The sequence below is a fragment of the Akebia trifoliata genome, chromosome 9 (assembly GCF_017979445.1).
Source record: "Akebia trifoliata isolate Shusen 1 chromosome 9, ASM1797944v1, whole genome shotgun sequence".
In the NCBI taxonomy this organism is placed as follows: Eukaryota; Viridiplantae; Streptophyta; class Magnoliopsida; order Ranunculales; family Lardizabalaceae; genus Akebia; species Akebia trifoliata.
Window position 1 is genome coordinate 10,164,497 of NC_141383.1, and position 72,089 is coordinate 10,236,585.

Here is a 72,089-nt window from a genome sequence, read left to right on the forward strand (position 1 = left end):
TATATACTACGATATCATCAAGATATACCACAACAAACTTGTCGAGGTATGGTCTGAAGAGGTCGTTCATCAAGGTGCAGAATGTCGCAGGTGCGTTCGTAAGGCCGAAGGGCATGACTAAGAACTCATAAGCACCATACCTGGTAGAACAAGTAGTTTTCGGCTCATCTCCATCTGCAACCCGTACTTGATAGTACCCTGATCTCAAATCCAACTTGGAAAAGTACTTGGCTGCCCCAAGTTGATCAAATAAATCGGTAGAATCGGATACTTATTCTTGACGGTAACCTTGTTCAGCGCTCGGTAGTCTACACAAAGTCGCAATGACCCATCATGCTTCTTCTGGAATAAAATAGGTGCCCCATAAGGTGCCTTCAAAGGTCTGATAAATCCAGACTCTAGAAGTCCATCAAGTTGCTTGCGTAGCTCAGCTAGTTCCGGAGGACTCATCCTATATGGCCCCTTTGCAGGAGGCTTGGCACCAGGTATTAGTTCGATTTGATGATCAATCGGTCTACGTGACGGTAGGGTCTTCGGAAGCTCTTCCGGCATAAAATCATCAAATTCAGTCAAAACCTGTTTTACCAATGGGGGAGTTGAACTATGGTCCTGATCATCAGGTTCAACTCGCAAGGTAGCAAGAAATGTTTGCTCACCTTTCTTCAACCCTTTCTTCTGCTGAAGGGCTGAGATCATCTTTCCCTCTTCTTTACCTGTAAAGAGAGGAATGAAGCTTGGATTTTCACCTAGCAAGCCCAAAGTGTTGGCAAATGGCATCAAAACGGCCCTGTTCTGTCGCAGGAAATCCATCCCAATGATAACTCGGAACTCATCGAGTGGAACTGCGAGAAGATCTAACTTACCCTTCCATGGACCTATCTTGATGGCCACGGACTTGGCCGAACCTTGTATAGGAGTGGCCTTGGAGTTAACAACTTTCATCCGGCTTGAATCCTTTTCGAGCCGGATATTGAGGCGCTTCGCCTCTACATGGGCAATGAAGCTATGTGTAGCTCCCATATCAACCATTGCCTGGGTGGTCTTACCACCAATCTCCACATCAACATACATGAGACCCTTATGCTGACGGATCGTCTTAGTCTCACAGGTCTGTTTCATTGCATTCAACAGATGCATAGTTTCCATGTGAGAAGATTCATCCTCATCTTTCTCACTTGAACTCTCGTGACTAGGGTTACTCTGGGAAGCTAACAATGCATTCAACTTGCTTCTCTACGGGTAATTGAACGTCTTATGAGGACCACCACACAAGTAATACTGAATCTTGTTGCGGTGATTGTTGGACTGGGTACCGGTGTTCTTCGAAAGGGAGGAATCCCGGTGGGATCTCCTGCTTCGACTGTGTCTAGATCCTCCATTTTTACCTTTGGAAGACCCATTGGTGCGATCACTCTGCTGAGAGTACCTTTCGACTGATTGGATACCTTCTTTCTATTCCCATCCAAGGGGAGAATAATCCGTCAACCGCTCAGTTGCGACGATAGTAGTCGTGAGATCTTGTATACGTTGCTTCTGTAGTTCTGTCTGAACCCAAGGCTTAAGCCCTTCTGTAAACGAGAACAGCTTGTCTTTCTCTGACATATCACGGATATCAAGCATCAATGTGGAAAATTGCTTGACGTAGTCGTGCACGATACCAGTATGTTGGAGTTGCCTCAACTTCCTTCGGGCAATGAACTCCACATTCTCGGGTAGGAACTGATTCTTCAGCTCCTTTTTTAGGTCCTCCCATGTATCGATGGAGCATTGGCCACTCTCCATCTCGGTGTACTTTGTTCGCCACCATAGCTTAGCATCACCTGCAAGATACATAGAAGCAGTTGTTACTTTTACCTCTTCTGAATCTGAACGAGCTACACGGAAGTACTAAAGGCGTGTGGCTCGGGGACTCGCAAGCGCGAGGGAGAAGCATCACAACCGGTAGGCCGCTCGTTACCAACGGCTTTTACCAGGAGGCCAACCTTAGTAGTGAGCTCCGTAATCTGTTCCTGTAACATGGCTATGGATCCTCGAGTGTCTTCCTCGAGGTCAGTCATTCTGGTTCTGTACGTCTCGGTTCTCTCCTCCAGCGTGTTCTGGCGATCATCTATTCGCGTAATACCATCAACTATACCGGGGAGCATGGCTATCTTCTCCTCCAATACCTCAATGCGTTCCTTGTTTGTACGTGGTGCTGGTGTGTTTGGAGCGGGTTGGTCCGCGGTACTAGTAGTTCCTCTTACCATCATTCGTGTGAACTAATGGAATCTCGAGGGAAGAGCTAGGGGGAAACCAACTGTGCTCAAACAACTATAGCTCTGATACCAGCTGTCACGGCCCTATTCTTTCGAAGCGAGGTCGTGCGGCGCAAGGGGGTCAAATCCACTTGCAAGCCTCTAAAATGATCGTACACCACACACACGTAGCTAGCAAACAAGTAAACGAGGCAACACGAGGCAAAGCCTGGAGGCAACTTTGTTAATATAATATTGAATTATACGGTGCAACGCGTTACAAAAGCAATAGATGCATTACAAGCAAATAATGATCCTATGACACGCGGGACTTCCACGGAGCTGGGCTTCAAGGGCTTTAACAACGTGGGTGTAGGCCGGGGATTGGGATAGCACTGACACCCTTCCTACAAAGTGTATGCTAAGTCTGTACTAGATTTCCAGAAGGGAACATCAAAAGTAGAAGCCGGTCATACTCCCTTATTACTAAAATGCCACTAAGCTAACAAGGATGCCCTGGCACGGGGCTGACATGTACCCTAAGCTAACAGATATGCCCTGGTACGGGGGCTGACATGGCTTCATAACGAGCCTTACATAGTATTACATGGGTACTCCTGGGTGACTCCGGGGCGAGACACACCTAAACTCTAGGTGTCAAAGTACATGGCCGTTACACAGCGGAGCAATTTTTTGAAAAATAGCTCAGTAGAGACCAAATGGAGAGCAAAAGCTCAGTAACTAATAACCAACCAAGGAAGGTGGGTGTAATGGATTTTATCCTCCCCTGCTTGAAGATCAGACAATATGCTATGTCACGAACAACATAAGAGGGGCACTTGGGTTGAGCTAAACCTAGCACCTTACAGGATGAACTTCCACTATTGAGCCTAAATCTTTTCTGTAAAAAAGGGGTTGGCAAAATAATCAGAAAGGTAGATCCCACTCCCTTTTTGATATGGATGGAAACTTCCCTGTCAATGTAACCACATAAACAAATACCATAGACTAAGCTCCTTCTCTAAGGGGCTCTCCCCTATTACTTCAAATTTGTTGGAAGGGACGAAACCCCACTTCAACTCACCAAGGAGAAGGTAAGTATTGTTACATCGGTTCTTCTAAAGTAATATAGATAAATGCCTAGACTGGGGGGAGTCGGCCCATGGGAAAACTATGATGCGACCATGAATCGAATCATTTTGAAACATTCAATTGTCGACAGACAAACTTTTCTAAAATGTCAACTGCAAACGAAGGATAGCCAGGCCTTGGTTCCTAGGGTGAGGGTATTCCCTATTATGAGCCCACTCAGATCAAAACTAAACTAGTTGATTATCTTTCGCCTATTGGCCAATCAACTTTAAGCAACCTACGCATTTTCTATTGTGATCCCAAGTAATGGAGATCTCGTTGTTGACCAAATAATTCAAGTTGATGTTCCCAAGTCTTCACTAAAACCATTGCAAGGAATTGATGAACTGATGACTAAGGCAAGGACAAAGATGATGGAAGAGACATTACACGACTTGATTGTGGAAGTACAATACAAGGAGGCCATTCTAGAAGATTCTAAGACCAATTTTGGAGATGTCAGAGCTTCACCAAGGATGGTCAACTATCTTTTTGTGCAAGGGAGTGATTTGTAAGAAAAAATTGGATGCAAGGGTTAATTGGGAGTTTGATATTCTAATTATCCTTAATTTTGGTCTTTTATTTCCAAAGGACTACTTAGACCCAATATTGATCTAAATTGTCTATAAAAAATCACCTTATGTATTTTGGATATAATTTTTTTGACAATCTACATTTTATGAGTTATTTCTTTGAAGTTTCTTTAAGAAGTTTTCTTTTGGTTTCATGTGTTCTAGTTTTTGAGTTCTTTATGAGTTCTTGAAGGAGGGCATGAATCTTCGACTTATCAAAGGAGTGATCATCCTTTGTGACGTCTCAAGATTGGGATTTTAAGGACATAGCTTCCTTAAGGTTCTGATCCGATCAACATCATCTTTTGTTTCCACACAACTTTTGTTTCCTTCGAATTAAAAGATTTCTAGAAAATATCATCAAGAGGAGTTTCCAAGAGGAATCATATAATTTGGTATCAGAGCATCAAGATTGCTGAAAAATATATCATTATTGAAGGAATTCTTCGAAGATTTGGTTCGGGCGACATTCGAATTGGAGAATAACGGGGGTAGATCTTGTTTCCCAACAAACATTCATTCCAATTCAAAACCAAGGATGGCTGCATAAACTAGGTTTTTAGATTTCAAAACCCATTCTTGATGCATTCTTGATTGAAGAGAAACATTCTTTGTTGCTGTTATATAGACGTGTCACTATTTTGTATGGCTGGATCTTTTTTTGTCACTGTTATACAATGAGTTCTTTAATGCAGCTTTTGTTAGATATAAAATAATGAATAAGTTTTTTCTCATATACAACTATTGTTATATAACTATACAACAACGAGTTCAACAGAACTCTAGAATTATTGAGATAATGCATTATAATGGGTTTTTTAATATACAACAGTAGGTTGTATAGTTAAATAACATCGATTATAAAATTGCTCACCAAATTTATCTTATTTGGACTATTTATGAGGTGTAGCCTTGGAGCAATTTTTTTTAATTCTAAAATTTTTTGAACATCAACCTTCAGGGAATTGTATGAGATGCACTTTAAATAACTAAAATTGCTGCTAATAATGTAGCACATACCATGCTAATATATATATGTGTTTAATTGCTTTATTAAAGTTGTTTAAATAACTTGATATCAACAATTACTTTTATGATTAAATTTAAATATTTATTTAATTATTACAATTAAGAGTGGTAACCTTTGGGGTTTCTCTTTAAAATTTGCACGTCAAGGATTAAACAATTAAGATCAAAAGAGATGATTACTAACTTTGACAATCGTCAATGTTTAATTTTTCGATCTAATGTCATAACATTGATCTTAATTGACTGGTCTGAGGGATTGAGCAAAAAAAATTTGTATGTGGCATAATTAATAGATATAACAAAAATTATATTTTTTTAATTTAATTTGTGAACATTTTTTTAATTTTTTTATACAATATTTTGCAATGGCATCTAAAAACGTAGTAGCAAATTTAAATAAGGAAGAGAAACTAGATGGTAATAATAATGACATTTGGTACCGTAAGATCAGTATCTCTTAGATGAGCAAGGGATCCTAAATACTTTGACCGTAGTTATAGACAGATCAGAAAAAGGGACTTCTGCACAACACCGTCATAGCATGGGCACATACCTGAATTGGCAGAAACAAGATCGGTGCGCTCCCTTTACTACGCTGAGTAGCATGCACAATAATCTTATTGGCGAATTCGAGGGTTATCAGACTGCCAAAGATATGTGGAATGCTTTGAAATTGTCATTTGCGAGTATTTTAATAACCAGATTGCGCGCATTGACGCTGAAATTTGACTCATATAAGAAGGCTCCTAATGACACAATGGTCGAGCATCTTAGGAAAATGTCTCAAATGATACGCGATCTGAAAGCTATTGGAAATGTTCTGACAGATGAAGAACAAATCCTTGTTGTCTTGAAATATTTACTAGATTCTTATGATCAAATGAAACTTAATATGATGCACAATGAGAGTATTAACAACTTATCTCAGTTGTCGCGACATCTTGAATTAGAACCTGAACGTCAGTTTGCAAGGACTAACAGTGTCGCTTTCACTGCTAAATCCAGTAAGAGCAGAAACTTCAAACCTAAGCACAAGTCAATGAAAAGAACTCAGACTAATGATATTACACCTAAGAAGAACCTAAATTTCAAACGTCGCGAGGTAAACGTGGTAGAAAGAAAAACAAATCTAAAATGGCATGTCACAACTATAAGAAACTGGGACACTTCGCTCATGAGTACACTGAGCTGAAGATGGTAATAACCAACTCTAAAATCCCATTTCATTATTTTATTTGTACAGAAGTGTTTGTTGCTGATTCTTGTAATCCTGATTGAATTGTGGATTATGACGCAATCAAACATATAACAAGGGACAGAGTAGGGTTCGTAGAGTTTCGTCGAGTCCCGCCTGGTAGCATGAAGATTTTCATGGAAAATAGTTCTAATGAAGATGTAGTAGGAGTGAGAACATACCAATTATGGATGCGCACAGGATGCACATTGTTACTCAACGATGTTCTTTATGCACCAGGAGTTCGACGTAGTTTGCTTTCAATTACATCGCTATTGGATTTAGGTTTTGATTTCCATTTTTCGTTAAAAACAGTTAGTATTTCTTTAGATTCAGTTGTTTATGGATACGCTTTTATTTCAAATGATTTGTTTAAATTAGATATTGATTTCAGTAATTTAAACATTGATGCTTATTCGATTTCCAATGATGTTATTTCTGATTCTGTGAAATGGCATGCTAGATTAAGTCATATTGGGCAAAATAAGATGAAAAGACTAACGAAGGATGGATTATTAGGTTCACTTTCAAAAGTCGATCTTCCGATCTGTGAACATTGTCTGTCGGAAAGTCGAGTAGGAAACCATTTGGAAAGGCACTACGTGCGCCAATGCCCTTAGAGTTAGTCCATTCTAACATTTGCGGACCACTGGATGTGAGGGCATGTCATGGAATGACCTATTTTATCACATTTATTGATGATTATTCACAATTTGGATATGTCTATTTGATTTCACATAAATCTGAAGCATCAGATTGCTTTAAGAAATTTATGTTGGAAGTTGAAAATTAGTTAAAGAAGAAAATTATTACTCTCAGAACGAACCGAGGATGCGAATATTTATCAGAGACTATGAAGAAGCTTTGTGAAGAAAAAGGTATCCATAGGCAATTAACAATTCCTTTTACTCCGCAACAAAATAACGTAGCAGAAAAAAGGAATAGAACCCTTTTAGACATGGTAAGATTGATGATGGAGCGAGCAAACTTTCCTATTTCTTTCTAGGGAGATGCGCTTTTGACTGCAACCTACATCCTCAATAGGGTACCCTCCAAATTTGTTAAATCCACCCCTTATGAGTTATGAACAGGTAGAAAATCCAATTTGGATCATCTATGTCCATAGGGATCATATGGTTTTGTTCATATTCATTTTCATCAGGTTGGAAAGTTAGACATGAGAGCTAAGAAATGCATGTTTATAAGATATTCTGAGTATTCTAAGGGCTTTGCATTTATATATGAACGAGACAATGGTGAAATAGTAAAGATTGAGTCGCGAGATGTGAATTTCATTGAGAATAATTTCCCAAGTAGAAAGAAAACTCAGACATTACATGAGTTCATGAGTTGATAGAACTAATTCCGAAATCAGAAGAGGAACATCCACCTATTCTCGACGAGGGTGGGGTAACTAAACCTTTTGAGGATCTGATGATCGTTGAGGATAGTGGGAGTGTACCACTAGATGTTACTGATGATGATCTTGAGCTACATAGGAGTAAACAAGGAACAATAACCCGTCGTCGATTTGAGATTGAAGGAGAATCATTCATGTTTACTCTATTTGATGATAATGAACTTACGAATTATTGGGAGGCATTGTCATCATCTATTTTTAAATAATGGATAACTACTATGCAAGATGAAATTAATTCTTTGATGAAGAACCAAGTTTGGGAACTTGTTGATCTTCCGCCTAGACGCAAGACTGTTGAAAATAAATGGATTTTAAAAGTCAAGCGAAAGGCTGATGGAATTATTGATAAGTATAAAGCCTCTTTGGTTGCGAAAGGATATACCCAAATAGAAGGTATTGACTATGATGAGACTTTTTCACCAGTAGTAAGACTCACATCCGTTCGTCTCATTTTTGCCATTGTCGTACATTTAGACTTAGAACTTTTCAGATGGACGTTAAGACAGCATTTCTCAATAGAGATTTGGATGAAGAGATCTATATTTATCAACCTGTAGGCTTTAAAATAGAAGGACATGAGCGCAAAGTTTGCAAGCTTAAAAAGTCTATCTATGGTTTGAAGCAATCATCCAGGCAATGGTACTTTCATTTTCATCGAGCCATTACTACAAATAGGTTTATGATGATAGAAGAGGACCATTGTGTGTATGTTAAACGGAGTGAAAATAGTTTTTAATATTGTCTCTATATGTTGATGAAATTTTACTGGCTAAAAATGATATGGAGTGGATTGTCACCACTCAAAAATGGTTATCCTCAAATTTGAAATAAAGGATATGGGTGAAGTGAATTTTGTACTTGGAATTAAGATCACTCGTAATCACTCTAAGAGACTTTTTTGTTTGTCTCAGGAGACTTACATTAATAGAGTGCCTAAGCGTTTCCGTATGCAAAATTATCAACCCATAGAATTCCAGTCCAGAAGGAACATTTTTTACATTTTGGTCTTTGCCCTATGACGGATGCAGAGAAGGAAAATATGGCTCATGTGGCCTACACAAATGCAATTGGGAGTATGATGTATGCTATGATGTGTACTCGACCGGATATTTGCTTTGTAGTAGGATAGGTCAGTCGTTATCAAAGTAATCTAGGAACTGATCATTGGAAGGCAATAAAGAGAATTTTTCGATACTTGCGTGGGACTGTAGATTATTCACTATATTACTAGGGAGCAAATTTGTGTTTAGTGATGCTGATTGGGCTAGTGATCTAGATGAGTATAGATTTACATCAGGTTATGCATTCTTACTTGGAGGTGGTGTTGTTTCTTGGTCTAGTAAGAAACAGTCTTGTGTTGCATTATCCACGATGGAATCAGAATACATTGCATGTAGTGTTGCGGTTCAATAAGTTGTGTAGTTGAGAAGGTTCCTTATTCGACTCAGTATAATGCATAATACCTCACATCCTGTATCATTGTATTGTGATAGCATGACAACACTAACATATGCAAAGGATCCTAAATACCATGGAAAATCGAAGCACATCGACATTCGCTACCACTATATTCGAGATATGATTACACATAAGGAGGTAGACTTATCACATATTTCTTCAGGTCAAATGGTAGCAGATCCTCTGACTAAACCTATTCAACGAGACATTTATCATTCTCATGTTACGAGTTTGGGACTTCGTAGGTTTTGATTTGTGATTGTAATAGACTTCTTATTTCATTAGATATTTCTTTTTATATATAATTATTTATTTCTTCCATTTGATTAAATCATCATAATATTGCATTTTTTTTGGATTATCTTATGCCCACACATTTTTTACTATGTTTTTAAACATGGACTTGCTTTTCGTCATCAGGCAAAGGTCATTCACTCACACAATGAGTTTCCTGGCGCATAGACTGCCAGCAGGAAGGTATTATTTAGACAATTAAACCTTAAGGGTTGAACCAATTTTACAAAGCGCAATGATCGCAAGCTTGATAATGGTCTTAGTGTCACCTCATATATTATCGAGATGAGATTCATAAGAATCGATTATGATTCATAGACTTGTAGAATCATAAAGCCTGAGAAAGCCGGATGTGAACTTTAATCAGGTGCTTTGGTAAGCAATTGGATTGAGAAGTTCAGGTTAGGCGCTCATAGTGCGACAAGACTTGGATCTGTATGGTGTTGAGGTTGACGAACTCTTGAGGAGCTCCACCATAGCATGTAAGTCATACTACATGCGTTATTTATTTTTGACATTTATTATTACCTATACGAGTAAGTAAATGATTATCTGTTTCCTTACTGTGTGAGTATTTTAAATAATTAAGTAATTATTGTGCCCTTAGTGACTTATGACTATGATGTAAAGTAAAGGTTAATGTTTACTGACTCTAGCATGTTTTACCTATGACTAGGATTGATAAGGTCAAATGGAACATGATTGAGAAAGTAACTTAACCAAAACTAAGCAACATGAAGGTTTGAAGAAGATTATTTGGCATCACATTCTAATGATAGATTGTACATAATGACTGGAGCTTGTGTCAACACTGATATTTTTACTTTCAAATTTTTTAAAATATACTATTATATATTCAACAAAATATATAATTTCACAAATTATTTTGTTTTTTAAAAGAAAGCTCATGCATTATGTACAGGGTTGATCATTATTCTGAGTTTAGGCTCATGAGAGTTTAGAAAATGCTCAATCCGATATAGTCAAATAAGTCTGGAGCATATGTGAGTTATAGGAGATGAGATGTGTTTTGTCAATTAGATAGAAACTTGGCATAATGCTCTTTCCGGAAGTCAAACTCCCGTTGGTTGTACACCTTATTCCCTTGTAAGAAGAAAATACATGCATAACATGAGATGAGGAGATGATTGTTAAGCCTTACCATGGACAAGTGGGAGATGTTAGTTGTTTTTGGGCGTCCATATGAACCCAACTCTTATTATTCATGTATTAGGACTCCTTTTTGGAGTGAGAGTCCTAATAAGGTTGACTTCTTATTTTCTCTATAAATAGATAAGATGTGAGACGTGAATAAGAAGAATAATAGATAACAGAAACTTCTTCTAAGTTGCAGGTTTCTGAGTTTCTATCAAGAGGACCCCTAGGGTTTAAGGTGTGGAAACAACGACAGGTTATACACTCCCCCTATAATATTCCTAACAGTTCCAAAAATCAAAATCTTAATTGTAACTAATCGAATTTACAATTTAAGATTCGAATACCCCAAAATACATACACAAACGATTTCGATTCAAATTTATCACGATCTCCACAACGGAGAGAGATAGAGACAAACTTGCATCAAAACTCTTCTCATCATCTCCACAACAAAGAGAGACAAAGATAGAGAAACTTGCAAGTTTCTTACAATTTCCACAACGGAAACAGACAGAGAAAGAAAGTGAGAGGGACACTTGCAAGATCTTCACGATCTCCATGACGGAGAGAGAGATGAGGGGAGGTTGCATACCTCAATCGACTCCTTTGACCTTTGCAGAACTTATTCGATTGAAAATGAAATCAGAAATAGAATTATGAAATAGGAGAGGAGGGCTGAATCGTAATTTCAGTCAAAATTAAAAAAGGGTATTTTCGAAAAGTAAAAAAAAAAAAAACTATTTTACTATTTTTACTGATTTGGTAAAAATATTAATTCTAAAAACGGTAAATTATCGTTTTCAAAATGATTTGCTACAATTTACCGTTTTGGTAAATATACGAAATTTGGTGCATGTTTTGGTAAATCTACCAAATATTTAAGCTACTGTGAAACTTAAGCGAGTTACCTTGAAAAGGCATAGCGTCATTGGGAAATTGGTTTAGTTACATATTGTTAATGCAAAAGGATGGACTAGTAGTGACTCAAAAAAATTCTACTATTTTGATTGTGTCATAAAAATAATGAGTTTCTCTTCTCACTACTTCTCTCCATCCAAACATAGCCTAAGAGAAGAGAAACTCAATTTCTGCATCATGTTTGGATTGACAGGAGAGAACTTGGGACAATTTTGAAATTTTAAAAATATCTTAAGGGTATGTTTGATTGCATGGAAAGTGACTTTCCATGGAATTTGAAATCCATGGAAAAATAGTGGTGGAAAATAGGTAAGGTTGGAAAATCAAATTTTGATTTTACTTTGATAAAATCATGGAAAAAATATGAGAAAAAAGTAGAGAAGATGAGGAGGAAGAGGGAGGGGGGAGGATGTGGCGGCTGCGACAACGACGGAGACGGTGGTGGTGGCGGTGGAGGTAAGTGAGGAAGAAGAAGAGAGAACGTGATGGTGATGGTGGCGGCGACGGAGGTAAGTGAGGAAGAAGATGATGAGGAAGATGGGAGGAAAACGTGGTGGTGGTGGTGGCGGTGGTAAAGGAGGTGAGGTAATGGAGATCGAGTTGTTGACCCAATAACTCAAGCTAATGTTTCCAAGTCTTCTCAAGAACCATTGCAAGGAATTGGCGGTCCGATGACTAGGGCAAGGACAAAGAGGATGGAAGAGGCATTGCAAAGCTTGATTGTGGAAGTAAAATACAAAGAGGCCATTCTAGAAGATTCTACGGCTAACTTCGGAGATATCAAAGTTTCATCAAGGATGGTCAACTATCTTTTTATGCAAGAGATCAATTTGGAAGATCAATTTAAATGCAAGGGTTAATTGGAAATTTTTATGTTCTAATTGTCCTTAGTTTTGAATTCCTAAGGACTAATTAGACTTTCTTTATTTTTCCAAGGACTAATTAGAATTAATCTTGATCTAATTTGTCTATAAAAGGGCACCTCATCTTGTAATTGAGACATAATTTACAATTTACATTTTTATGAGCAATTCTTTGAAGTTTATTCAAGAAGTTTCTTAAGTCTTCATGTGTTCTTTATGAGTTCTTGTATGAGTTTTTGTATGAATTCTTGCTTGAGTTCTTAAGGAAGTGCATGAATCTTTGACTTATCAAATGAGTGATCATCCTTTGTGGCGTCTCAAGGTTGGGGTTTTAAGGACATGGCTTCCTTAAGGTTCTAATCCGATCAACATCATCTCTTATTTCTAGACAACTTGTATTTCCTTTGAATTAAAAGATTCCTAAAAGAGATCATCAAGAAGAGTTTCCAAGAGGAAACATATCATGAGGAATGGAAAAAAAGGAGAAGAAGAGAGAGAAAGTGGCCAGAGATAGTGATGATAGAGACGAAGATGGCGATGATGATGACGATGACGACGATGTTAGTGTAATGATAGTAGTGATAGGAAAGAAGAAAATATGAGTGGGGAAGAATTGCGGATGGAAAATATGGGTGGATTTCACTTTCCCACCCATATGAGTGGGAAAGTGAAATCCATATTTTAGTGGACTTTTTTGTTGAGGTGGAAAATGAATTTCTATTTCCATGTGCAATCAAACACTTGAAAATGTCATTTTCTATGAAAATTGATTTTCCACCCTATCTTCCATGTGCAATCAAACATACCCTAAAAGAGATTTAGGGGCAGAGTTGGCATTGTAAAATATTTTAAAAGGATTTCTATCCTCGTCTCTCCAATTCTTTTCTCTTCTCTCCCCACTTACCAATCCAAATATGAGAAATGGTGAGAAACTCATTTATTGTCCTATAGATAGGTATGGTGTCTGTCTATGTGGGCACAATTTATGATTAGTAAGAGGTTTCTCCAATTCTTTACTAGCCAAATAACCTTAAACATAGTTAGATAGTTTTTTTTTTTTTTTTCTGAGGCACTTTATTATCTATTATGTAGTACATCCAAAACACATCGGAATTGATTATACGAGGAACTTGATAATTCTCAAATAACATTGTTGACAAGGAAGAATACAAGAACATGAGACGAGACGACAAGGCTTTTGGATTGGATGCTTGTCTCTTTTAATGATATTATTAGGGGTGCAAGAGATTTTAAAACCATCTAATCGGGTACCCATTGGTGGCCTGACTAATGCCCTACAATGTTCATGAGAACTGGAACGTAAAAGCATGCCCCTGTAATCTATGATCTCTCGCATCTTTGAATAACATGGGGGCTAATAATGGTAGGTAGTGCAAGCATTTGGGCCCAACATGTTGTACGTACTGCCCACTCACTCACGGCCCTCCTCTCTAAAGAAGCATCATGACCTAGGGCTGGCTGTCAATGGATCGGATCAGACTCAAAATTTTGATCTGTTCTTGTCTGATAACTTCAGGTCCGGATCAATGACATAAGGTTTCAATCTGACATCTTATTGGATCGGATCTGGTTGACTGTGTCCTGATCCAATAAGTATCCAAACTGATAAAAAATTTATAGAAAATTATATTATTCCTTCCTGAAACATATTAAGTTTTAGAATTTGTACGTCAAACCAGGTTTAGCCCAATTGAAACTTATCTGTTTCAAAGTCGCAAAAACTGTGAAATCCCCACGGCAAAACCTCAAGACTTTTAACTTGTCTTTTGTAACCTGATCCGATATGTTATCAGATCAATTCCAGATCCAATCCGATCCATATAGAATTGACAGCCCTGTGATGACCCTATCACCTGATTCAATAACTGAGGTGCACTGTAACCACATCAGCAGGCATCGAAAACTCATCACCCGCAAAAAAAGATAAGCATTTTTAAAATAAGTGTAAACAAAGACGACAAACAAAAGAAGATTTCACTCTCATTGGACCATTAACACTGAAAGAGACCAAGACATTTTGGATCACCCATCAACCACAATAACAGACAATTGCCATTCCTAACACCAAACATTTGTTCCAAACCCACAACCAGCATTTTGTTAAAAGTACCAACCTCTTGGTCTTTCAAAAAAGAAATCCACATGGTTTTCAGGCACGAAGAAATGCTACGGTGGCTACACGTGATCCTTCTGATCCTCCGAACATAAATGTGGGATACGACCGAACATGACTGAGGTATCGAAATGGTTCCTGGCCCTTGAAAGTCTCGGATTCCCGGGAGGCACTAAGCCTTCTTTGGTTGAAATTGTCCACCTCTTGCACCAATTCATCTTTTGTACTGTTACAAGATGTCACAATCTGCCAAAAACAAAAAAACAAACAGAACATAAGGAAAGAACTGATAGGTAGAGATGATGATAAATGTTGTTCCACTTATATCAACGTAAAAAGATGCTAACCAATAGTCCACCGGGAGCAACCAACCTCGAGACAGAATCCCAATACATGATCCTGAAAATGAGTCAAGAGACCAAATGATAATAGCATACAGTATCCTTGATTAGTTTGAAATTGCAATTGTTAAGAATCATACATGCTTCAATTTGATGTACCTTTTTATAGTACCATCAGGATGCAATCCAATGGCATCTAAAGCCCCCTTATCCATAACAAGTCGGAACTGCCTCTCCAATTTTGTCTCAAGAACATCATCAACCTATGAGAAATGCATCAAATCAGCTGCCAAATTGTCAAAATATAAAACTTGTGCAAATGAAGATCCAATCAATACAATTATCAAAAGCAAATATTACTTGGTCACATTAAAATAAAATAAAAAATCCAAGGTGTAGGGAAATAACTGCAAATGATCCAAATTAAAGTAATCATTATCATTGTTGTCTATACCTTATCCAAATTATTGGGCTCGGCAACATGAACCCTATTTCACCCTTTAACTCTATTCTTTAGTTACTACACCCACGTCATTTCCATCTTCCTCTTGCTTTCTAGAGTAACCAAAGCAACCAAAATGATTGCCAATCTTAAAGTTATCGGTCTTGTGATGGGTTTGTATAGTTAAATAGCAGCTTGCAAAGAAAGAAAAGACAGAAAAGGAAAAGAAAAGTATACATCGAAAATAGAGTCCAGCCCGGAAACCGAACGTAGGCAAGGATGTCTTCAAAAAATAACCAAGTGTGTGAACATAAAATATGTATTATTCTAGGCCACCACATGGCACCAATGTGATCCAATGTGAATTGTGAGGGTCAATCTAGCACGTATTCACCAGGGTTGGAATATGTACTTTCTATCCAATATACTACACGGCATGATTAATAAGGCAAGATTTGAACAAGAGTAAGAGAAAGGAATTTAATCATATCTCCTTGAGAGGGGACGATTACAATTTCTTGATAAATGGGAGTAATTCATTTCTTTTAAGTATAAGAAGTTTTTCTATTTAAGGAGAGCTTTTATCATAGAGGAATAAGGGAAAGAAAGGTCTAGGGGCCAATAGATGTCGAATAAGAGAAAAGAGGCTTAGGGCCAGTTTTGTACAAAGAATGATGTAATGGTCCAAGGAATATCAATAAGCTCTCTGGCCTAGGAATGCAGTTGCAAGATTGGGTCAGAGCCCGTCAACAATCCCACGTGTTATTATCTCTTCTTCTATTGAGATTCTTTGCACTATGACCATGTGCTTATGTGTTTTCCTCGAGAATAATTGTTGGGGAGATCCCGAGGAATTGAAGACGGCCCAATTTTTGTTCTCCCACCAAATGTGGTGTCCATTGAAAATGAACAAGTATCCATGCTCTACTCATGTGCTGAGTGTTGATTCCAATCCTTAATTTCAAGGTTAAAGTTTGGGACTTTCCAGAGTTGTTGGAGAGCATACCATGCACCATTGAAACAACGTAAGGGGGCTTTTTCCCATACCAATTTTTGGGCTTTATTTATAGAGTGTGTATAGAAAGAAAATAATGAGCAGGAGACTGATGTCACAGGCTTTCCATACAACCAAATATGTCCCTATTTCAACATGTCATGGAAAAATTATAGACTTCTAGCCAGGGGCGGAGCCAGGATTTTCTTTTAGTGGGGGCAAACTTATAGTTAATTGGAGGGGGAGGGACCAAAAATTGGAGGGAGATGAGGGAGTGGGGGCAACAGGGTCAAACAGGGCATATCAGTAGTTTAAAATGCAGGGTTATCTCAAATTTAAGCATAAATACAAGGGTATCTCGAATTTAAGCATAAATTCAAGGGTATCTAAAATGCCCAAAAAAGTTTAGTGGGGGCAGTTGCTCCCAATGTCTCCTTACTAGCCCCGCCCCTGCTTCTAGCAATGACCCGAGAACACTTGAAAAGTGTCGATTATTCTGAAAAAATCTAGAAGGTTCTAGTTGTGTTCCATGTTGTACATAAATAGTCTTGTTAGTTTCAAGATACTTCCTTAGGAGAGATCTGAATTTAAGGACTGTAGATATTTCAGGAGTGTTCTAGAGAATGTAGATGAATGTAGCTAATCTAAAACCCTTCAATCATTTCTAGAATACTTTTGAGGCCCTCAAACCTTATAAGTGGATTACAACGTCATCTGTCTATATAAAACTTCTTTGGAAATTTTACATTGTTGTAGTTAGTAATATGAAACATTTGATGTTATCATCTAAAGTATATATGCACTAGTCAAATAATTTTGTTTTAGTTTATTAGTCTAACAATGATATGAATATAACAATATTAGTGGATTCAATAATCTAATGAACTATGCCGTGAGGGATAGCAAAACTTTTATGTAATGAACATAGCAAATCAGTCCCCTAGTGACTTTTCCATAGGCAACTCCCTAATCATTTTATTTTTATTTTGCCTTTTGACATGTTCAATAAAATTATATCTTTTACTAATTTATCATCAATGAACGATATAGAATGGATGGACTAGATGTCAAGTTGACTTGATTATTGATATTACTGATGATCTCAACAAGCCATAAAAACTAGGTTAAGGGATTTTATAGTGTTGAGCCCGCTTTGGAGACACTCTCCACTTGAAGACATTTTTGGATTAGACACTCTCGCATTTCTGCCCCCGCACCTGCTTCACGCTCTGATCACTAAGGTCAAGACCAAGATGGCAGTCTTGGAAAGGGCTTTGGCCAACTGATCAATGGCAAGTAGGGATGTTGTTCAGGAAATAGACCTAAAAACCAAGCCATATGGCAGTACCTGGGATAGCAAGGATTTAGAAAACTTTCTATGGCTAGTGAAGAACTATTTCAAATCACTAGGCTCATAGACAAGGAAGATGAATGCATGGAGTAATCATATACCTCACAGACAATTCGATGTTGTGGGCCAATGGTTGATTTTTGTGGCCTACTAGTATTTTGTGATTTGGTTCATGAATGTTTTTTATGTGCGATTGATACATAATATATGTTTTGGCAATTTATGAATGTAGATTAATGTAGGCTTTGCTAATAATGTCTTGATTTTATGGTAGTTAACTTTTCTTCAATATGTTGTTATTTCACTCAAAAAGAAATATTGTTGTTTAGACTATTTTTAGCATCATAGCACACCTAATTACATGGAGACATGTAACCATTCATAGATATATCCAATAATGTGTTTTTTTTTTCGCAAAAATAGATTGGAAACTTAAAATAAAAAATCTAATGTATTATAAATTTTGATAGATTTTTAATTTTTTTTCTCAAAATATATTTAAAACTTAGAATAAAAATCTAATGTATTATAAATTTTGATATATGTTTAGTAATTTCTCATCATAATAAGGTTATTATGCTTATGACATTCCAAGGAAGAGGTCAGGGTGATTGCTAGTCCATAACTCGTTGCCAATGAGTTTTTGAAAGTTCGAATATGTAGATTGAAGTTCTAAAAGTGAGTTTAGTAAGACCAAGAAGCACATGTTCGACAAAAAGATTTGGTACTCTTTGAGGTAGACCATGGTTGCACCATGCTCAACCTACAAGGGTTGGGGGCATAAAATATACATAATTAATTTGAGTTGGACATGTTGTACCAATAGTAATGTAGGGTAGAACACACAAACCTAGAGTTTATGTTAAAAATCTGGTTCTAGGGTGAAATCCCAAGAACTAGGAGTAATGAAGAATCTCTAAGTCGAGCAAAACAGACTTCTTCAGTCTAGGTTTGAGATTGATGGAAATCAATCGCAAACACTAAAATTAAGAACTAGAATCAGGCTCTTATGCTATATAAAAAAATATATATCAAGAAAGGGAAGAAAAGTCTCTTCTATTTTTCTTTTATTAATCAATCTTCAAAAAAACTAACTGCTGAATTTGTTTAATGGAGCTCCGTATATAGATAACTCTTTCTTAACAACTTAGAACCTTCTAAAATACTAAAAAGTAACTTCATAATCTATCTAGCACATATTACTAACCTTCTAATCCTATTAGAACTCAATTTAGACACCTAAAAGGACTTATAATTATAACGTAAAGAATAAAAATAAATTTTATAAAAGAATGAAAACATAAAACAAATTAGAAACTTCCTAAAGTTAAAATAGAAACTACCTAAGAAAAGAGACTTTCTAAACTTGAAATAGAAACTAACTAGGACTACTTAAGTAACTTCAAAATTAGAAATTCAATAAAAGAAAGAATCCTAAGAGATATTGAACTGGTTCTTGAGGACCGGTCAAAGATTGGATCAAGTTGACTCGATCCAGCAGATTTGACTCGGCTAATGTTGTTGATTTCTTTCTTCGATGTTTCTTAACTCAATCATAGGCATTGAGATACGTGTCAGCAAGCATATCTACATCGTCCTCCCCATGTTAGAGAGAATTTGCCCTCGAATTCGTAGCAGCATCATCGGAAGGATTATTACCAAATTATCGAGATAGGTGCTTAACGTTAAAAACATCGGAAATGCATAGAGTAGCAGGTAGTTTGAGCTAGTAGGCATTAAAATTGATCTTCTTTAAAATTTCCGAAGGCCCAAACTTCTTGAAAGCAAAATTTCCTCCCAAAGGCATCTTGTCTTTAGTTAGGACAGCCCAAACAAGATCACCAACATCAAAGTCAACCAAATGCCTTGAAGTATCTACATCGGATTTGTATTTCTGAGTACTCTCCAAAAGCTTTACCCCAATGCAAGCATGAATTTCCTTGAGAGAAATCTAAAAAACTTCAATTGTAGCATGTGTGTTTATGTGCACGATAAGGAGGGTCATTATGGTGGCGCTGAAAATTGTCTTTTTGTTGCATTGTCGTACTCTTGAAAAGCATTGAACTCCTCATGGTGATTGTTACCCACATGGTTGATTTGGGTAGTGGGGGGATAATTGTTGGCTGGTTTTAATAAATAGGAAGGATCATATGGAATAGATGATGGTTTCGAAGATGATTTTGGTATTTCAGAGATGTATAATGTTGGGGAAGTCCATGAAAAATTGGTTTGAAGGTGGTAGAATGGATTTTGTTGGAGAGAGGATTGGTGGTAGGGAATTTTGATTTTGACTATGGAGAGTTTGGGGAAGATTTTTGGTAGCGGAAGCAACATGGGGATGGGAAGAGATACCTTCATCAGCAAATTGAGGAAGAGAATATAGACATGTAGAGAGTTGTAAAACATCTTCAACTTGGTGAACCATCTATAGTGGTTGTTCTAATTCGGCCTTGATCACAGATTGAATTTCACTCTGTAGTCATTTGAATTTCTCTTCAAGAGTCTATTTCTTCCTTCGAAGTTCATCCATCTCTCTATCATGCTTCGCCAACTCTTTGTCATACTTAGCTTGAATTTGCTTTAAATCCACCTCCAATCTTTCATCAATTGATTGATGAACATTATCAAGCCGAGCAGTAATTTCCTTAAGTGCACTTATCCACGTTTAATATGTTCTAATGTGTCTGCCTTCAAAAGATTGTGGCTCCTTGTACCCACCGGCATGATGAAGAACATAAAAGTATGGCTCTGATACCAACTGATGTAAGGTAAAACACACAAACTTAGAGTTTATGTTAAAAATATAGTTTTAGGGTGAAATCTTAAGTTCTAGGAGTAATGAAGAATCCATATGTCGAGCAAAACAGACTAGACACTTCAATCTAGTTTTAAGATTGATGAAAATCAATTGCAAACACTAAAATTAAAAATCAATATTGGGCTCTTATGCTTAAAAAAAATAAAGAGAGGGAAGAGAAGTCTCTTCTTTTATTAATCAATCTTCAAAAAAACTAACTGCAAAATTTGTTTATTGGAACTCCTTAGATAGATAACTCCTTCAAAACAACTTCGAAACCTTCTAAATTACTAAAAAAATAACTTCATAATCTATCTATAACATATTACTAACCTTCTAATCCTATTAGAATTCAATTTGGACAATAAAAATGAATTTTAGAAAAGAATAGAAACATAAAACAAATTAGAAACTTCCTAAAGTTAAAATAAAAACTAACTAGGAAAAGAAACTAATTAAAACATAAAACAAATTAGAAACTTCCTAAAGTTAAAATAGAAACTAACTAGGAAAAGAAACTATCTAAAATTGAAATAGAAACTAACTAGAACTACTTAAGCAACTTAAAAAATAGAAACTCAATAAAAGGAGTCCTAAGAGAAGTTGGACTAGATCTTGAGAACCGGTCAAAGATTGGAATAAGTTGACTCAGTCAAACCAAATTGACTCGGTCAAACAGATTTGACTCGATCAATGTTGCTAATTTCTTTCTTCGATGCTTCTTAACTCGATTATATGCATTGAGATAAGTCTCGACAAGCCTATCTATGTCAAATAGATTGTGCATATCTCGATTTAGGATTCTAGGACTGGTCCCATGCATATCTTGCGGTCAATCTAGCATGTATCCCATGGTTGGGATATGCACCTATCCCAAATGCCACGTACCATGATCTTGTAAGGTAAGACTGGATTAGAGTTATCGAACTAGAGGAAAGGAATCTTACAAAATCTCCTTGTTTGAGGGGACAGATACAATTGTTTGATTAATGACCTTTGTTTTTGTGTTAATGATTTTTTTCTTTCTTATGGAGATCTACAAGAGAAATATAGGAAAGAATAAAGGTCTGAGAGTCATGGATGTAAAATAAAATGAAAGAGGCCTAAAGCATGTTTGTACAATGAGTGGCGATATAATACTCACAAGAAATAGTGGATTGGATGTTTAGATCCTAGGGATGCAGTTGTGGTGAACCCCATATACAAACACCATATGGTATTGTCTCATTTTCTCCTATTGTGATTCCTTTGTGCTTGTGTATGAATTGTGATTGCATGCGTATTTTTATTCACTCGAGAATAAGGAACCAGCAACATAACCCCCCCCCCCCCCCAACACACACACACACAAAAAAAGACCAATGTTTGTGGAAATCTACATCACAAATTGATTGTGGTTATATGCTCAAATGCCTCATTCCAGCCAAAGCATAGCAAATAATGGCCAAAATCCATTCAAGATCAAGTGGGGATCATTTTGGGGAATGATTATCAGTTCACAAAGCCTTGGCCCAAGAATATTTTTAGATTTACCCCATTGATCGCAACTATTTTATGTTGTAGGAAAGGGCAGTGCCATTGTTCCATGTTGAATCAGAGCATGCAAGAGTTCATCCAGAGCACACATTTGCCTATTTGGCATGTCAAGAGTCCTAATCTTCAATAACTAAAAGCCCCTTTAAGACAAACCGATTATTGAGTTATGATCGGTTTAAGAATATTTTTAGATTTACCCCATTGATCGCAACTATTTTATGTTGTAGGAAAGGGCAGTGCCATTGTTCCATGTTGAATCAGAGCATGCAAGAGTTCATCCAGAGCACACATTTGCCTATTTGGCATGTCAAGAGTCCTAATCTTCAATAACTAAAAGCCCCTTTAAGACAAACCGATTATTGAGTTATGATCGGTTTAAAATCTCATTTTGATACACATGTTTCTATTTTTTTCAAAAAACAAAACATTCACAAAACTTTCTGAAACATTCAATTAACATTTACATAAGTTTTTCACAGAATACCATGGTGAAGGGGCATGCCATTGCTTTCAGGTGTCTAAAATAAAAATAAGGGCCTATCTCAATGACCCAGTCTTCTATAAAAGACCAAGGTCAAGGGCATGGATTGAGTTGAAAAGCTTTGGGTTTTCAGCAAAAAAAAATATATATATATATATATATATATCGAAGATGTAGAGAAGACTAACCTCAAACTTCCAGTGCAACTTCGGCGACCCCGCCACCAAGGTCTCTCTCTCTCTCTCTCTCTCTCTCTCTCCTCTCTCTCTCTCTCTCTCTCTCTTTCAGAAAACTTCCATTATTTCAATTTCCTCCTTGTTTCATCTCAGAACATCAAAAAACTGAAACATTTCAGCCACAACGAAATGATATTTTGAACACTGGTTATGATCACCCATATCCAATAGATCTTCTTAACTCCTTAATATCCTAAAGGGAATGGCATTGTCAAAGCATTGAACAAGACCCTAATAGAGAGAAGACAAGATGAAGCACCCAAAAAAAAAATTAGTAAAAGTTGTTCCCCATTGTAATGTGAGCCTATGTAACTATCACTCAGGGAGCCAATAGTGAATCCCATATTCGCACTCACACATACGAAATGGAGGCCATCCTTCCAGCCAAGGGTATGAGCTTGATGATATGCAATAATTTGTCTCTCGAAGATATAAAACATGACTAAGTTAGACCTACTAAAAGAGAGAAAAGACAATGAACTCCATCGCCTTCTCAAGCCTGGTTCCTTCTTATGAGTGCAGAGAAAGTCATCTCTAACATTTACACAGTAGTTTCTAAAAGGTTTAGATTCAAGGAGGGTGGATTAGATATAATCTTGTTTTGGAAGGATCCAAAATATGGTGATGCTTCTCTTAAAACTAAGTTTCATCTTCTCTTTTCTAGGTAAACCAAAAAAGATCATCAAATGCATGATTTTGTGATATGGAAAGCAGAGGACATCTTTTGGTTCTATGAGAAATTTGAATGATCTAAAAAATGATTTCATTGTTAGCTTGATGGAACCAAAGCGAGCCCACAATCAAGAAGGATACCAAAAAAATGTCAAGTTTGCTTCCCACCAATGAGATGATCTCCATTGACAACAAGGTCAAAGTGTTCCTGACAACCCCCTAAGCCAATTAGCAAAATGATCCTACTATGTAAAGAGCATGATTGATGAGTGATGTCCAAACTAGGCATCCAGCAATTTGAACAAAAAATTTGGCAATCTGACTTGGCTTCTTTGGGAGTGAGAGGGCATTTATGAGTTTCTACAAACTCAGCTATGGACAATATGGAATCCCATGATTTAATATAATCACCTACAATACATCGTAATAAATTTCCTAGACTCTTATTGACCACTTCAGTTGACCGTGTGTTTGTGGTGGTATGCTCAAGAAAATTGCAATCTAGTACCCATCATATGACACAACGTTTTCCAAAAGTAACTCATGAATCTGATGTCCCTATCAGATACTATCGTCTTTGGTAATCCATGCAAACAAACAACCTCTTCAAAAAATATTTTGGCAACATTAGAAGCATCAAAGGTCTTAGAAGGTAGGAAATGAGCCATTTTAGAAGAACAGTCCACTACTACAAAGATGGAATAGTGCTTCCCGATAATCTTGGGAAGCCCAAGCACGAAATCCACACTAATATCTTGCCACCGGGAGTGTGGTACTGGCAAAGGGGTATACAACCCAGTATTTTGCTTTCTCTGTTTTGCCAGTTGATAAGTACGACATTGCCCAACAATTTTGGCTACATCTCTTTTGAGACTTGGCCAATGAAATCCATCCTCAGCAAGGACAATAGTCTTATCTCACCCAAAATCTCTAGCCACTCCACCAGCGTGGAGTTCACAAACGAGAAAATCTCGCAATGAGGTACGGGGAATGCAAAGCTTAGTGCCCTTAAACAGGTAGCCATCCTATAGGACAAACCCATTGTTATTTCTCACTAGATTACTCATAATTAATGTGTACATTTCCAAAAAATATGGGCATGTGGAATATTCATCTTTTAATCACTCAAACCCGGTTACTTCAACACTCATAGAGTGTACTAATGCAATCCTACAACTCAATGCATCTGCTAGCTTATTCTCTGCTTGCGTTTTATGTTTTAACACAAAAATGTATTCTAGTAGAAATTCAACCCACTTCGCATGTCTTGGGTTTAATTTCTTTTGTGAACTAAGGTACCTAAGGGCTTCATGATCTGAGAATAACACAATTTCTTGAGGCAATAGATAATATCGCCAATATCTAAAGTATGTACTACCACATAAAATTCCTCTTCATAAGCAAAGTATTTTTTTTCTTGCCTCTCTCTAAACTAAGCAATTGGAAGACCTTGACTCAATACTCCACCAATGCCTACCCCAAATGAGCCACATGCAAGCTCGAAAACTTTGCTAAAATCTGGAAGGCGCGTGACAAGAGCTTCAGTCATCGTCGACTTAATCTCCCTAAATGTTTTGACTGTAGCATTAGTCCATCTAAACTCCCCTTTTTTTATACAATGTGATGGACCATGATGAAGCTGAATCCTCAAATAAATCGACAGTAGACTATAGCTAGACCATGGAAGCTATAAACATCGTGCATTCGGTTCTGGCCAGCTAACTATGGCACTAACCTTTTCAGGATCTATTGACATCACCTCAGAAGAAACTATGAAACCTAAGACGATAACTTGATTGGACATGAATGAACACGTCTTCGGTTTGCAAATAATTTCTCTTTTCTAAGAACATCACAAACTTGCCTTAAGTCGTCTAGATGTTGTTCTTTGGATTTACGATAAATCAAGATATCGTCAAATTAAACTACCAAGAACTTGCCCATGAAAGGCCTCCACACTTGTGTCATTACCCTCATAAAAGTACTTGGAGCATTGGTTAACACAAAGGGCATGACTAACCACTCATAAAAACCATCCTTCATTTTAAAGCAGTTTTCCATTCATCCCCATGACGAATGCAAATCTGGTGGTATCCACTTTTAAGATCAATCTTTGAGAAGATTATGCCACCTAGCATCATATCCAACATATCATATAATCTTGGATAGGAAGCCGATATTTGATCATGATTTTATAAATTGCTCTACCATCCACACATATACGCCAATATCCATCTTTTTTTATTGTAAGGAGAGCAGGCACGACACAAGGACTCATACTTTCTCTCACAAATCCCTTTCATAAGAGTTCACAGATTTTCTTCCTCAACTCTGCATATTCAATAGGATTCATCCTATAATGTGGTAAATTGTGAAGAGTTGCTCCAGGGATTAGATCAATTTAAAGAACCAAAATAAAGAAGGGAACAAATGCTGTAAATATTGGAAAGAAATATGACCCAACCAAGTATGCCACAGTATTACTCAGGATTTATTGACCACACTACCATTAATCTGAGACACATGAGCCTGTGGAGCTTGCTAAGATGCTGGGATGTCGAGAACGTACAAGCCATCTGCTTCACGACCACTGCCAATCACTCTCTTCGTCGCCAAATCTTGAAAGACACAATGAAAAGGAAAAACAATAATACTACAATTTAGATTTTTTGTAACGTTACTAATAGAAATAAGATTAGTAGTGAGATTGGGAACACGCAAAACATTAGACAAAGGAAAACTATGAGAAACAGTGATGGTTCTTTTATCAGCTATGGATGATAAGGAACCATCAGCTAAACAAACTTTGTCCTTGCTTGAATAGGAGTTGTAGGATTGAAAGAATGAAGACATACCTATTATGTTATCTGAAGCTCCTGAATCAAGAATCCACGAATTGGACTAAGATGAGGAAACATGATGAGCAGTGGCAGGAGTACTTTTGTGAGCAAAGGAAGAGGTCGCAGTGGAACATCCAATAGAGCCCTCAATCAAACAATATCCTCCTGAGAGAAAACTAGTTGTATCACTAGAGTTGGAATCTCAAAGCTTAGGGAAACATCTAGTGCATCAGAATTTGAGGCTTGATGAGCTGAGGAAGATCGACCCTTAAGCTGGAAAGAGTCAAGACGACCTATCAAATCCCAATACTTTGCTCGAATGTGTCCACAATGTTCACACTTTGGTATTTCTCTACTATTAGGTCCCTGTATGGATTTACCAAAACTTCTTCCCTCTTGGAGCTTGCCCTTCTCCCTGTCTATTAGCTACCATGGCAAATTTGTCACTCACAAGATTATCCAACTGTCCCATAGCCAATCGTCGACTCTCCTCACTTTGAACATATGAGTAAACTGTATTCAAAGAAGGAAAAGGGTCCCTATCCAGAATCTAAAACCGAACCATCTCAAACACAAGGTTCAAACCAACTAGAAACTAGAATATGCGGCGTGTCTCAACATGCTTGTTGAACTTTGCACAATCTTTCGAACACTCCCAATCAAATAGCAAAAATGATCCAGTTCTTCCCACATACTACGCAACTCAGAGAAATACCCAGACAATGCCTTCTCCTCATGTTTAAGATGAGATATATTCTGCTCTAACTGATAAATCCTAACATTGTTCTGAGCCTGCGAATAAGTCTGAGTTACAGATTCCCAAATTTGTTGTGTTGTCTTCAAAAAAAGATATCATCTACTTGAATGAAATAACCAAGACATAACCAATGAGTTTTCAGCATCCTATTGTTCATATTTGGGATCTGAAATATCAGGTTGTTTCTCCTTTCCATTCAGATAGTCAGTCTTCCTCCTACCATGAATAGCCAACTTTGCAAACTGAGTCCATTCCAAGTAATGTGTGCCATCAAGTTTGACTATGATGATCTAGAAATAGGAATTTTCATCTCTGACTTGTGGGGATCCAAACCCACTATTAGTAGATTGTCCGAAAGGAACTTTTGACATGAATTCGAGAAATAAACTACTCACAAAATATCCAGATCACACGAAATTTCACTCGAAAACACAAAATAACTATTCAAAACGTAAATCTAAGATCTATTACTCCATTTCAGATATTAAAAAAATGTTTCACAAACCGTGAGCTATTACACCTGTGAAATGGGCTGTAATAGCCAAAAGAAGGGTCCAAATCAACCCAACGAGGACCTAGAAGTCTAGATCTGACCTTCGAGGGATTTAGAAGAGTAGAAGTAGTTCACAAAAGAGTATATCTGAATAGATCTAAGTGTAATGAGCCATATTGGGCTGAAAGATGAAGGGAAAAGGTCTTATTGAGGATGACAACAGCCTCTGCTAGCTGGAACTTGAAGGACCACAGCCTCTGTTGGCTGGAATAGAAGGACGATAGCCCTTTCTTGCTGAAATCTAAAGGGCACAGTCCTTGAGGGCTTAAACTTGAAGATAGACAACCCTAGAACTGGGCAACAACCCAAGAGACAAGTGGCGCTACAGCCCTAGGGCTCCTTTTGATTAGTTTCTCTTCAATTTTTATCTCTCTTGATCGTAACCGGCTCTGATACCATGTACAAATTCAACCTAGGGATTTTGGAGAGAAAGATAAAAAGAAGAGAAAGAATAATCAAGAGAAAGTTGTCATTTTTTATTCCTTCAATCCTATTTATATGAGATACATAATAAATAAAAAAAGACAAAAAAAGGCATAAACAGAAATAAAATAAACTTTATGTAATGTCCAAATATATATATATATTGACCCAGTCAACTAAGGTTGATTGGGTCAACCATGGTTGACTCAAGTCAAGTCAACTCTAATCAAATAACTTTGACTAAGTCAAATTGACTAAAGTCCAACTTTCTAGGAAATTCTAAAAGATTAGAATTTTTATATATATATATATAACAATATCTGGATATTATTTGGTAATATCTAACTATGGTATTAGCTGATTTTTTTTTTATTTGTTCAACTTTCTACACAAAGAAGAAAGAGAAAAGTAAGAAGGAAAAAGGAAAAGAAAAGAAAGAAGGAAGATAAAGGAAACAAGGAAAGGAAAAGAAAGAGAAGCAAAGATGTAGGCCCTTGCAACTCTTTATGATAGTTTTAGTAAAAATTTAAGAAAAATATTACTGATTTTATAATTGTAAAATAGAATTTGTTTTGTTTTTAAAACATTTCTGATTTAGTAATTTTAAAACAAAAGTTATTTTGTAATTTTTTTTCAACATGCACATACTTTATATATATTTATATTATTGTTTTTATGAGTTTAAAGCATGCTAATAGTTGTTGTTTTGTTTAAAAAGAATTATTACATGCTTGTAGTTGATTTATACATGTTTTATACGTATTTATACATGCTAAAAATAAAATACAGCAACTATGAAAGTTGTTGTTTTTGTATAAAATTGACATAATATGTAATACTAGATAGAATGATCAAAATTTATTGTTTTATACGTACGTTATATGTGTTTTATACGTATTTATACATGCTAAAAATAAAATACAGCAACTATGAAAGTTGCTATTTTTATATAATATTTTCCTATGTATACTTAGATTGAATGCTCAAAACATTTGTTACTTCATTCATGTTTTACATGTACTTTATATGTATTTTGTACGTATCAAAAAAAGAAAATACAGTAACTACATAAGTTGTTGTTTTTATATACACAATTCATATATTTAATCATATTTTATAGACATGCATGATTTTGAATAAGTTAAACAGTGAACAAGTTACTTTAATCGTTTTGGTGATGGATTTACAAGAAATATTTCTAATTAAAAAGTTGAGTAAGAAAAGTAATTTATTAAAATAAAGTCTGAGAACGAGTTCTCAATTGATTGTTGTGTTTTAAAATACCCAGTTGGTGAGATGCTTCGGCGTATGCCATATAAGACACGAAAGAGAGAAAAGATGAGGTGATGCTTCAATCATAGACTGTGTAAGACACGAATGAGAGAAATGCTTCAACTATTGGTCGTGTAAGACACGAAAGAAAGAAAGAAAGAAAAAACAGATGAGACTGTACATTTAAGAGTGGTATGAGTATTTAAAACACGTGTATGTTTTACTTTCATTACGTTTTGAAAAGAAAATAAATACTTATATATAGTATTTTAGTGATTTATTAAAGAGATTGTAAAAACCTATAAAGAATAACATGTTGTGACATTTCCGGAATGATGTGTTATTTTAGGATAACAATTGCATTGTTTGAGTTCTTATGTATTATGGGATGCATAAGAACACAACATCACAACAGGAATCCGGGAATTTCTTTTCTATCTTTAATAGAGAACAAGATGTAGATAGTTGTATGATTGATAGAGAATATCGAGGATCACATGCACGCCAGATTGGCATAGATGAAGATGGCTAGTTAATGATCATTAATAGTCTAGAGTAGTCAAGAAAAAATGACCTACTTGAATTGGCCCGTTTCTTAAGGTCTTGGTCAACAGCCAACCTGAACCGGAAAATAGTTACCCAAATTGTAGCAGAGGCTGGCCATAGAATCAAGAACTAACGGTGGGATTCCACACTGGTGAAGTATTGGAATAATCGTATTTTGACTGAGATGTTCACATCAGTCGTGACCCTCAACTCTCTATTATAGTACTCTATTATTTGATGTTATATTATGAACAACTGTTTCGTCAGATTTTAAGTATTTCAATTTCCTACTAGGTTTTATGACATCGGTGTTCAATTATTTTCAATTATGTGTTGAATATCAAATATGCATGATTTATGAATTTCTAGAATGTTTAAACCGCTTATAGGATACTGTTATTTAGAATTGTAAGATTCCCCTACTGGGTAACTCCTCTGTTACTCACCCCTACGACATCATAAATTTCAGGTGCACCTGGTTTAGGTGATCCTTTCGAGGAGGTTCAGTACCATGGCCTTATAGATGATCAAGTCCAAGCTTTCAAGAGTGGAGCATGGGTACTACTAGTAATAAGTCTCAAACTAGAGTTAGGTTTAAGTCTTTAACTGTCATTTTTTGTAATGTAATTATGAACACCGTATTATGTCATTACTATTTTATGTATATATGTCAAGTATACTGATGTTTGAGGATACGTATATGTTCTGTTGAGCAATAATCAGGTATGACATATAGCTATTTATTTGTCGTTTACGCTTATATATTGATTATCATGATATGGGTCTTATATCATGCCTCAGGATTCAACTTGGGAATCATGGGGATTCAGGTTGAGTTTTTGGGGTGTGACACTTTATTTCATAACAATAACTTCCCTATTAGTTAATCTTATGGAACATCAGTTTCAGATGTGCTTACTTCGGACGACTCCTTCAAGAAGTCCAAGTTTCAAGAGTATCAAATAGATGTGGACTCCAACTATGCGTTTGGATAGAGCTTCTTGACGACTTATGTTCCTGCGGGGAGCTAACAAACGTTTGGATAGGTTTTTGCTCTTACGCAGAGAGGTTTTTGCTCTTGCGGGGACAAGTTTTTTATCCTTTGTTGAGAAGCTCAAAAAACCTACTCTTCCGCGGAGAGGTTTTTTGCTCTTACAGAGAGAGATTGAGCTTTTGCTCTTGCGCGGAGAGGTGTATCCACACAGGGCCCAAGCTTTTGGGAGATGAATTTGGATACTACTACTAAAAATTTTAGACTAGAGCTGGGTTAGAATCTGATATATATACGTGTCACTACTTTTAGTTACGTATGTGTCAAGTGTGTGTGAAGATGTTTTAAGGAAACATATTTGTTTTCAGTTTTATTTTGGAAAATTATTCTGGTATGTTAGATAGTTATATTTTATATTATTTCCATTGTATTATTTATTTATCATTGTCAAAATTTCGAATTATATTATTTCGAATTAAGGGGGTAAAAGTGAAAAAAATAAAAAAGGAATATTATGATAAAAAAAATTGAGATTAAAGGGGAAAAAGATGAAAAATAATAAAATGGATTAAAAGGGTAGAAGAGAAACTATAGTAAAATTAAAGGAGACAAAGAATAAAGGAAATAAAGTGAGTCCCATGAAACTATAGCTTGATGGAAGGTTTAACCTACAAAACTGTTATAAAAATTTGAGATTAAAGGGGTAAAAGATGAAAAATAATAAAATGGATTAAAGGAGTAAAAGAGGAAATATAGTAAAGTTAGAAGAGGTGAAGAATAAATGAAATAAAGTGAGTCCCAAAAAATTATAGCTTGATGGAAGGGATAGAAGAGAAACTATAGTAAAATTAGAGGTAAAGAATAAAGAAAATAAAACATGTCCCATAACACTATAATTTGATGGGAAGTCTGACCCACAAAACTATAGATGATGGGAGGTTTGTCCTAGTTAGATTTGTCTCCCACAACACTGTAGTTTATTGGACGTTTGTGTCACACACAACTGTTGCAACTCAATTGTGTTCTATTATATAGATTATCATGATATGAGTAGTGATGCAAGACCGTGAATGTTACCCTAGGATGATAAATCTTAAGATCAGACTGACTTAACATAAGCAATACAAATATAAATCATGAGCTCATACATTCATGGATATGCAAGAGAATCCAAACAATAATCAAAACAGTCCCAAGGTTTGTCGCAATCCCACAATAAGAGCTATTCAAGTACTAACAATCGGTTCCAATGGAAGACTATTCTTCCTCTAGCCTAAGGTTTCAGTTAGATGTTTAAAATAGATTTCTAAGCTAAATTTCAATGCAACAATGGCCAAATAAATAGTGTTGATTTGTTGAACAACAAGTTAACGAGGTTTGGAGAAGTTGCAAGCTAAAAAAAGGAAGGTGATTAGGTTTTTTGGTGATTTGGAACGATGCGGTTCAAGTAGGAAAAGTCAGGTTGGGTTTTTATGGGTATTAAGGTTAGGTTTCAATAGATGAAGGAATTTCGATGAGACTTTCGGTTATAAAACGGATTGGCTAGGTTTATGAATGTTGTAGAAGTTTAAAACAAAATTTTAAGAAACAAAGCAATAAAGAAGATGTTAAGAAAACAGTAAATACCTATCTTGACAGAGAAATCGACAAAGAAAACAAATGTTACCTTGAACTCACTCCAAAAAAGCCTCACACCACACCATTGATGAGAATATCAAAGCTCCAATCTCAATTTTACTCATCATTGAAAATAATTACAACAATAAACAATTTTTTTTTATAAGTAAACTGAATATTATTAAAAAGAGAGAAACCGACCAGTTGAGATAACCAACCAACATACAAGAATTAGGTAAAAACTACAAAAAGGTAGCAACGAATTACATAGAACATAAGGACTCACTTAAACACAAACTCGTCAATAAACAAGTATTTATAATGTTCTCTAAACCCTAAATCTAATCTCAATCATCCAACTAATATAATGAGATCCAATGGTTGTAAATAAAATAAAATCATAAATACCATCTATGTCCCAATCCCGTAACTTTATTTCCCTTGAATTTTTAGCCCATGAAACTCATTAAAAATCATTATCAAATTATCAAATTGCCCCTAAACACTTACTAACATTGTAGGCGAATAAAACATGAAAATAACACCAAATACTCATCCTAGTTTTTGTTTTACTTTTTTGAATTGAGACAATCTCAAGACTCTCAAGACCCAAAATCAAGTATCACCAAGCCTCAAGTCAAGACTCAAAGAGTCGAGAGACACTTGAATTCAAGAATCAAGATTCAAGAACCGATTTTGCAAGAAGAATCAAGCATTCAAGATTCAACTTCAAGATCAAGCTTTGTTTTTATATTGCTGCAATAGAAAGCATCCAACAATGAACTTGCGCCAAACAATACTCTCTAAAAGCTTCTTTTTTTCACAATAATTTTATGTTCTATATAATTTAGGTCATAAAATAGTATAGGATAAACAAAAGGTGCAAGTAATTTCTTAAAAAGGGCCAGCTAAATAGTTGATTTCTTAAAAACATAATTTTCTTCTAGTTCAAGCATGGAAATTAATCCATGGGTAAGCAAAGCATAATCACATAAATAAAATATAATGAGTCTCTGCACAACAACCAAAAGATGGAAAAGGGTTACAAAGAAATAAAAAAAACATTATCCCTAAATTGTGACATACCAAAAAGTTGATATTGGTGAATCCATCACGCTCAGCAAGGTTACGAGAAAGGTCAATTGCCCCTTCACTATAATCAACTCCAGTCAAATCAGAGAACCTGAGTGCAGAAGATGCCCATTTTTGCTAAGTAGGATTTCTTCATATCATAAATACATAGTGAGTTAATGATAAAAGATAGGGTTCCTTCATCATGGTTGTATGGACAAGTTACTCAAATGACCATTGGCATCAAAACTTGCACACTCGGAACAAGAGACTTGGTACATTTTAATAATACTCTCCTATCATTGATGGAAATAACAAGGGTTGCTTGGCAAAATTAATACCCAGATTAAATCCATGCTATTTTGAATATATATATGGGGAGCATTCAAGGGACATAAGTAAAAACATATGTAAAAACAATCATTTTTCAAAATACAGGTTAGAAGTTTCGTATTGAGATGATTTTTGTGAGGATGATCTTTGTAATGAGAAGATCATCCTCACAAAAAATTAGCCCAATTTGAACCTTCTAACCCCGTCAAAAGTGATTAGACTGTGGACCGTCAATTTTTTACCAATAATTTGTAAACCACTTTTGATGGATGATGAGAAGACCATCCTCACAAAAAATCAGCCCAATCCGAAACTTCTAACCAATATTTTTAAAAATGATTGTTTTTACAAATGTTTTTACTTATTTCCCATGAACTGCCCCCTATATATATAGGGTCCCGTTCAAGTGCCAACTATTTGGCCAACACATGTTGTCCTACATGGGTTAAAAGTTTTGAAATGGGCTGATTTTTTATGAAGATGATCTCTAATATGAGGAGATCATCCTCACCAAAAATTAGCCTAGTACAAAACTTCTAACCCCATCTTTATGAGTTGAATAATTGTGGACTGTGTAAACCACTTTTGATGAGGTTAGAAGTTTCGGAATGGGATGAGTTTTAGTGAGAATGATCTCCTAATTATAGAGATCATCCTCACCAAAAATCAGCTCATTCCGAAACTTCTAACCCATGTATGACAAAACATGTTGGCCAAATAGTTGGCACTGAATGCCTCCCATATAAATACATAGGGTAGCGTTTAGCTGCAAAATTCCTAGCCAAAGTATTTTGTCTTATATGGGCTAAAAGTTTCAGAATGGGCTGATTTTTTGTGAGGGTGATCTCTAAGGTGAGGAGATTATCCTCGAAAAAAATCAACCAATTCTGCACTTCTAACCCAATTTATAAGTTGAAGAATCGTGGACCATTTGTTTTTACCGTAAGTTTGTAAACCACTTTTGATGGGGTTAGAAGTTCCAGAATAGACTGGTTTTTTGTGAGGGTGATCTCCTCACCATAGAGATCATCCTCACAAAAAATAAGCCCATTCTGAAACTTTTAGCCCATATGGGTAGGAATTTGGCTGTTGAACCCGACCCATATATATAATATATATATATATATATATGGGGGGCGTTCAATGGCCAACTTTTTAGCAAACTTTTTGGCAAAACATTTTTCAAAACATGAGTTAGAGGTTTTGGAATGGGCTGATTTTTGGCAAGGATGATCTCTACGGTGAGGAGATCATCATCACCAAAAATCAGCCCATTCCAAAACTTCTAACCCCATCAAAAACAGTTTACAAAAAATGGACGGTCCACGATTTTTCAGCTGGTAAACATGGGTTAGAAGTTTTGGAATGGGCTGATTTTTGGTGAGGATGATCTACTCACCGTAGAGATCATCCTCACCAAAAATCAGCCCATTCCAAAACCTCTAACCCATGTTTTGAAAATGTTTTGCCAAAAAGTTTGCTAAAAAGTTTGCCCTTGAACGCTACCCTATATATATATATATATATGGGAGCAGTTCAACGGCCCTAAAGTTTGCCAAACATTTTTCAAAACATGGGTTAGAAGCTTTGGAATGAGCTGATTTTTTGTGAGGATGATCTCTACAGTGAAGAGATCATCCTCTTCAAAAATCAGCTCATTTTGAAATTTCTAACCCTAGTCTACAAATTAAAGAATCGTGGACCGTCCAATTTTTGTAAATCACTTTTGATTGGGTTAGAAGTTTTGGATTAGGCTGATTTTTGGTGAGGATGATCTCCTCATCATAGAGATCATCCTCACAAAATATCAGCTCATTCCAAAACTTCTAACCCATGTTTTGAAAAATGTTTGGCACAATGTTTGGCAAACTTTAGGGCTGCTGAACCACTCCCTACATATATATATATAGATATACATAGATATAGGGGGCGGTTCATGGGACATATGTAAAAACAATGGTTTTTCAAAATATGGGTTAGAGGTTTTGGATTGAGCTGATTTTTTGCGAGGATGGTCACTATGATGAGAAGATCATCCTCACAAAAAATCAGCTCAATCTGAAGCTTCTAAATCCATCAAAAGTGATTTACAAATTATTGGCAAAACTTGGCAAAAAATCGACGGTACACATTCTAAATCACTTTTAATGGGGTTAGAAGTTTCAGATTGGACTGATTTTTTATTTATTTTTTTTTTATGATCTTCCCATCACGGAGATCATCCTCACAAAAAATCAGCTCAATCCAAAACTTCTAACCCATATTTTGAAAATTTATTAATGTTACATTGTTTTTACATATGTTTTTTCATATGTCCCTTGATCCTGATATATATATATATATAAGAAAAAATACTGCCACAAACTGAAAGTGAGGCATTGATGTGAGACAACTGCTTTCAGGATTAAGAGAGTAAAAAGATCTGCAGAGTGGAAGCTGTGTCCAAGCCAAAACAAAAATTGCACATTTGGCAGTTTTAAGCACACTGAATCTTTTATACAATTGGCAATTATATTGGAGCAGCAGAAATCAGCAAATACAGCCATTGATTAAAAGGTAGATCATTTGGTAGGCCCTAGTTCCATAAGATATCCATTTGGCACGATAAAGGATCAACTAGATTTGAGTTAAATGCATGAAGTGAAAGAAAAAAAAAACGTATAATAGCACTACAGAGCTTGAAGGAAGGAATACCCTTGTTTTGCAAGTTGATGAAGGAAAAGACCGTTGCCAGTTCCAATGTCAAGTACACTCCAGGTAGACAAATCATTCACACCTTCCTGCTCAACCGACTGTGATTCGCAGCTGAATTCATCCGTAAGATTCTGCAGACAGCCTTGAGAAATGTTGGTGCACAAGCTTTTGGTCCAAGTTGCAACGATGTCCATTACTTCAGCTCCAAACCTAAAGGAATTTGGATAAAGAAGATTACTTTGTTTCCAAGGAAAGATCAGTCCTACGGAAAAATCAAGGAGGATATAAAACAGAATGGTATCTTTTATAAGAAAAATGAACTCAGAAAGGAAACAGACAATTACAGCAAAGGAGGTCGAGACGACCTACCTAAACAGCAGAAGGAAAAAAAACACAAAAAGTGGGGAGGGTGACCAGCCAACATTACTACATCCAAGCTCTCACATAAAGTAAAAATAGTCCCTTAAAATCCGGGAATTGCTTGCACCAAAAGCAGATAAGAGATATCTCTTCTCCAAGCCTTCACTGACATAATATTCATGCTTGAGTTGGGTCAGGCAGAACCGTTGCTGCCTGTCCCTAAAAATAAACAACAATTTCTTTCCTTCCATAACCACCGACAAATGGCAAAATGAATCAAACTCCATAAAATTCTTTTTTCAGCCACAAAGATCAAGGATTGCCTGGAATAATGAAGAAATAGACCTTGGGAACAGTCAACACATATGGAACAATGACAAAAAGTAAGACCAAATCATCGAAGCGAAGAGGCAATGGATAGGCTGTGTTTGGTATTACTTCAGTAACTTTTCAATTACTTATGTAAAAACACTTTATTGAAAATAACTTCTGTAATAGTGATTTTCAACAATATAAATTTGTTCGGTAGTACTAATAATAAAAGTACTCGATTAATTAACTTTTTTTTTATGGGCAAGCGATGAAGGTGGGTATTGAACTAAAGTTTTGCAGCATATGATGGCATTTCAAAATCATTTTGATGATGCATTTGTTTGACTATGGGATTGAGAAGAATGCTTGTTCAAACACATGAGAGTAAGTGTGAATAACCTAGGGAGATTCATGGAGAGAGAGAGAGAGAGAGTAATGGAGATAGAAAGATGTGGGAAAGAAAAGAGGTACTCGATAGAAAAACACTTTCCTTACTTAGTAAGATTTTAAATCTTACTAAGAATCCTTGAGCTCAAATAGATTAGCACATTGGCAATCCAACACCACAGCCCAATAGATTTCATGAAAAAACTTAGATTCAAAACAAAACAAAACAAAAACTTTATTGGGCTTGATCCAAGGTTTTGAAAATGGACGGCCACTAAACTTCCACGGAACTCCAAAATTTAAAATTAAAATTAATAGTGAAAAATAATATTTTTTTTGAAATATTTTTTTTCAAAGTTCACAGAATTCTGTCCTCCACAACCAATCCCATTGGATCATGTTTTTGATGCCACAAGTGAGCTCAACGACCCTTAGTAAGAGTTGAAATCTTATTAAGTTAGTAAGGCTAGCCGGAATCAACTCACTATGCTGTCTATGCACGTCTCTAGTAAAAATCACTTCATGGGTTTTGAATCCATGTTTTACACGGTGATGGGGTGGAAATTGTGCTTCCCGCATAAGTAAAAAGTAGAAGTCACCCTACTTTTGACTTCTACTTTAAGTGTTTATTTTTAATAATCTATTTATTTAAAGTACTTTTTTTAAATTTTAACCGAACATGATTTTACAAAAAAAAAATTACTTTTTCAACTTAAAAGTCGTGGAAGCACTTTCAAGAAGATTTACCAAACATAGCCTGAGAATGTGATCTACAGATTCTTTATCACGCTTAACAAAAAAAAAAAGTTACTTAAAACACATACACCTCTAGCCATAATGCAGTTAGAGGTCTGAGCCCTACCCAAGGATGCAGACCAAACAAAAAAAGGAATCTTCCAATGCCAAATAGCTCAGAAACAAGTAGGTGTGGAACTAAGAGCACTATAAAACGATTTTATAGAAAAGAAACCATCTCGACTTTTCAATCAGAGCATACAATCCTCATTTGACTACCAAATGGAGACCAAACTAACCAAATCAATGATGGGCTCAATCTTCCAATCTTTAAAGTTTCTTCTAAAGCCAAGATACCAAGAGAAGCCCTCCTTGAATAATGATACACAATTACGAATGGGGAAACATTTTTTTCAAAGACAAAGCATAGAGATTTGAAAATCTCTTTTAAGGGAGAGGTCCCACACCTCCCAAAATGGGATTTTGACACATTTTACAACTCAAAGTCAGATACTTTTGAACTAAGGGAGCACCTTCAAAATCCCTTTCCAAACACCAGAACTATAAGGAGTTTTAACGGCCATGCTTTCCCACCCCGTATAGCTAAACCTTACTTTGCCTGAATGATTTTCAAACAGTTCGTGCATGCTCCTCATATGGCTCACCTCGATATAGCCCTCCAAATTCTTCGATATCTGAAAGGGTGCCTAAGAAAGGGTTCATTATTTTGGTCGCATAGCCACATGAGAGTGGAAGCATGGAATTGATGCGGATTGGGCAAGTTATATTACTAATCATCACTCAACTTTGGGGTCTTGCACTATGGTGAGTGGTAAGTCAGGAACTTGGCGAAGCAAAAAAATAGTATGTGATTGCCCATTCTAGTACAGATGCCTAGTTTCAAGCAATGGCATTTCGCATATGTGAATTGCTTTGCTTGTGATTGCTACTTCGTGCTAGGATTTCACTTTCTTAGTTTTTCAATTATACTATGATAGCAAGGCTGCCATTATTGCTCATAATCTGGTCCAACATGATCGTACAAAGCATATCGAAGTAGATCGTCATTTCATCAAGGAGAAGCTCACTTCTAGAAATATATGCACTATATTTGTTCCTACATCTCAACAATTGGAGATGACCTCACTAAAGCCTTAAGTCATGTCAGTTTTGATCATCTTATTAGCAAGTTGGGCGTGTGTGATATCATCACAATAGGTTGAGAGGGGGTGTTAGTAGATATGATGTTTGTTTTTATTTCTTTTCTCTTTTTCTTTTTTCCTTTTTTTGATTCTGTAAAGATTAAGATTTATTAAGAAATAAAAACGGAAGGTTGAGATGACCATCCCAAAAGATACAACGATGAAAAAAGGCTAAGAACTCTAACATCAATCCAAATCCCCTATAGTAACTATCCTCAAAGAAAATCCCCTTAAACTCCTCGAAAAATTTTCCACAAAAGAACAAAAGACCGAAAGGATTGAATCCCGAACCGCCTACACCTTCACGTAGAAGATTCAGCTATTTTTTTCTTTCAAAAGCGTTCAACAAACTACAAACGGAAAAAGGCTCCAAAGAATACAGTTTGACTTCCTAAAACGATATCCCTAAGAGAACCAAGATTGAAACAAGATCCCAACCGACCTAGGAAAGCACTCATCCATGCCGAAGAGAGCTAGGAAATGAAACCAATTTGATCGAGCCAAGGAGCAATGCAATAAGATATTGATCACTAATTCCTCATCCCTACCACACAGAAAACAAAAATTTGGCGTAGGAAAGCCCCTTCTGATAATATGGTCCAAAGTAGGTAATCTCCCCAACAAAGCCAAGCAATCTCTCTCTCTCTCTCTCTCTCCTCTTTTTATCCAAACTCTAGATTGAGTTTGTATATATCTAATCAATTCAATGTAACAGTCGATAAATCGAGAAGAACCATTTGATCAATGGACTTCAACATATGATCGGTCAAAATTACTAATTGTCACTTGAAAAATCCAATACTCATGCTCCATTCGCAACCCACTTGTACCTTTCCAATCCAAAGCCTTCCTTATGATATGCATATGGGGTCTTTTACGTCAATCATCCTAACATGAGGTCTTCAAACCTCGAAGTATACCCAAATATGTATCATGGAACCATAACAATAACTATGTCGGTGTGTTTAATATTCCCCTCTTCTCTTTTTCATGTTTGCTAGTGTTTTATTTCTTTCTTTTCTCCTTGCACTTTTCTACTTCTTCCTTCTAGCACCCCATCATGCCTCTTCTTAACATTGCATCATCTATAGAAGAGATTCACACCCACTTGAATCTTTTTTTTAGATTTAACACTTAGACGAGTAAAGTATTGATGATCCATCCATTGGACTTAAGGAATGCTCTTTTTTCATTAGACAACTTTATACTTGTTAAATTTCCCCTGCCGAAGCTTATTAGGGAATCTTTTGCACTCTTTATGTGATGACCTGGAAAAAAAAGTCACCAAGGGCCTGTTTGGATTGACTTTTTCAAGTGCTTATGATTCCTATAAGGAGTCAGAAGCACTATATCAATCGTTTGGATATATAAGCACTTGGAGAAGTAATTCTGTAAAAGAGTAAAAATATTATTTCTGAGAGAAGTACCGAGATTAGTACTTCTTAAAATTATTTTTGCACGGAGCAATTTTGTTCATCAAATATAAGTTGCGATTCCAATTATACTCTCACAAGATTTTACATTTTACTCGATATATCCTTTATCAACTCATCAAAACACAAAATTATGTCAAAAGTACATCAAAACACAAAACTATGTCAGAAGTACTTCTCAAAACCTGTATCCAAACACAAAATTTTGTCAGAACTACTCCAGATAGTACTTCAAAAAATACTTCTGAGAGTACTTATATTCTAAGTACTTCTGCCTCCAGTATCCACACGGGCCCCAAGTATCTCAAGGAAATTTCCAAGAAGACACGTGAGATCAAATAACTTAAAATAGTAAGTTGATGAGTCTAAGAGAACATAAGCGTTGCCCGACAGTTAAATCGACAAGTATTGTTGAAAGATAACGAGAAAACTGATAAGATTGGGAATACATCCATAAGGAAAAGTGATATAAGGAGTGAGAATTTTGAAAAACAGATAACGTCATTAAAAAGATCTCACAAAATTATGGCTAGAAGAGTGGAATAATACGTTGCCAAGCTTTTCTCCCCATGGAGAAAATTAGTCACCTCATGGTGAAGTTGATACACACGAGCCACATTTTTCTTATGAGAGTATGTTCTGGTGCCCTTTTCCCAAACTAGATTGGTTGTATCAAAGAACAAATAGTTCCTACTGAGTTGGGGTTACATAGAATGTAATAGCCATGACATTATCATCAGATTATCCTGCTCCCAACGATCACACATAGGATTGGTCTCCTCAGGCTTCGCAATACGACCAATGAGATACCCTAATTTCCCCTGTCCACCGATATACATCTTAACGGATTGCAACCACTCTAAGAAATTGGTACCATCAAGTTCCACTATCGTAATCTGAGCTCCAAGGTTGTCTACATAACCCGTCACTAAAAAAATCGATATTGGAGCACCAAGGTGGAATCCACAATGTAGACACCCCATTTTGCACTCGCTCAATCAATCAACTCGTCAACCCAATTGCAGCAGTTCCTGATGAGGGACGAATATTCTAAAGATTTTTATTTGTCACTAGATGTGTTTCCAAAGCTCAAATGAGCTATTCCACGCAAATAAACCTTAAAAACCACACTATGCTAGGAGAATGTGACTCAAACATAGAAATAATCATTTTGAGCCTAAAAATAAGTTTTACGAGAAAATTGTCAAAAAAAATTGACCAAAATACCCCTGACACCCAAACATCCAAAGAGACTACATTACACTTAGGAAGACCTTATTGAGCACATAAAATAACAACCTAAAATCAAATAAATTATTTCGCCAATTTTCACAAAATTTGGCAAAATTACCAAAATGCCCCTCGTGGGATCCGCACCCATTTCACACCAAAAATTCATGACAAAAACCAAAATTTCCACTAAAATCCTCATGAAAATTCAATTCTGAAACATCCCAAAACAACAAAAAATGACCTAACGCAAAAGTTGTCTTTGAGGGCAAAATGGTAATTTTTCAATTCGAAAGTCTAAAACTAATAATTAAAAATCTTAATAAATGTAAAGTGAAATCTTAATAAATTAAATTAAATCTCTTAACTAAATAAATACAACCAATTAAGCCCATAGGCCAATTTCAAGTTGTGACCCATTTATTCGAGTGGAGCCAACCCAATATTTAACTAAAGAACTCTCCACAAGGGGTCTCAAAGAATTTCAAATAATTAAATAAACCCTCCATGAGGGGTCTTCAAAAATTAAAAGATTTAAGTTTACGTAAGTCAAATCAAATCAAATCAAAACCACTTGAAATCTTATCTAAAGCACCTAAAATAAGTTAGGGATGAACTCTATCTAAAAGAGACCTAATTCAACTCAAACCTTATCAATAACTTCTTTAAAAATCCAACTCTACCACCAAATCTTACAAATCTAGAGAAATCCTAGGAAATAGAGGTCAAAAGCTCCCCAAAACCATAAACTTTAAGCCCCAACTCATACCTAACTTCCGAGAATTGACTTTCAACCCGACAAACACCCAGACACCCTATAAAACATCCAAAAAAAGTCGAAAAAACATTTAGATTTAGCAAAAAATTTCTTATCTTGGACTTCGAGAGCAGTTCTAAGAGCAGATACAAACTGAGAAAATTTGCACGAGGAATACTTACCACCAATTTCTAAGGGAACCAATCGTCGCAATCACCCCCGGTAAACAAATAAAGTTTTTATTTTTTATTTTAGATTTAGGCCATTTTTGCAATGTAGAACTTTGGTAATAATAGAGGATGACTTTCATCGGGCGGAATTGGTGTCTAATACCTTCCAATCTTGTAACTTGATCCTTTTACTTGTAATCTCTTCGTAGATTTGTTTTTTTTATTTGTTTAGAGTCATTTTCGATTTCTAGACCCTAAAACTAGGTGGCAACTCCAAAAACTGGATCCGAACCCACGGATCGAAGCGCTTTCACACTAACATTCAAACCACTTGTATTAGACATATCCAAACCAAAAATAGGTGATGAAATAATTTTGAATCAAAAAACAACCCAAAAAATGAATAGAAAGGGGGGACGATAAACTTAGAGAGGTATTTTTCTTGACAACACTTCAATACTTGTCTAAATCGAGTGAAACCAATTCCATAGTGTAGAGAAATTTGAGAATGACCATATCCATCAAACGAATCAGATCAAAAACCCCCCAAAAGATCAGATGATTCCAATTTTCAAATCTGAATTTTTTTTCAGTTTTTTCATGTATTTTTTTACCCTCACTTTTCTGACTTCAACTAATAACATCAGCAAATTATGCTAGCAATTGTATGGGTAATGTTAGTAGATATGTTCTTCGTTGGAAAAAATGGGAGTTTGATGTTAGATAGGCTTGCCGACACTTATCTCAATGCCTATGATTGAGTTAAGAGGAATCGAAAAAAGATAGCAACAACATTGACCGAGTCAACTCGATTTGGCCAAGTCAACTCGATCCAATCTTTGATGGGTCCTCAAAACCTAGTCCAACTTCTTTTACGACTTTCTTTTATTGAATTTCTATTTTTTAAGTTGTTTAAGTAGTCGTAGTTAGTTTCTATTTCAATTTTAGAAAATTTCTTTTCCTAGTTAATTTCTAATGCGTTTTATGTTTAAAATTCGTTTTTATTCTTTAGGTTATAATTAGAAGTCTTTTTAGATGTCCAAATTGAGTTCAAATAGGGATTAGAAGGTCAGTAATATGTTATAGATAGGAAGTTACTTTTTAGTATTTTAGAAGGTTTCCACGTTGTTATGGAGTTATCCATATAAGGATCTCCAATAAAAAAATTCAGTGAGTTAGTTTTTTTTAAGATTGATTAATAAAAGAAAAAAGAAGAGAATTTTCTTCCCTTTCTTTGTTTTGAACATAAGAGCCCAATATTGGTGCTTAATTTTAGTGTTTGCAATTGATTTTCATCAATCTCAAACCTAGATTGAAGTTTTTAGTCTGTTTTGCTCGACATAGAAATTCTTCATTACTCTTAGTTCTTGAGATTTCACCCTAGAACCTGATTTTTAACATAAACTCTAATTTTGTGTGTTCTACCCTATATCAGTTGCTATCAGAGCCATACTCTTTTGTTCTTCATCATGTCAATGGGTGCAAGGAACCACGATCTTTTGAAGGGAGACACAAGAATATATTAAACGCAAAGAAGTACATAATACACTTGAGAAAATTACTGCTTGGTTTGATATTGTTAATCAATCAATTGACAAGAGATTGGAGGTGGATTTGAAGGAAAGTCGAGCCAATTATGACAAAGAGTTGACGAAGCATGATAGAGAGATGGAGGAACTTCGAAGGAAGAAACAAGCTCTTGATAAGAGACTCAAATCACTTCGAAATGAAATTCAATCCATAGTCAAGGTTGAATTAGAACAGCCATTACAGAGGGTTCACCAAGTTGAAAATGTTTAACAATCTCTTCTTCAATTTGCTGATGAATGTATCTTTTCTCATCTCTAAGCTGTTTCCGCTTCCAAAAATCTTCCCCAAACTCTCCATAGCCAAAATTGAAAGTTCCCACCCCCGACCCTCCCTCCTCAACATGCGAACCACTAGTATTTGACATATCATACCAAAAACAGGAGCTAAAATAGTTTTGGACCAAAAACAAAAAACAAGACAAAACAAACAAAAAGGTGGGGACGGTAAATCTAGAATGGTGTTTTTGTCGCCAATACTTCAACACTCATCTGAATCAAGTGAAACCACCAACATCGTGTAGAGAAACTTGAGAATAACCAGATCCATCAAACAAATCAGATCAAAATAACCCCAAAAGAAACCAAATTTACAAATCTGAATTTTTGCAATTTTTCCAAAAAGAACTAATAAATCACCTTCAAAACTTTATTGAAAAATTGTACAAAATATACCAAAAATCCCCAAAATTAATTGCAATTCAATCCATGTCCTCTTCGACCCCAACCTTGCTGACATCAGTAGTGCACCTTGCTGAATTTATTTTTTTGGAATTTCTCTTGAGTAGATCAGAGCTTTGACACCAAATTGTAGATCAGATTTGGCGGAAGAAGAGAAACTAGAGAAAGATAAGAAAAAATATTAGGAAAATTTATCTAAGAATAAAGTTAATCAGTCATTCTCTCATCATTTATATATTAACTATTCAGAATAACAAACTACTCCCCATACTACTAGAAATAAGCTAGACCTCCTCTAACATAAGCAAGATATCAAACTTAGCTATTTCCATAAAAATTTGAGGGAGATAAAGTACAAAATTAGGATTTTTTTTTTCTCTTTAAGTTAAGAGAAGTTTAGGTATTTTCTCTTTAGGATTTAAAGACACCCTTATGTTATTTTACAAGAGCTTTGAATGAATTAAAAAATTATTGAAACTTCTGTTTTTCTTGTTTGAACATTAGTACATTCAACTTGGTGATGCCATGTAAATCACTAAGGTGATTCTAAAGTAAATCTATCATGTTTTCTTTTTAATCCTCTTCTCTGTTTTCCTAATCTTCATCTTCTCTTGTTTAAGCACATATGCCTAAACAATTTTCTTCTTTAGTCTTGAATTCAACCAATAAAACTCTATTTTCTTGATTTTCAAGAAATCTTGAATTTTGTATTCTTGATTATCTTGAATTCATAGCATAATTCTTAACCTACAAACCACAACCATTAACCATTTTTTTTACCCTATAAACCTAAATCCCTTACTTCAATTGCGAAATGACTTAATTAAATCCAATAACCCAAACCTAAATCCCGCAACCCAAACCCTTTCAGGTTTATCCTAAAATTGTACGGGTACCCTATTGCAGCCCAAATCCAAACCAGGTTCACCTACCCCTTATTTCATCTTCTTCCCTTTCGTCCTACATCATTTAGCAAACCACCCTTCCAAAAGATCAAGGACCATTCATGATACAATCCATTTAATTCCAAAGCTATGAAAGAAATCCACTCATATATCCCAAACAAAGAGACGATGGTTGCCTAAGTTATCTACCCAGTCAATTTGTATAACATGCGCATACGGCATGCCTCTACTAATTACCCATTTGAAAACACTACCTTCTTGGTCCACTATAATACTATGTGACCTCAGCTAAGAATGGGGCATCTTTATGTAGAAATCATCAAGTAAAAAAGATTTCAATGAGAACTTCCCATCTGAACAACAACCTCCAGACTTTGATTGTAGCTCGTTTGAAGTCCTCCAAGAGTTCTTGCTTTGCATCAGTTTTAAGAAGACCTTGTTGAATCCTAGATAGGGGTTAACTCATTGGGGAAGATCACTTATGGTCAACCCACAAGGTAAAAAATAGACTCAAAAGAGCATTGAAGCCAAACCACCATTCTAAAATATAATTCTCAATTCTCCAACAATAATAAAACCCAACTCATTGAAAGAACGTTACTCTTTATCGGAATTCGTAAAGAAAGGTTTATGATTCACCCCCGTTAAGAACAAAATGAAATGGAAATCAGGATTTGAGATCCATCATGGGCCCTAAAAGTTCCTCCTAGTTTGTTTCCCTAAAACTGCAAAGCATGAAAGCACTCTAAATGACTGGAAGGCTCCTTCACTACAGTCTAGAAGGTATTGCTATAGCCATTCCTCTTGCACCACCAATTTGTCCAATGGCTACCCCAATCAGCACTCATGAAGAGGCGAGATTTGCCAAAGAAGGGTTATCTAACAATGTTGATCTGAAGCTTCAAAATGTTATTTCTTGAAGCTTTTAAACCCCCTTTTTCCCATCAAAGAGAACTTTAAGAATTGCTCGCAATCTCTTCCAATCAAACCTACTGATCTTATTAAATGTCAAACGAAAGAAGATCAATTGGGTGGAATGGAAGATATGGATATATACCAAAAGAAGAGGAAAATAACAAGTTACTGCCCTAGATCACAAAGGGAGATAGATTCAGTTGCAAAGACATTACATATAAATAAAGAAGTTGTTTGTTTCGGTATTTTTTTTAATACATATACATCACGCTTCAATATTTTCAAAGAAGAATTAGAATGATGAGACCTTCCAAAAGGAAATTAGAATGACAAGGAAAAGGGAAATTCTCTATTAGACCATAAATAAACCACAACAAGAACATAGCACAAGAAGATACAACAGTCATAAAATTACCATTTTCCACAGGGGTTATGAGCAACACATACCAGACTTCACCAGCATGGCCATGTTCATGAAAATTCGACAGTTCATCTGCATATGTGGCATCCCAATAGCTTTGCAAACCTAGCATTGAAGGTTCCACTTCAGCATCCGGTGCCTCCTTATCAGAACTGCATCACATTTTTTTTTCAAAATATAATACAATCTCTTGAGATTATTTGTTACTTTATGATTTGAACATGGATTGGCATTTAAAAATTGCTTGCTAACCCCTTCTCATCTTTAAACAACTAAATTACTTCCAATGACCCATAGACAATGTATTTCCTAGCAATAGAGCATATATGTATAAGTACTGCATAACCATCAAAATCAAATGGAGCTCTTTAAATAGATTTAAAGATTTACAAAGAGAAATCTCTTTTATTTTATTTTCTTTTATATATGTATATTTCCATAGAAAAGTTTCTCAAATCAAATTCAAGTGAGAAACCAACTTCATGACAATGGGATTTGACATTTTGACAAGGCAGACCTCACAAATACATACAAATTATAAAGGTGTTTATATCTGCTTTCTTGAAACAAAACAATGATAGGGAGACAGAGCTGTCCAAATCAGAATATGGAAGCCCCACATATTGGAATATCTTTTCTGTCTTTCCATCAGGAGCTTTATTTATCCAAGTTCCTAAATCGGGAGTCAAACAATTTATTGGACAGCCCTCTCACCCTATTATGACAAATTTTATGAAACAAAATGAATCCCTTGATTTGAAATATTCAAGGATTCAAAAGTGTTATCTTACAAGTATTTAATCTAGGGCATCACAATATCAACAAAAACTTGAAGAAAAAAAAATAAAATAAAAAATAAAAAATTAGGGGATAGATATTGAGATATGAAGAAAGTACCTGTAGTCTGATGCAGCTCGGAAAGTGCCGGTTGATAGCGCATCAGAGGCATCGACATGGCGCTGCTCGTCATCCAAGGTGCTTCCATAATCGCTCTTTATCGACCACGAATCCGCGGCGACGGAACGGTCGTCGTCGGAAATCAAGTCAGCCGTGCTCGGAACACGCGCCTGATAGAGCTCCGAATCTTCCGGTGGCCAACGAATCCCGGCCATGTTCAAGCGAAAATCAAATCTACCTAGCTTCCAAGGAATTGTCAAGTAATGACTAATGATGATATTAACAAAACGGATGACGATGGGAAATGAAGCTTGCTCAAATATAAGGGAAGGGGGGTTTGGAGGTTAGGTTTTCTCGTTTCCTCTTCCTCTATCGTAACGAATTAAAACTTCAATGGAGGAGACCGAGTTGTCTCGGACGAGCCAAGTCTTTTAGGATGAGATGAATCGTTCAACTCGATTTACAATTATATTTATTGATATACTTTACTAGTAAAGTACATTTGCGTTGCATGCCTTGTTAGCAATTTTTTTTTTTTTTTTTTTTGGACAAGTGCCTTGTTAGCAATTCAGAATGCAGCAATAGTTGGATGCATGGATTTTAAATTGAAAAAATTTGGTCAAAAAATTCAGTCAAACATTTAATAATCAGTAAACATGCGGTATATGATTTAAGTGTGTATTATACTTCACACTTCAACAATTCGCCATTATTTATTAATCATGAATTTTCATTTTTCTATTATCACAAAATTTAGAGCTTGTCTCCATCAAATAAGACAATTCATTTTTCAAATAGAATGATGGGCCCATTTAGAAGGACATCAAACTTACAAGAGGCAGTTATTAATGGGAAGGTCATACTTTTGTCCAGGAAAAATACATTATCATTGTAGGCATCAAAATTTTGAGGAGGCCTTTAGAAATTTTATAAATAAAAATCCTTAATTTTATTAATAGACCTCAAATCCAAATTGAGTTTATTAAATGGGAACGTACCTCTTACAAGCCTGAGTTTTGGGTTTTCACAGATAAAACCCATGATCTAAATAAAATCAAGTAATCCACATAAATATTGGGTTTTATACCCAAATAAATGAGTTTGGCCCAATAATAATCTATAGAATCCTTGAAAATTGGATTTGGATAAATTTAGCATTTAAACAAACCAATCAAACCTCTTTAAGTTGAGGTATAATTAAAAAGCTAAAGTATCCTTAAGTCTATAAATACAAAAGCCTCTCTCATTGAGAAAAGATCTGGATCATTTTCTCTTAGAAGACAGAAGCCCTCAATCCCTCCTCCAGAGACAAAGCAAGGTTCTTCAAAGATCCGAACTTCGACTAAAAAGAAGATCAAGCATAAAGCCCTTCTCCGAAAGTCAAGAAGACATTCTCAACCGATAAAACGCGAAGCCCGAAGAGAAGAAAATCTACATAAACCTCTATAGAATATCAAGTATAAAACAAAGTCAACGTCAAAGCATCATTCTCAGCCGATAAAACGCGATGCTCGGAGAGAGAAAAGCTACATACATCATCATCATCTTTTTATACTTGACTATTAGTCAAAGGAAACATTGAGATCTATATCTCATTTTCACTTAAAATAAATAAAATCATTTGTGATCATATTTCACAATTCTTGAAGTAAATCTATAGAAATTTATTGTTGACAAATTTATGGCACGCGCGATGGGACCATCTCAACCTCTCATCTTTTAATCAACTACAAAAATATCAACCAAAGCATTGATGGCATCGTGCAACGTCAACACTATCGTATCAGTTACTGTTGAGAAAGGTAAGAAAATCAGTTCTTCCAACCTTGAGTCTACTCAAATTATCAGTCGCGATCATCATGTAATGCGAACAATGATGAAAACTAGTGGATCCAGCTAGTGAAGCCTCTCCAGCATCACTCCAAGAAACATGCCACAAAAACGACACTTACAACAAAGGCATTGTGGGCGGACATTGTAGAAGACGACTTGTTAGATTCTGGATCTGATTCGAAGTCAAGCGAGGGATCGTCTAGATCTCTATCGATCACTTCTCCGTCGCAAACTCACACCTCTATCAGAGCAGTGATGACAGCTGAAGCGCTAACAATGGAGGCACAAATTGTTCAGATGGCAAACACCATTAACAAATTGACAAAGGCAATAGAGGACAAAGACATCCAAATTTCAACCCTTATTAGTCGTTTGGAGCATAAAGACAAGGAAAATGAATCGAGTGCTGGACTTTCGCATCCTTTAGGATTCACTCCTGAAGCATACACGGCTCCACGTGAAGAAAAACGAGAAGACCATGCTAGCTCACATAAAGCTACGCGAGACCCACCACAGTGGTCTATTGCCTCACTTTCCGTTCAACAGCTACAAGCAATGATTACTGACACCATTCGTGCTCAATATGGGGGCATGCCATAGTCTTCATTGGTCTATTCCAAACTCTACACTCAATGCATCAAATAAATGCGTCTTCCAACAGGATATCAACTGCCAAAATTCCAACAATTCGAAGGAAAAGACAATTCAAAGTAGCATATTGCCCACTTCATCGAAACTTACAACAACGCCGGTACATTCGGTGACTTTATGGTGAAACAATTCGTTCCCTCCCTCCGTGACAATGCGTTTGATTGGTACATCGACTTGGAACCCAACTCAATAGATAGCTGGGATCAATTCGAAAAAGTATTCCTCAGCCGCTTCTATAGCACTAGAAGAACGGTAAGTATGATAGAGCTTGCTACCGTCAAACAAAGAAAGGATGAACCAGTCATCGAGTACATTTAAATGCTAGAGAAATCTTTCCCTCAACTACACGGATCGACTTTCTCAATCTTCTGCTATCGAGATGTGTGTTCAAGGGATGCACTAGCAACTCCTTTACATCTTGAAAGGAATTTAACTACATACTTTCAGAGAGCTAGCAACTCGAGCTCACAACATGGAGCAGAGTATAGCTGTGCATCAGATTCCACGATCAAGCAAGTCTCAAAGGCAAGAAAAGAAAGATGGCAAGTCCTTCAAAACTAAATAAGTATTATCTACCACCACCAGCAAACCTATTAAGATTACAGGTAAGAGAAGATCAACCAAGAGTTGATTCAACACAAGAAAAAGGAAAAGCTTGGAAAACTCTCAAAGAACTCGAAGCGAAAGAGTATCTACTTCTTGATGCTGACGTCTTGGGCATGTTCAAATTGTGGGTTAAATTAAAGCTCATTGAACTTCCAATACCCAAACAACCTGAGGAAGCTGGTCGCGACAATGATCTAAAGTATTGTCGTTATCATGGGGTGATTAGTCACCCGATTGAAAAATGATTCGTCTTTAAGGAAAAAATTATGGATTTGGCACGTCAAGGAAAAATTGAACTTGATTGTGTCGAAAATGTTGTTACTTCCAACATGACCTCTGTCACCTTTGGATCTTTTGATCCAATACTCTTGGCAAGTCAGTATGTAACGCAAACTTCACTCCTTAGATCACAAAGTTTTACCTGAACCACCACAACTCATGTCCATATATTCGAACGTTGAAAAGGCCCATCCCATGCTGAGGGTAAGGCCAAATCAAAGAAAAATCATCACATTTTCCACTCCACCTCAACAAGGATAACAATTTCAATCGACTTCAAATTCAAAGTCGAATATCTCACAGTCTGCTTCAATTGATGACGAAGGGTGGACAGTTGTCACTCATCGAAAAGGACGCCCTACATATGTGCCAACTCCTTCTATTTCAAGGTCAAAGAGAAAGAGAAGAAAATCAAAACCAAATATAGGGTCAAAGAAATAAAAGATAGCAACGAAGAAGGTTTTTCGAGTTCCACCCGCAAACCCCGAAGACGTCCTTCAGCTTCCTCCTCGTGTGCTGATTACTCTTCTAGAATTCTTACCCAAAAAGTTCTTGAAGGAAGTCTGCACGGTTTCATGTCATCAAGTGGAAGCGGAAGTGCTAAAAGATGATATCGGTGATAGGTCCGAAGAACATCCTACTACTTCTAGTGATGGAGATCAGAAACTTGAGAAAGACGATATCACCTCGGAAACAGAAGATTCGCAGGTCAACTTGGATTTCTCTAGTGATCTCCAAAAAAAATTCAGCATACTTCAAAGCAAAGCTCAACAGAATCAAAATAGAAAGTTCAACCCAACATAGATCCATAACAAAATGGTATGTGCATGGCCACAATCACCTTCACTAATGAGGATCTCCAATTAGGGTCTCAACTTCACAATAGGCCTCTTTACGTCACAGGTTATGTGAGGGAGAATAAAATTTAAAGAATCCTCCTGGATTGTGGTTATGCGGTCAACATCATGCCAATTCGTACCATAAAACAGGTTGCCATCTCATCGGATCAACTTGCTTGTAGTAAGTTGATGATTCAAGGCTTCAACTTATGAGGTCAAAGAGCTATCGGTATGATAAGAGTCAAGCTATCTATCATAGATTTGGAGTCAACAACGTTCTTCCACATGATTGATTATAAAACTTCATATCACTTGCTTCTCGATCGATCGTGGCTATATGAAACTAGAGTAGTATCATCCACGTTACATCAATGCTTCAAGTATTACCTAAGATAGTGTGCAGAAACGTATAGTAACCAAATATCAACCATTTGACAAGGTAGAAACGTATTTTGCCGATACAAAATTTTATTTTGAAAGTGACGTCATTCAAGAAGCACTTCCAGTTTCGGTACCTCCTTTTAGTAAGTAAAAACCTGACAAAGAAAAACATACTATGAATGATGCCGATAAGATTTTTCCTGGTCCTCAACTTAAGAAAAAATGAGTAAAGAAGCAAGAACTAGAAACTCAACGAGTCAAGGTGAGTTAATCAATGGTAGATGCATCATCCACAGTTGTATTGCCAACCTCAATGCTTCGTTACGTGCCACAATCTGAAAGCGCCCTCGATCCGCGGGGTGCGCGGATCCGCTTTTGACCCTTGAGGTTTGGGAGTCGCCACCTAGTTATTGTGGTCTAGGAACCAAACTGACTCTAAAATGGATAAAAAGGAACTAATCTACTATAGAAATCTGAATCCGGAGATCATGATACGGGTTTGGAAGGTGTTAGGCACCAACCCCGCCCGGCCAATGCCGGTCTCTACTTATTCCCAATATAACTACATCGCTAATGATAAAACCTAGATTAAAAAATAATAAAAAAAAACCTTACCTTCGATCTGCAAAAGTACTATTCCCTCAGATCTGAAAAACAGTTCCTTGTACCGTACTCCTTGCTTCGTTTTGTTCCCGGATCTGATTTCTGATCTCCGAGGCAAGGCGTCTCCTTCTTGGATCTGGATGCTTTGAATTTGTGGTGGATTTTTGGGGTGTTTTTGAAAGGTTTCTAGGTGTTTTTTAGGCTAAAATCGGAGTAGGGGTGTTAGGGAAGGAGTTGGGGCTCCAAAATTAGGGTTTTGGGGAGGTTGTGGAGGCTTCTTCACTTACTTTTTCTAGGGTTTCTTCTTTGATACGAAAATAGGGTGTGGAGGCTCCTATTTATAAAGTTTTTAGAAGCATTTAGGATTTGATTAGGGTTTCTTTTTAGGGTTTCAATTAGGGTTTTGACTTAGTCTTTAGGGTTTTAGGGTTTTGACTTAGTCTTATGAGATTGACTTGATTAGTTTTTAGATTAGGGTTTGGATTTAGGGTTTTGACCTTAGTCTTATGAGATTGACTTGATTAGTTTAGATTAGGGTTTTGATTTAGGGTTTTGACCTTAGTCTTATGAGATTGACTCGATTAGTACCTTGACTTCAGTCTTGCTGGATTGACTTTAATTTTGACTTCAGTCTCACTTGATTGACTTTAATACTTTGACTTCAGTCTTGCTTGATTTACTTTTAATTTTTGGAGAACCCCCTTCTATTATATCTTTAATTCTTTGAACCCCCAAATGGAGGGGTCCTTAAAGAAATATCCCACGAACCCTCAACAATTTTGCCTGAGAGTCCAATTAATCGATTTTTTAGGTTCAACTTTTTAAATTAATTTCATTAATGTTTCACTTTAATTATTTAATGTTTTATTTATTAATTTCGAATTTTTTAATCATGAAAATTGTGAAATTACTGTTTTGCCCTCGGAGAGGATTTTTTACGTTTTAAGTCGTTTTTCAATGTTCCAGGATGTTTTGAAATCAGTTTTTCGTAAGGAATTCAATGGGAATGTTGGTTTTTGTCATTTATGAAGTTTTTTATATGAAATGATCGTGAACTTTATGAGGGGTATTTTCGTAATTTTGTCAAATTTTGTGAAAATTGGCGAAGTGGTTTACTTGGTTTCGATTTATTGTTTTATGTGTTTGAGTGGATTTTCCTAAGCGTAATGCAGGCTCTAGAGTTGTTTTGATGTTAGGGGTATTTTGGTAATTTAGTGATTTTTATCGTGAAACTTCTTTTTTATTTGCAAGATGATGATTTCTATGTTTCTGGGGTCGTATTTTCCTAGCGTAGCGTGGTTTCTAAGTTTTGTCAGTTCGAGATACCTCATCCGGATTTCTGAAACATATCTGGTAACAAAATAAAGCATTGGAATAGACGTCCATCATTGGGAACCTTTGCGATCGGGTCGACGACTTGATTAATCAGGCGGATGCAAAAATGGGGTGTCTACAGATGCCCCTCTTTGGCAGAGGGTTGAAGCAAACTAGATAGCAAATCTATCTTGGTAGATTAGTGCGATATCCGAATGCCAAAGCTAGTGACAGTTCATTTTGCAGCCTGATTTAACAATTCGTCAGGGTATTCGGATCATTGAGCATGAAACTCTCCCCGAACTAGAAAAAATGTCAGGTCCTTGAGCGCGAGCTCTCACTGGCAGTGTCAGATCCTTGAATTAAAAAATTCTCCTTAACTAATATAACAACTGTGCAAGTGTGTGGGCTCAAAATCTGAGATAGATTTCAAAGAGTTTGAGTTGGAAAAGAGTCAAAATGAAGTAAATTTAAATTGAGCGTAAACTGAGCATAAATCCAAGAAAACCCTTGGCGACAACTGAGCAAAATCCAAGATAACCCTTGGCGGAAACTGAGCAAAGTCCAAGATAACCCTTGGCGGCATCTGAGCAAAATCCAAGATAACCCTTGGCGGAGACTGAGCAAAATCCAAGATAACCCTTGGCGGCATCTGAGCAAAATCCAAGATAACCCTTGGCGGCATCTGAGCAAAATCCAAGATAAACCTTGGCGGAAACTGAGCAAAATCCAAGATAACCCTTGGCGGAGACTGAGCGAAATCCAAGATAACCCTTGGCGGCAACTGAGCAAAATCCAAGATAACCCTTGGCGGCATCTGAGCAAAATCCAAGATAACCCTTGGCGGCAACTGAGCAAAATCCAAGATAACCCTTGGCGGAAACTGAGCAAAATCCAAGATAACCCTTGGCGGCATCTGAGCAAAATCCAAGATAACCCTTGGCGGAAACTGAGCAAAATCCAAGATAACCCTTGGCGGCATCTGAGCAAAATCCAAGATAACCCTTGGCGGAGACTGAGCAAAATCCAAGATAACCCTTGGCGGCATCTGAGCAAAATCCAAGATAACCCTTGGCGGAGACTGAGCAAAATCCAAGATAACCCTTGGCAGCATCTGAGCAAAATCCAAGATAACCTTTGGCGGAGACTGAGCAAAATCCAAGATAACCCTTGGCGGCATCTGAGCAAAATCCAAGATAACCCTTGGCGGCAACTGAGCAAAATCCAAGATAACCCTTGGCGGAGACTGAGCAAAATCCAAGATAACCCTTGGCGGAAACTGAGCAAAATCCAAGATAACCCTTGGCGGCAACTGAGCAAAATCCAAGATAACCCTTGGCGGAAACTGAGTAAAATCCAAGTTAACCCTTGGCGGAAACTGAGCAAAATCCAAGTTAACCCTTGGCGGAAACTGATCAAAATCCAAGATAATCCTTGGCGGCAACTGATCAAAATCCAAGATAACCCTTGGTAGAGACTGACTGAGTAAAACTTAGAACAAAGAAATAAATCTGGGAGAGAAACGATCGAAAATGAGTCTGGAGAAGAGTGGTTGAATCTGGGCATGAATAGATTTGGGACAGAATGGATGTCCTATCTCCTATGTGAGATTCAGAATGCATTTGTTTGAACCTCAAGGTTTTATCAAAAAAGTTTTGTAAATTTAAAACCTGAGTTTGAACCTTAAGAGTTTTTTGAAAAACTTCTATCAAGAGGGTAACCTTAGGTTTGGAGTTCTCATTTTAGGATTAACATTGCTCAAAAACAAAATGTCCCTAGTTTGACAATAAACATGGCATTGAAAATAATTGAACACATCATTAAAAAATGCCCCTAGTATAAAGGGGGGAAATTACATATCTAGAGGAGAAAGAAAAAAATGCCCCTTGTATGAAGGTTTGAAATATTTGATTACCACAAGCGCAATAAAGATCCAACTTTTAATTTTATTAAAGATTTTGAGTCAACCTCAAGAGAACAAAATATTTCCTTTTGAGACTCATCATAGAATTCACCATTCTCTCCATTGGTTCACTTGGGGAAGTAAGAATTTTCAGATCGATCGTAGACAAGATACTTGTGGCTTCTGAATCTATGCCTGGTTTAAGCTGAGTATTGAACTTGATTATTCGGATTTCTGATGTTTCAGCTCGGATCGCTTTTAGCTTGGGATTTTCTTCTGTTTTTCTTTGTTGCTCTAACTTTTGCCTAGATCGCCTTTTCAGGTTTTCAATCTAGCGAGCTTGCTCTAGCTTTTGCCTAGATCGCCTTTTCAGGTTTTCGATCTAGCGAGCTCTTCTCTTTTTTTTTTCTTTGCTCTGATTGTTGCCAAAGTTGTCCTTTCAGATTTTCAACCTTGCGAGCTTGCCTTAATTTTTGCCTAAGTTGCCCTTTTCGGGTTTTCAACTTAGCAGGCTTCATTTTATTTTTATTTTTGAACTTCTTGAGTTGCTGCCTGATCATCCTTTGCTATCTTCCTTGACTTTTCGCACGGTACTTAGGAGGACTTTCATGAGTAGGCTTAGGACTGGGTATAAAAAGAAAGGAATTTTAAGGCTCAAAAACCCAAATGCCCCTTGTGTGGCATTTCCTTTTCAATTGTTTTCTTTTACCTTAAATTTTCTTCCCCATTTTGGATTTCTTTTTCTTTTGAATTTTTTTCTTAATTTTTTATTGTGTGGGGAACTAGATTTTTTTATTTTGATGTGGTCGGGCCTGAAGTGACTTCTCAGGTTGCCTACGTACCCCAAAATTTTGGGATCAGACCAAAACGTAGTTCGAATCTTCCCTCCCCTAGGTTAGGTGATCGGGCTGAGAAAGAAAAAAGGCATCATTCATTTTTTTTTTTTTTTGAAAAGGCTACAAAGGGTTGAGAAAGGATATGTTGAACAGGGTAACTGGGTAATATGAGGATTGATTCGGCCAAAAATGGCCTCCTTAAATGTAGTACCGCTTGATCTGGTCAAGGTTGGTTGGTTCTAGTAGTTCATCTCCATCATGATCTTGAAGTCTAACGACTTTTCCAGACAGTATTTCCTTAATGAATGAATTTCTCCAATTTAGACTTTCTCCTATAGTCGATGAGGAGTGTTCAATTTTCTTTGAAGTCTGATAGTTAATTCTTTGACTTGTAAATGATGAGCTTTGACCTTCTTGTCAAATGCACAGGTGACTCTTCTTAGATAAGCTTGCACGTGGTACAGGGCTTTAACTCGTTTCCTTCGATCAAGTTTAATTCTTCATACTGTTGACGAACCCAATCTGTTTCTAACAAATGATTTTCCAACAAGACCCTGAGAGACAGAATTTCCATTTCAACTAGCAATACTGCTTCCATGCCATACACTAAAGAGTAGGGAGTAGCTCCAATAGAGGATCGAATTAGGGTTCGATATGTCCACAGCGTGAATGATAATTTTTCTGACCAATCTCGATGTTATTGACTCATTTTCCTGATGATAGTCTTGATACTCTTATTAACTGCTTCAACCGTTCCATTGATCTGAGGAAGGTAGGAGGATGATTTGTGATTCCGGATCTTCAACTTTGAACACGGAGTAATGATTTAAGCTTTGAAGTACGACCCATTATTAGAGATCAGTTCAAAAGGTATCCCCATATCGATTGATAATATGTGATTTGCAACTCAAGATGTAGTAAGGATAGTGCTGATATATTTTATAACATCTTCTTTGATTCCATCGATATAGACGAGTCAATATATAATCCGTGTTAGACAACACCCAAACTTGCACCTAACATATCCTCATAGGCCCACGTGAACCAAGTCTTTGAAATTTCTAAGAAAATTCATTATCCCCTTGTGTTCTTCTGGAGATAAGATGGTTTCTATTTGAATCTCTTTAGGAATTTATTTATGTTCCGAGGTCAATGACCTTTCCTTTCTCGATTAAAGGTTGAGCCTGACTCTTATCTTCGAAATCTATCAAATTATTAGTTAATTCGTTAATGCGCTCGGGGTATTAAAAAATTTTCTTTATCCAATCAAATTCAAAAGGGGCGATAAACACCTCTATAGACTCGATGAACTAACTTGACTCAATAGGAAAGAGTAGACTCAATCTAAGGAAGACATGACCTTGCTGGAAAAAGGGACTCGAGCTAACCCAAATGACTCTTGAAAACTCAAGATAAGTATTCATACGAGTTTGATTAGGACTGAGGACTGAGATATTGCTTATAACCGGTAGGATTGAAGCACTATGATCTTTAAAGAACAACTGGACGATGTTGAGAAATTTTGAGGTCATTTCTGACTGTTTGACTTGATATTGACGTTTACTCTAACTGACCGGATTTACAACCCTAGCTAGACAATGGACGATTGAGCTTAGATACAATGATAACCCTTAAACCTCTTTGAAGGTAAATTTAACCAATTTCAGTGTCACCCCCTTGATAACATTTTAAATGAACCCTGAGATTTTATTGAATTTTGTGCACCAATCCATTAAAAAATTCGTCCATTCAATGATTATTCAGAAGAAAAATAATTATGTTGCACTCTTGAAAAATATTGGAAAATATTATTTTTATTTCACAAATCTGATTATTTTTTTACAACATTTTTTTTTTGTAGTTTTCCATAAAAACTTTTCAGGCAAAAATAGATCTTTTGCAAATTATTTTTCCTTCTTTTTCTTTTCTTTTGAAAAACATTTTCTTCTGAAAAATAGTTTTTTATTTAGAAAGTATCTTCTCTTGGAAAATATTTTTTGGAAAACGTTTTTTCTTAGAAAACATTTTTTTAGAGAATAACACTTTTTTTGGAAAACACTTCTTTTGGAAAATATTTTTTCTGAAAAATACTTCCCCTTTGTAAACTATTTTTCTTCTTTGAAAATTTGATTTCTATTTCGATTTAAATGGCATGGTCCATCAGGATTGTTGGATCGAGTTGGGCTAGGTCATTTGCAAGAGATGGATTTTTTATTGGGTCGGTGCACCCATTTTGATTTTCAAAAATAACATTTTTTATCCTTGAGGCCAATCATACACTCTGATCTCATCATTCACATACATCCATTTCATCATTCACATGCATTTTGATCTCATCATTCACATACATTCATATCAATCACAAAGTCTCATAAGATTCCATTCAATGAACAACCCGGGAACACCCACGATAAGTTCGAGTCATGACCTACTAAGAAGGTTTTTAGACTCTAAGCTTACTACGTGCAATGCATTTTTATCTGGTCACCCTTGCCCAAGCACACCTATATACTTTTCGATACGTGGTGACTTGGTTTGATATACCGTATAGGTGATAATCTAAAACCTCAATTCACTTCTCTGAAGCCAAAAACAGCCAGTTTGATCTCCAGTTGAGAGGTGGCGCACAATGCTGAGCAAGGGCCCACTTAAATACCTCTCGTCTAGAATAGACGTAGTCTATCCCCCTCGTACAGTAGGGTACAGCGGGGCAAGATCTTGCTTAGGCACCGGTTTTGACCAAGAAGTGCAATTGATATACTTAGATTACCTTTTATACCTACGGGTACGAGTCAAGAGTTGTAGCTTTCGTAAATGGTTTGGCATCCCACGAGGGGACCGACCACGTACTAGTACTACGTTGGCAATCGGGACATGTGACTGTGTGGCTTACAATAGGACAAAGGCTTAGGTTGCTCCAGCCTGGGTGCATCAACATACTTCTCAGAATCACCTGATCAGATGGTATTGATGCCCCCAGTTTGATATACCATAAGGTACGTGACTGGAGTTGTGGGTTTCATGAATGACGTCGCATCTCCGAAGAGACCGGGCCACGCACTAGTGCCACGTTGGCTAAATGGGACGTGTAAGTGAGTAAAGCGGTAAACGTGCATGTGGTGTGTGCAAAACAGGGTGGGGTGTGCCCGGGGCTTTTTTCAAACAAATGGGCCCATGGGCCCGATCATATCATCATACATCGAATTATGTGAACATTCAATCAAGATCAACACCATTCAAATCATATGAATATTTAATCAAGATCACATTATTAATCAAATCACATGATTGAAAATAAACATATTAAGCATATATTCATATTAAAAAGCAAACATTTAATCCGGCACATTTCTTTATGTGTTTCAATCAAGGGTCATTTGGGTGATCCTAAATAAATTGAGATTTCTGAGGACATTGGATTAAGAACAAAATGACAATCGTTGGGATGATGATTTTTTTTTACGCGAATTGAGAGAGAGGAAAAGATAATAATAATAAAAAAAAAACAATCGATTTTTTTTTTTTTTACAAACTTAAAAAAAACACATTTTTTTTTTTTAAATTTTTTTTTCACTATTAAAAAAGACAACAAGTAAAAATAGTTAGAGAAGAAAAACTAAATTTAAAAAATGAAAAAAAAAAATGAAACAAAAGCAATTTGGTAGGTTGTTATAACAACTAATCATCATTTTCAATGAAAGTGGGTGTGCCCTTAGTAAAAAAATAAAGATTTTATTTAATTTTCACATCATCTTCTCCAACAGATTTCAGCAATGTCCGCCAAATTTTTTTAAAAAAAAACAGAAGACAATCTTGTTTTTTGATACAATCGGTTGAGATCAGTCCAACGATCATTGATCTCATGTGATTTCAAATCTGAATTACCAAGAAATAACGTTAAAAATCTGCCATTAGTCCAATGATCACTGATCTCATGTGATTCAAATCTGAATTTCAGAAAAAATAACGTTAAAAAAAACTGCCATTAATCATTCGTTAAAGCTCAATATTGGAACAGACATTGTATCTACAGACTCCATGAGTCGCAACTTCAACCAAACGATTTAATGACCACGAGATTTTTCACGTTAGAAGTTTGACTGAAAATCGAAATACCGAAGAAATCTTGATTAATTCGAAACTCAAAACAGATTTTTCAAGAGGAGATTATCACAAACAATCCGATCCTACTCTTTCGTTCCAACACAAAGAAATCAGATTTTATTTTCCTTAAAAAAAATTGGGTTTCAAATGAAACCAAAACAGAAACTTTCGACCGAATATTCAAATAGTTTTGAAATGAACTAACGATTTTAACTTTTGAATCCAGTGAAAACCACAATTCCCAATGAACTATGAACCGATCGGGCTGAGATTTCAGCCGATCAAACAGAGAGACCAGTTCGGTCTCCTGTTGAAGACGATGACCTGTTGGAGAAGACGATGTGAGAAATAACAAAACTCGGTTTTACTTATAAAACACCAGCACATTCTTTCTATTAACAGGGTGTGAAACAAAAATTTGAAAATAAGCTTGCGGCACACCACCCCAAACAGCATGTTTGTGCTGACAGAACCTCAAAATTTTTTTTTTTTTTTTTAAATAAAAACAAATTTTTCTTGCTACAACACAGCCCAACGTTGCTGTAGATAGATCCTTAAAAAAAATTCTTTTATTTTCTTTTTATTTTCTTCCTTGTTGTTCATAGGGCAACATGCCTAACCATTAAAAAAACCATTTTTTTTTTTTAAAGTAAAATGGTCAAATATCAAATCAAACACATACCTAAATTTTGAATCGAAATATAATTACGTGCGTAAAAAAAATCATGGTTCAAAAATCATTATCTCATCCTCAATAAAATTATTCCTTCGAAATCTCGCATTATCTAAGGTCATTCCGAATGACTTTCGATTGAACAATAAAAAAAAATATATACCGGATTAGGATATTCAAAATTAAATCACATGATCTATAATTAAGCCAAAAGAATAGAGAAAAACATAAATAAATAAAACACAATAAGCAAATAATCAACTAACTAAAAATCAAATAAAAAGGTCCTACTAGCGACGTATCCCATACTCGGGGCTTTTCAAGTTTGATCCTCAATGTCCCCAGCGGAGTCGCCACTGAAAGCGCCCTCGATCCGCGGGGTGCGCGGATCCACTTTTGACCCTTGAGGTTTGGGAGTCGCCACCTAGTTATTGTGGTCTAGGAACCAAACTGACTCTAAAATGGATAAAAAGGAACTAATCTACTATAGAAATCTGAATCCGGAGATCATGTTACGGGGTTGGAAGGTGTTAGGCACCAACCCCGCCCGGCCAATGCCGGTTTCTACTTATTCCCAATATAACTACATCGCTAATGATAAAACCTAGATTAAAAAAATAATAAAAAAAAACCTTACCTTCGATCTGCAAAAGTACTATTCCCTCAGATCTGAAAAACAGTTCCTTGTACCGTACTCCTTGCTTCGTTTTGTTCCCGGATCTGATTTCTGATCTCCGAGGCAAGGTGTCTCCTTCTTGGATCTAGATGCTTTGAATTTGTGGTGGATTTTTGGGGTGTTTTTGAAAGGTTTCTAGGTGTTTTTTAGGCTAAAATCGGAGTAGGGGTGTTAGGGAAGGAGTTGGGGCTCCAAAATTAGGGTTTTGGGGAGGTTGTGGAGGCTTCTTCACTTACTTTTTCTAGGGTTTCTTCTTTGATACAAAAATAGGATGTGGAGGCTCCTATTTATAAAGTTTTTAGAAGCATTTAGGGTTTGATTAGGGTTTCTTTTTAGGGTTTCAATTAGGGTTTTGACTTAGTCTTTAGGGTTTTAGGGTTTTGACTTTAGTCTTATGAGATTGACTTGATTAGTTTTTAGATTAGGGTTTGGATTTAGGGTTTTGACCTTAGTCTTATGAGATTGACTTGATTAGTTTAGATTAGGGTTTTGATTTAGGGTTTTGACCTTAGTCTTATGAGATTGACTCGATTAGTACCTTGACTTCAGTCTTGCTGGATTGACTTTAATTTTGACTTCAGTCTCACTTGATTGACTTTAATACTTTGACTTCAGTCTTGCTTGATTTACTTTTAATTTTTGGAGAACCCCCTTCTATTATATCTTTAATTCTTTGAACCCCCAAATGGAGGGGTCCTTAAAGAAATATCCCACGAACCCTCAACAATTTTGCCTGAGAGTCCAATTAATCGATTTTTTAGGTTCAACTTTTTAAATTAATTTCATTAATGTTTCACTTTAATTATTTAATGTTTTATTTATTAATTTCGAATTTTTTAATTATGAAAATTGTGAAATTACTGTTTTGCCCTCGGAGAGGATTTTTTACGTTTTAAGTCGTTTTTCAATGTTCCAGGATGTTTTGAAATCAGTTTTTCATAAGGAATTCAATGGGAATGTTGGTTTTTGTCATTTATGAAGTTTTTTATATGAAATGATCGTGAACTTTATGAGGGGTATTTTCGTAATTTTGTCAAATTTTGTGAAAATTGGCGAAGTGGTTTACTTGGTTTCGATTTATTGTTTTATGTGTTTGAGTGGGTTTTCCTAAGCGTAATGCAGGCTCTAGAGTTGTTTTGATGTTAGGGGTATTTTGGTAATTTAGTGATTTTTATCGTGAAACTTCTTTTTTATTTGCAAGATGATGATTTCTATGTTTCTGGGGTCGTATTTTCCTAGCGTAGCGTGGTTTCTAAGTTTTGTCAGTTCGAGATACCTCATCCGAATTTCTGAAACATATCTGGTAACAAAATAAAGCATTGGAATAGACGTCCATCATTGGGAACCTTTGCGATCGGGTCGACGACTTGATTAATCAGGCGGATGCAAAAATAGGGTGTCTACACAATCACGACGAAAGTTGGGACAATCACCTTTCGAAGAAATTTCTTCAAAGACCAAGCCTTATATCTCTAAAGTCGAATTGGAGATGTTAAAAGAAGAGTTAACCCTGCCGGTTACACCTCTCCAGAAATCTTACGTAGTAAGGACACCCGTGAAAAGTGTTGTCCCAGCTACATCAATCACAAATAACATCGCGAAGGTTGAGTCTGAAAGTTGGTTCAGTTCTAAAGCTTCAAAGTTATTCGAAATTGTCGGTTACGGAAAAGGTAAACCCATATGATTGGGTGAACTACTACCAACTGATCAAACGCATGGCTTAACTACAACACAAGTCAAACTTGTTCAAGCTAGAGAAAGAATTTCATTCACACGAGTAGGGTTAGGGTATATGCTAGAAGCTCCAATCAAAATTTCTAAGATTAAGATGACTTCTTCACAACATACTACAGTAGAAGTCATCGATGAGTCTATTAAAGAAACACCAGTTTCACACACATCGGTCTTTGATCGAATTGGTAGTCATATCTTGGCCACATCGGTATTTGACCGATTGGGCACTTTAGATGATCATCATAATGTACAAGTTCATAAACCTCGTGCATCTGCATTATCTAGACTCGGTCAGAATGTTGGAATAAAAATATGAAAGGAATCACGACGCCAACCTAAGTAAAAAAATAAACATGTTGAGCATAAAGATAGTAGTGGCTTGGATAACACTATTCCATCTCACATGAAATGACAAACATCTTTAGAAGTCTCGATATCAGATGCGTTTTGATAAGAATGCAAAATGTCATATTTTTTTCCTTTAATATTTAGTCCTTTACACATATTTAGTGCCTAAATGTACTCATTATTCTTTTATTTTGATTTAGGATGCAAATAGAGGTGTTAAGTGTAAAACGAAATTAATTGGGCGATTTTGGACAGTTTCGACATCACTTTGTAATTTAGGCATAACTCTCTCATCCGAACTCCGATTGAGATGATTCAAAATGCTATGGAACGCTAAGAAACAGATCTACAACTTTCATGTTTTGAGTTTTAAGAGATATGAGCTGTATCAAGGTAAAAATCGGGTTTGAAGTTATTATACGTACATTGTTGACGCGAATTTGACACGAATTTGACACGGATTTGATTCGTTGTATTTTCGAAAGTCTCCAAATTTGGTGCACGAAAATTCCAACTGAAAAACAGCACTTTCCTAATTATATTAGGACTTTATTTTAATAATTTTTTCTTAATTAGTCAGATTTTGATATTGTTATTGGAGGGATAAGATTTTAAATATTTTTAGGAGATTTTTGTAGACTTCTAAGGAGGAAAAAAAAAAAGAACGGTAGAAAGAAAAAAAAAAGGAAGAGACTTGAAGGATCTCTATCTCTCTCTCTCTCTCTGTATTATTTGATTTTAATATTTTCATGAGGAAAGAATAACCAAAGACTTGGGGAACTAGGGGCCGACGAGTTGCTGGCAAGAAGAAGGAGAAGTTGCTGAAATTTTTTAGCAACGTTACTGCCAAGAAGTTTACAACGTTGCTGCTTGTATTCGTTTTCAATCATCAACATCATCGCCATGAGGAAATCTCACATCAACACATCTCAACTTCTTTGATTGTGTTAAAAAGTGTAACCCTTATGACTTTTATTATTTTATTGTTTCAACCCTGCTTGCTATTGGATTAAGAACATCTCTGTTGGATTCTTAAGTTGAAAATATTTAATTCAATGAGTTAGTGACTTTCAGATTCATTAATTGATGTTTTCGGATTTGATGAAGTAGACACATGAATCAGTGAATTTTAATTATGTATGCTGAATTTTCAGTTCGGTCATATTGAAAACTATGATATTAACAGTCATTGAAGCCATAATTGTATCTCTAATCACCTAATTTATAAGATGCATGATCTCTTTAAGCTTGCACTTTGATTCAATTCGGATATATAATTAAGGCATAAAATTCGTTGTTTATGTTGGAGCAATTTGATTAGTCATTTAATAAATTTGATTTTCTGAATTGTGAGAGAAGAGGATCAATTGTAAATATTTATTTCTTTAATTTTTATTTTTATTTTATTTATTATTTCTTTTTATTTTTATTTTTTTAAATCCGAATCGCCAAAATTGAAAACTCCTTAAATTTGTGTAATATGTTTGTTTCCAACTTGTTAATTAAACTAACTAAAATTTGTTATGACTCTTTAGAATAGGAGTACCCGCAATCCCCGGCCAATAACGATACCCTACAAATCACTTACTACAATCTTCTATAGGGTTTATTGATGACTAAAAATATGGTCAATCAAATGGCGCCGCTGCCGGAGATTGCAAAATCCCTATGTTTAGTGTCATTTAACTTCTTAAATAGTCTATTTTTCTTGTTAAACTTGCTTGTAATACATCTTGTGTTACACTTATTGAAATTTTAGCATGAGTTTTCCTTAATCACTATGGCGATCACGTTTGACGTTTTTAGAAAGGAAAGTTATTATTATTCTTTCAAATCTAACTTGTATATTATTGTCTTTGCTTTTGTGGTTCAGGTCCACGAATGTCCGCAGTTAGTAGAAAGACTCAAGAACTTGCAAAACGCTTGGCCTTACTAAAAGAAGTTGCACATCAACCCCCACCTCACCAAGAAGAGTCGGAAGAGTTAGATAGCTCTTCTTATCCCTTGTCAGACGAGGAAGAAAACATACCTGATTTAGAAGAAGCAAGTGAAGAAGAAGAATTACCAATGGCTGAAACCATTAGGCAAATGTCTTCTTTAATTGATGGGGGAGCCGCACCAACTTATATTACTTATCCAGAACCAGCAATTGGCAAAGTAGCTGAATTTGAACTGAAGAGTGGGTTTTTACACCATTTGCCCAAATTCCATGGGCTTACTAATGAAGATCCTCATAAGCATCTCAAGGAGTTTCAGTTTGTATGTTCAAGTATGTGCCCACAGAATGCGGATCTCAACATTTTGAAGCTGAAGTCATTCCCTTTCTCACTTGAAGATAGGGCAAAGACTTGGTTGTTTGATCTACCCTCAGGCTATATTAACACATGGGAGAAGTTGATAACTGAATTTCTGACTAAGTACTTCCCTGCCTCAAGGATTACTGTTTTGAGAAAGCAAATAACTGGAATTGAGCAAAGGAAGGATGGGGTATTTTATGCCTACTATGAGATATTCAAAAGCTTAGTTGCATCATGTCCTTTACATGGGATGAAGGAAGGAAATCTACTTACTTACTTTTATGAGGGACTCCTCCCTCTTGAACGTCAATTGTTAGATGCTGCTGCTGGAGGTTCTTTTGTGGATAAGACACCTGAAGTTGCTCGCCCAACGTGCTCTTAATTATCAACAATATGAGGGAGTGTTAAACTCCACTCGTGGGGTGAATGAGGTATCTTCTAACTCTACTCTTGAGGAAAAGTTAATAAAATGTCTACTCTTCTGTCTCAGGTATTGAACGTGAATGGAGCACAAGTACAACAAGTTGCTCAAATCTGTGGTGTGTGCTGCACTCAAGGGCATCCAACTGACCAATGCCCCCAACTGATCAATAATGGAGGATGGGAGTCTCTTAACACTGTTGGGTTTCAAGGTAATCAAGGTGGACAAAGGTATAACCCATTCTCTAACACATATAACCCTGGACTTAGAGATCACCCCAATTTACGTTGGGCCAACAATGATAATATTCAGAACCCTCAAGGACAAGGGCAAGTGTTTCCACGCCCTCCAGGTTTTCTGATGAGACCTCAGGTACCTCAAAACTTTGTCTCACCTCAAGTACTTCAAAACTTTGTATCTAATCCTCATGTGCCTACAAATTCTACTGCTCCTAATTATGATGAGATTTTAAAGTCCCTTGCTCAAGGGCAACATAATTTAAAAACTGCTACTCAAGCTCTTGTTACAGGTCAACAGACTCACACTAAAGACATTGTAGAGTTGAAAAAGCAGTTAGGACAAGTGGTAGACTTCATGGGAATGATAACCGAGAGCGAAAAATTACCTAGCAACACTGTTCCCAACCCAAATATCGAACAAGCTAAAGCTGTTACGACAAGGAGTGGTAAGACCCTTGTGGATGTTCCCAAAACCCTAAAGAAGGCCCAAGTGACCCACAATGAGGAAAAGGACAAAGAGAAAGATCTTGCCACATCAAATACATAAATGATTAGTCCTTTATCATCTGAGAAGGCTTTGAAACCTCGAGGTAATGAGCAAAACCCTAAAAATTCTTTGGATTTTAATCCTTTTTCTCGTGTGCCTTTTCTTAGTAGGTTTGCCAAAACCAAGAAGGATGAATCTGATCAAGCCACCTTGGAGATTTTTAAGAAGGTACAAGTCAACATGCCTTAGATTGAGTGTTTGAAGCAAATGCCAAAATATGCCAAATTTCTGAAAGAGCTTTGCACTACAAGGAGGCAAACTTGTGAGAAAGAGGTGATAAATATGAATGAGACAGTCTCTGTTGTCATCCAAAGAAAATTGTCACCAAAGCTTAAGGATCCAGGGAGTTTTTCTGTTCTTTGTGTGATTGGTACCAATAAATTTGATAATGTCATGTTAGACTTAGGAGCTTCAATTAATGTGATGCCTTATAGTCTTTATGCTTCTTTAGATCTGGGTGAACTTAAAAGTGATAATGTTGTTATCCAATTGGCTTATCGATCTAACAAGTATCCTAAAGGATACGTTGAGGATGTTCTTGTGCAGGTGAATCAACTCATTTTTCCCGCTGACTTCTATGTCCTTGATATGGAAGAGGCACCCCTAAATTCCACTCCATTACTTTTAGGGCGCCCATTCATGAGGACTGCAAAAACAAAGATCGATGTTTATGGAGGAACATTGACCATGGAATTTGATAATGAAATTATATGCTTCAACATCTTTGAAGCTATGAGGTATCCATTGACTAACATTAAACCCTGTTTTTCTATTGATTATTATTGATTCATTGCGAGGGTTTATGGAAGCAATGGAAGAGGATGAGTTGAAAGTAACACTCTCTCAAGGAGTTGGTTCTAATGAGAAGAGATTCCATTTCTAAAGCTGAGTTGGAAAATGCTGAAGAGTCCATTGTGATCAGAACCGTGGCCTCCCTTGAGTCCCTACCCATTTTACCAAGGTATATTCCTCCTTTGTCCCTTCCTATTTCTACTAACAAGATGTTACCTTCAGTAATACAGGCCCCTACACTTGAGCTTAAGGTTTTGCCAAATCACTTGAAGTATGTCTTTTTAGGGGATAAGGAGACGCTGCCTGTTATTATATCCTTGAAGTTGGAGGAGAATCAAGAAAAGAAGCTTGTGGACATTCTTAAGAAGTACGAGACCGCCATTGGTTGGACTTTGGCAGATATCAAGGAATCAGCCCAACCATGTGCGTCCATAGAATCCTATTGGAGGATGGTGCCAAACCCACCAGAGAAGCCCAGAGACGCCTACATCCACCCATGATGAAGGTAGTGCAAGATGAGATAATAAATTTACTTGATTGTGGCGTTATTTACCCTATTTCAGATAGCAAGTGGGTGTCTCCTATTCAAGTTGTGCCAAAGAAGTCTGGAGTACTATAGTAAAGAATGAGGAGAATGAGCTAGTACCTCAACGAGTTGTGACTGTTTATCGAGTTTGCATAGATTATAGAAAGCTCATTGCGTCAACAAGAAGGACCATTTCCCTCTACCCTTTATCGATCATATGCTTAAGAGGTTAGCTGGTTACCCTTTTTATTGCTTTTTGGATGAATATAGTGGGTACAACCAGATCTGTATAGCCCAAGAGAATCAAGAGAAGACCACCTTCACTTGCCCTTTTGGCACTTATGCCTACAGACGTATGTCATTTGGATTGTGCAATGCACCAGGTATGTTTCAACGTTGTATGCTTTCCATTTTTTCTGAATATATTGAGAATATCATTGAGGTCTTTATGGATGATTTTAGTGTCTTTGGTAGAGATTTTGATGCATGCTTAGGAAATTTGGAACTTATTTTAAAACATTGTGTTGAAACTAACTTGGTTCTGAATTGGGAAAAGTGTCACTTCATGGTGACTCAAGGAATTGTTTTAGGACATATTATATCTGCTAGGGGGATTGAGGTTGATAAATCTAAGGTAGATCTTGTGCGTTACTGTAGACACCTCATTTTTGCACTCGCCTGATTAATCAACTCGTCAACCCGATTGCAACGGTTCCCAATGATGGATGTTTATTCCATTGCTTTATTTTGTTACCAGAAATGTTTCAGAAATCCGGATGAGGGATCTCGAACTGACAAAACTGTAGAAACCACGCTACGCTAGGAAAATATAATCCTAGAAGCTTAGAAATCATCATTTTTCAGATAAAAAGAAGTTTCACGATAAAAATCATTAAAAATTGACCAAATTACCAAAATACCCCTAACATCAAAACAACCCTAGACCCTACATTACGCTTAGGAAAACTCTTTCGAACACATAAAACAACAAATCGAAACCGAATAAATCATTTCACCAATTTTAACAGAATTCGATAAAATTACGAAAATGCCCCTCATAAAGTTCATGACCATTTCACACAAAAAATTTCATAAATAACACAAACTAATATTTCCATTGAATTACTTATGAAAAATCGATTCTAAAACATCCTAGAACATTAAAAATCGACTTAAAACGTGAAAAGTCCTCTCCGGGGGCAAAATGGTAATTTCACAATTTTCATAATTAAAATTTTTGAAATTAATAAATAAAATATTAAATAATTAAAGTGAAACATTAATGAAATTAATTTAAAATTTTGAACTAAAAAATCGATCAATCGGGCTCTCATGAAAAATTGTTGAGGGTTCGTGAGATATTTCTTTAAGGACCCCTCCATTTGGGGGTCCAAAGAATTAAAGATATAATAGAGGAGGGTTCTCCAAAAAATTAAAGTCAATCAGCAAGACTAAAGTCTAGGTATTAAAGTCAATCAAGCAAGACTGAAGTCAAAAATTTAAAGCCAATCAAGCAAGACTGAAGTCAAGATATTAAAAGTCAATCAATTATGACTAAAGTCAAAATATTAAAAGTCAATCGGGGTCCTTAAAGAAATAAAGATATAATAGAGGAGGGTTCTCCAAAAAATTAAAGTCAATCAAGCAAGACTAAAGTCAAGGTATTAAAGTCAATCAAGCAAGACTGAAGTCAAAAATTTAAAGTCAATTAAGCAAGACTGAAGTCAAGATATTAATAGTTAATCAATTAAGACTAAAGTCAAAATATTAAAAGTAAATCAAATAAGACCAAAAGTCAAAATTATAATAGAATTCTAATTAAATAATAACTCTATCTAATAGAGTTCTAACTAAAAAAACAATTTTACCTAAAACAATTTTAATTAAAACACAATTCTACCTAAAACAATTCTAACTAAAACACAATTCTAACTAAAAGAACTCTAATTAAACACTAACTCTATCAAAATCAACCCCTAAAAAAATCTATAAATAGGGGTGCTCACACCCTATTTTCGTATCAAATCATAAACCCTAAGAGAAGTAGGTCTAAAAGCCCCCATAGTCTCCCATAAACCCTAGTTTTGGAGCCCCAACTCCTTAC

General features: G+C 36.1%; 2 protein-coding genes across 3 annotated transcripts; one reads left to right on the forward strand and one right to left on the reverse strand.

Moving 5' to 3' along the window:
* Positions 1-14,239: 14,239 nt before the first annotated feature.
* On the reverse strand, positions 14,240-48,785 carry AR401 (S-adenosyl-L-methionine-dependent methyltransferases superfamily protein). 2 transcript variants are annotated; one of them, XM_086453168.1, is made up of 7 exons: positions 48,384-48,779; positions 47,513-47,638; positions 36,393-36,602; positions 33,381-33,477; positions 14,946-15,049; positions 14,793-14,844; positions 14,240-14,691 (listed from the first exon to the last, which is right to left on the reverse strand). In XM_086453168.1, exons 1-7 carry the CDS (start codon positions 48,596-48,598, stop codon positions 14,482-14,484), a joined length of 1,014 nt encoding a protein of 337 aa, XP_086309294.1. In that variant the 5' UTR covers positions 48,599-48,779; the 3' UTR covers positions 14,240-14,481. The 2 variants fall into 2 exon arrangements, with proteins under 2 accessions (XP_086309294.1, XP_086309295.1); XM_086453169.1 differs by having other exon boundaries at positions 14,537-14,691; positions 14,927-15,049; positions 48,384-48,785.
* A 20,089-nt stretch (positions 48,786-68,874) lies between these two features.
* Positions 68,875-69,959, forward strand: LOC147394273 (uncharacterized). Its single transcript, XM_086453262.1, has 2 exons — positions 68,875-69,404; positions 69,536-69,959. The coding sequence occupies exons 1-2, from the start codon at positions 68,875-68,877 to the stop codon at positions 69,957-69,959; spliced, it is 954 nt and encodes a 317-aa protein (XP_086309388.1).
* The last annotated feature ends 2,130 nt before the right edge of the window (positions 69,960-72,089 follow it).

Excerpts from the sequence above, each read along its gene's own strand:
- AR401 (XM_086453168.1), bottom strand. The coding sequence starts at position 48,598 with ATGGCCGGGATTCGTTGGCCACCGGAAGATTCGGAGCTCTATCAGGCG. Across the intron at positions 47,639-48,383 it reads CGAGCTGCATCAGACTACAG|TTCTGATAAGGAGGCACCGG; the intron begins GTACTTTCTTCA and ends AATGTGATGCAG. Across the intron at positions 14,692-14,792 it reads TTGCTCCCGGTGGACTATTG|ATTGTGACATCTTGTAACAG; the intron begins GTTAGCATCTTT and ends TGTTTTTGGCAG.
- LOC147394273 (XM_086453262.1), top strand. The coding sequence starts at position 68,875 with ATGCCAAAATATGCCAAATTTCTGAAAGAGCTTTGCACTACAAGGAGG. Across the intron at positions 69,405-69,535 it reads AACATCTTTGAAGCTATGAG|AGATTCCATTTCTAAAGCTG; the intron begins GTATCCATTGAC and ends TCTAATGAGAAG.